Genomic DNA, 72,089 nt, shown 5'->3' on the forward strand with positions numbered 1-72,089 from the left:
AAAAGGAACACCGGGCTAGTTCCAGGGTAGCGCAAAAAATCCCCGAAAATGGGGTGATCAGCCAAACGTCACTGGCAGCTGTGCATGGGGAGTAAAGCTTCGCGATTGGGACACATTGCGATTAGAGGAGTATAAAAGGAGGAAGTACAGACCAAACGGGGCATTGTTTTGGGAGAAGTGTTTTTAGAGAAAGTGTGAGCCGTGGTGAAGAGGAAGTGGGGCCGGCGAACGGGCACAGTGCTGTGAGTTGGGAGAAAGAGCAGGCTGATTCAATGAGAAGGAGGTAACCATGGGACAGAAGATCATTTGTGAGAGATCATGAGTAGTCCAAATCAATTTCCATCCTTCTCTCTTGTGTCTGTGGGACCTCTTGATGTGAATGCCAGTTCAGAAGAAGGGCGACGGCCATATATGAGTATTTCCCACTGAGTGCTGAATTGTTGAGATGAAGGGATGTGATGCACTGTTTGCTGTGTAAAGTGTAAACCTAAACCCCTGGATGTCCACTTCTTACCGGAGATTTCCATCACATTCTGACTGCATAAGAAGAGGCTAACATTGTTGTACTTCACAGACCATTGAGTGTATTTATCTGGCAGCCCACTGTGAAGAGACACGTAGTGAACGCTTAACTGACTGCTTTGCAGTGAAACCTCCAGCCGTAAGTTCTCTGTCTGTCACTTAAAGAAGAGGATTACGTACCTGTATGCTCACCTGTCTGCATTGCAGTGAAGCTCCCCCGCTGTAAGCTCTGTGTCTGTTGGCCCTGCAAGTGAATTCAAGTTTGTTTGTATAGTCCTTTCACAATACTTGTTTCAAAGCAGCTTTTCAGAAAGTGCATTACAGAAAAGTACATGGAAAATTACATTTAGATAATCATGTAATATTAAGGGCAGAACATATCGCCAGCATTGAGTAGTCTCTCCACAGGAATCGAGTCATCTTTCACAGGTGTTGAGTCGTCTCTTCACAGGCATTTAGTCTTCTCATTGCAGGTGTTGGGGCATCTGAAGTCTCCATGAGAGGCTGGATACAAACTGGAGCTGACGAACGCCGTTTTTCTCGGGAAAAGCGTCCCGAGATAACAGCAGAAAACAGATGGGAAATAATTAACATAGCTGATGTTCATAATGATTTCCATTACACAGGAGTAGATGTTAAAAAAAACACTCACAAACTCTCCACAACCCAACCATACGCGCCAAACCGTTTGACTAAGGCTGTCGAGCCCCACTGTCGCGGTAATGCGTTTCATTGGCAACGGTTCCATATGGCATACCACCTACCGCAATAACACAATATCTGCCCAACCATCCATCATTCACACAATACACACAGAAAAAGTAATGATTGTAAATACTATGCAACCTATACAAGTAACCTACAGACTCTTCAAGTTTTAAAGTATTAAAAGCATTCGATCTGATTCAACAAAGGAATAAAAGGTAAGCAGTATGTGAATGCTTGTCTAAAGAGATGCATCTTTAGTCTAGTTTTAAACTTTGACAGCGAGTCAGAGCGTCAAACCATATCGGGAAGGATATTCCAGAGTTTGAGCGTAAATAATTTAAGTTTGAGCCTAACTTTTATTTCTGGAATATTTACATTAATAAATAACTAATGTTAATTACAAGCAATTGTTTAGCAGTGTCGTTAATAATCCTTAAGCAAGAACTGACCACAGAGAAGTCATCTTAACAAATTGTAAGTACCATTCGAATGCTTATGATTTAGGGCAGATTTGACTTATTCGACCTAACCTGAGGATAAAAAATAATAATGTTAAAGGTGTTAAAATTAAAGCACACACACACCGTAAAACATGGCGCACAACGTGGGGCTTTAACTGTTCAATTCTGGCCAGTAATTGAACAGTTAAGTGCCTTCTAAATAGCATGTGTGTGGATATGCATAAGGATTAAAAATTTATTTTCTTTTTTTGAAAAAAAAAAGAAACATCAAATAGAAGACAACTAGACAAATAATCTTTTCTAGATTAGTATCTTTTTTTCGACTAAGTTTAACACCCAAAACGGGTTAGATGTGCACATAAGAAATAAGTTGTAGGGTGATTGAAAGTCTAATAAGTCTATTCCAAAGAGGCTAAGCTATAGCAGCAAAAGCCCAGGAAAAATCCAGCATGACTTTTATACAACCATGTACATGGGGTGATTCTCATATATTAGGATGGCAAAAGATAGCCTTACAGGCAGAGACATCAGTCCAAGAGATGGAACCAGGAGAAACATTCCTTTTTAAAGGAACGACTTTGACTTACTAGTCATTAGGTGTGTAACGTCTTGGAGATGTCAGACAGAACAGCCGCTCCGATTCTGCTGAGGTGAAGCATAATAGAGCCTAGGTCTCTCCCAGAACAGATTCCAATTATTTACAAAGAGCAGTTTCTGTTCATTACACAATGACATTAATAATTCAATTAGTGCAAATAACCTACTGAACCTTTCCTGTCCTTGTCTGTAAGAGGGAAGCGGTTCAGACACGATGATCGTTGCATCAGGCGATGTGTTGCGTACCATCTCGATCAGGCTCCTGTAGTCCTTCAGAACCTCAGCCTGATGTCGTTCGCTCCCACGTTCAGCACAACAGCTCCGACGCGCTCATCACCGTTCAGGATCTCGGGAACCTGTGCAGCAACATCAAGAACATGAGCACCAGGAAAGCAGTGAGTGCGCACCTTATCCTTACCTGAGGTAGCACGGACATGACGGACCATGGATGTGCCCATGATCACGGTGGCGTCGGGTTCCGACTCGCTAACAGGGGAGAAGCGGTTCCGGGTCGAGATCTACAAGACCGGGAGGTGCGGCGGAGAGGTTCTTGCTCTGGTCTTGGCTCGTGTCTTGCGCTGTGTGATCCATGGTGTTGTGTCGTGCCAGAGTGAATGAAGCCAGAGATGATCGCGTCCACCTGGGCAGAGAAACGCATGGAGTAGACGAAGTCAGAGTCAAAGAGTAACTAACCACTGACTTGTGAGCATCGGCGTGTGATGTTTCAAGCACTGACCGCCGATCCAGCAGCTCACAGCCCACAGGCGTCGAGTCGTCTCTCCACAGGCGTCACTAAACGAGGAACAGACACAGTTTCAATATAATGTTCCAAACTAAGCAAATCAATTAAGCTTGGACAACAAAAACTGATTTGGACTTTGACTTACTAGTCATGTCTGTTAGTGGGAAGCAGTCCAGACACGATCGTAGCTTCAGGCAATGTGTTGCGTACCGTCTCGATCAGGCTCCTGTAGTCCTTCAGAACCTCAGCCAGATGTCGTTTGCTCCCACATTCAGCACAACAGCTCAGACACGCTCATCACCATTCAGGATCTCAGGAACCTGTGCAGCAACATCAAGAACATGAGCACCAGGAAAGCAGTGAGTGCGCACCTTATCCTTACCTGAGGTAGCACGGACATGACGGACCATGGACGTGCCCATGATCACGGTGGCGTCGCATTCCGACTCTAGAAGAGTGGAGAAGCAGTTCCGGGCGGCGGAGAGGTTCTAGCTCTGGTCCTGACTCGCGTCTTCCGCTGTGTGATCCAGGGTGTTGTGTCGGTGCCGGACTGAATGAAGCCAGAGATGATCGCGTCCTCCTGGGCAAAGAAACGCATGGAGTAGACGAAGTCAGAGTCAAAGAGTAACTAACCACTGACTTGTGAGCATCGGCGTGTGATGTTTCAAGCACTGACCGCCGATCCAGCAGCTCACAGGCAGAGTCGTCTCTCCACAGGCATTGAGTCGTCTCTCCACAGGCGTCACTAAACAAGGAATAGACAGTTTCAATATAATGTTCCACACTAAGCATATCAATTACGTTTGGACAACAAAGACTGTGATTTGGACTTTGACTTACTATTTATTAGGCTATGCAAATAACCTACTGAACCTTTCCTGTCCTTGTCTGTACGTGGTAAGCGGCCCAGACACGATGATCGTTGCTTCAGGCGATGTGTTGCATACCGTCTCGATCAGGCTCCTGTAGAACTTCTTCAGAACCTCAGCCTGATGTCGTTCACTCCCACGTGCAGTACAGCAGCTCCGACAAACTGAAGTTGACGAACGCCATTTTTCTCGGGACAAGCGTCCCGAGATAACAGCAGAAAACAGATGGGAAATAATTAGCATAGCTGATGTCCATAATGATTTCCCTTACACAGGAGTAGATTTCAGAGTTTGAGCATAAAGAATTTAAGTTTGAGCCTAACGTTTCTTTCTGGAATATTTACATTAATAAATAACTAATGCTAATTACAAGTAATCATCTAGCAATGTTGTTTATAAACCTTAAGCAAGAACTGACCACAGAGAAGTCATCTGAACAATCGTAAATACCATTCGAATGCTAATGATTTAGGGCAGATTTGACTTACTCGACCTAACCCGAGGATAATAAATAATAAGGTTAAAAGGTGTTAAGATTAAAGTGCACACCGTAAAACATGGCACCCAGCGGGGGGCTTTAACTGTTCAATTCTGGCCAGTAATTGAACAGTTAAGCGCCAGCTAAATAGCGTGTGCGTGGATGTGCTTAAAGATTAGAAATTTATTTTCTTTTTTAAAAATAAATAAATGAAAAGACGACTAGTGAAACTTAGTCGAAAAAAAAAAATCTAGAAAAGATTATTTAAAGAAGACCCAGAAAGGGTTAGATGTGCAAGGCTCGTTGCTTCAGGCGATGTGTTGCGTACCGTCTCGATCAGGCTCCTGTAGTCCTTCTTTAGAACCTCAGCCTGATGTCGTTCGCTCCCACGTTCAGCACAACAGTTCCGCCTTGCTCATCACCGTTCAGGATCTCGGGAACCTGTGCAGCAATATCAAGAACATGAACACCAGGAAAGCAGTGAGTGCGCACCTTATCCTTACCTGAGGTAGCACAGACATGACGGACCATGGACGTGCCCATGATCACGGTGGCGTCGCGTTCCAACTCACCAAGAGGGGAGAAGCAGTTCCGGGTCGAGATCTCCAAGACCGGGAGGGGCAGCGGAGAGGTTCTAGCTCTGGTACTGGCTCGTGTCTTCCGCTGTGTGATCCATGGTGTTGTGTCGGTGCCGGAGTGAATGAAGCCAGAGATAATCACGTCCTCCTGGGCAGAGAAACGCATGGAGTAGATGAAGTCAGAGTCAAAGAGTGACCAACCACTGACTTTTGAGCATCGGCATGTAATGTTTCAAGTGCAGACCGCTGATCCAGCAGCTCACAGCCCACAGGCATCGAGTCGTCTCTCCACAGGCGTCACTTAACGAGGAACAGACAAAGTTTCAATATAATGTTCGACACTAAGCATATCAATTAAGTTTGGACAACAAAAACTGTGATTTGGACTTTGACTTACTAGTCATGTCTGTAAGTGGGAAGCAGTGCAGACACGATCGTTGCTTCAGGTGATGTGTTGCGTCTCGATCAGGCTCCTGTAGTCCTTCTTTAGAATCTCAGCCTGATGTCGTTCGCTCCCACGTTCAGCACAACAGCTCCAACGCGCTCATCACCATTCAGGATCTCAGGAACCTGTGCAGCAACATCAAGAACATGAGCAACAGGAAAGCAGTGAGTGCACACCTTATCCTTACCTGAGGTAGCACGGACATGACGGACCATGGACGTGCCCATGATCACGGTGGCGTCACGTTCCAACTAGCGAAGAGGGGAGAAGCGGTTCCGGGTCGAGATCTCCAAGACCGGGAGGGGCGACGGAGAGGTTCTTGCTCTGGTCCTGGCTCGTGTCATCCGCTGTATGATCCATGGTGTTGTGTCGGTGCCAGAGTGAATGAAGCCAGAGATGATCGCGTCCTCCTGGGCAAAGAAAAGCATGGAGTAGATGAAGTCAGAGTCAAAGAGTAACTAACCACTGATTTGTGAGCATCGGCATGTGATGTTTCAAGTGCTGACCGCCGATCCAGCAGCTCACAGGCAGAGTCGTCTCTCCACAGGCGTCGAGTCGTCTCTCCACAGGTGTCACTAAACAAGGAATAGACATAGTTTCAATATAATGTTCCACACCAACCATATCAATTAAGTTTGGACAACAAAGACTGTGATTTGGACTTTGACTTACTAGTCATGTCTGTACGTGGGAAGCAGACCAGACACGATCGTTGCTTCAGGCGATTTGTTGTGTACCATCTCGATCAGGCTCCTGCAGAACTTCTTCAGAACCTCAGCCTGATGTCGTTCGCTCCCACGTTCAGCACAACAGCTCCGACGCACACATCAACTTCAGGATCTTGGGAACCTGTGCAGCAACATCAATAACATGAGCACCAGGAAAGCAGTGAGTGCGCACCTTATCCTTACCTGAGGTAGCACGGACATGACGGACCATGGACGTGCCCATGATCACGGTGGCGTCGCGTTCCGGCTCGCTAAGAGGGGAGAAGCGGTTCCGGGTCGAGATCTCCAAGACCGGGAGGGGCAGCGGAGAGGTTCTTGCTCTGGTTTTGGCTCGTGTCTTCCGCTGTATGATCCATGGTGTTGTGTCGGTGCCGAAGTGAATGAAGCCAGAGATGATCGCGTCCTCCTGGGCAGAGAAACGCATGGAGATGGAGTAGACAAAGTGAGTCAAAGAGTAACTAACCACTGACTTGTGAGCATCGGCGTGTGATGTTTCAAGCGCTGACCGCCAATCCAGCAGCTCACAGGCAGAGTCGTCTCTCCACAGGCATCGAGTAGTCTGTCCACAGGAGTCACTAAACAAGGAAAAAACACAGTTTCAAGATAATGTTCCACACTAAGCATATCAATTAAGTTTGGACAACAAAGACTGTGATTTGGACTTTGACTTACTATTTATTAGGTGTGTGCAAATAATCTACTGAACCTTTCCTGTCCTCGTCTGTACGTGGGAAGCAGCCCAGACACAATGATCGTAGCTTCAGGCGATGTGTTGCGCACCATCTCGATCAGGCTCCTGCAGAACTTTTTCAGAACCTCAGCCTGATGTCGTTCGCTCCCACGTTCAGCAAAACAGCTGCAACGCGCTCATCACCGTTCAGGATCTCGGGAACCTGTGCAGCAACATCAATAACATGAGCACCAGGAAAGCAGTGAGTGCGCACCTTATCCTTACCTGAGGTAGCACGGGATGACTGACCATGGACGTGCCCATGATCACGGTGGCGTCGTGTTCCGGCTCGCTAAGAGGGGAGAAGCGGTTCCGGGTCGAGATCTCCAAGACCGGGAGGGGCGGCGGAGAGGTTCTTGCTCTGGTCCTAGCTCGTGTCTTCCGCTGTGTGATCCAGGGTGTTGTGTCAGTGCTCGATTGAATGAAGCCAGAGATGATCGCGTCCTCCTGAGCAGAAAAACGCATGGAGTAGACGAAGTCAGAGTCAAAGAGTAACTAACCACTGACTTGTGAACATCGGCTTGTGATGTTTCAAGTGCTGACCGCCGATCCAGCAGCTCACAGGCAGAGTCGTCTCTCCACAGGCGTCACTAAACGAGGAAGACACAGTTTCAAGATTATGTTCCACACCAAGCATATCAATTAAGTTTGGACAACAAAGACTGTGATTTTGACTTTGACTTACTATTTATTAGGTGTGTGCAAATAATCTACTGAACCTTTCCTGTCCTTGTCTGTACGTGGGAAGCGGCCCAGACAGAATGATCGTTGCTTCAGGCGATGTGTTGTGTACCGTCTCGATCAGGCTCCTGTAGAACAACTTCAGAACCTCAGCCTGATGTCGTTCACTCCCACGTGCAGTACAGCAGCTCCGACAAACTGGAGTTGACGAACGCCATTTTTCTCGGGACAAGCGTCCCGAGATAACAGCAGAAAACAGATGGGAAATAATTAGCATAGCTGATGTCCATAATGATTTCCCTTACACAGGAGTAGATCCTAGAGTTTGAGCATGAGGAATTTAAATTTGAGCCTAACTTTTATTTCTGGAATATTTACATTAATAAATAACTAATGCTAATTACAAGTAATCGTCTAACAGTGTTAATAAACCTTAAGCAAGAACTGACCACAGAGAAGTCATCTGAACAATTGTAAATACCATTCGAATGCTTATGATTTAGGGCAGATTTGACTTACTCGACCTAACCTGAGGATAATAAATAAGGTTAAAAATTGTTAAGTTTAAAGCGCACACCGTAAAACATGGCGCCCAACGTGGGGCTTTAACTGTTCAATTCTGGCCAGTAATTGAACAGTTAAGCGCCTACTAAATAGCATGTGCATGGATACGCTTAAGGATTAGAAATTTATTTTCTTTTTTAAAGATAAATAAATTAGAAGACGACTAGTGAAACTTAGTCGGAAAAAAAAATCTAGAAAAGATTATTTAAAGAAGACACATAAAGGGTTAGATGTGCAAGGCTCGTTGCTTCAGGCGATGTGTTGCGTACCGTCTCGATCAGGCTCCTGTAGTCCTTCAGAACCTCAGCCTGATGTCGTTCGCTCCCACGTTCAGCACAACAGTTCCGCCTTGCTCATCACCGTTCAGGATCTCGGGAACCTGTGCAGCAACATCAAGAACATGAGCACCAGGAAAGCAGTGAGTGCGCACCTTATCCTTACCTGAGGTAGCACAGACATGACGGACCATGGACAAGCCCATGATCACGGTGGCGTCGCGTTCCGGCTCGCTAAGAGGGGAGAAGCGGTTCCGGGTCGAGATCTCCAAGACCGGGAGGGGCGACGGAGAGGTTCTTGCTCTGGTCCTTGATTGTGTCTTCCACAGTATGATCCATGGTGTTGTGTCGGTGCCAGAGTGAATGAAGCCAGAGATGATCGCGTACTCCTGGGCAAAGAAACGCATGGAGTAGATGAAGTCAGAGTCAAAGAGTAACTAACCACTGACTTGTGAGCATCGGCATGTGATGTTTCAAGTGCTGACCGGCTTTCCAGCAGCTCACAGGCAGAGTCGTCTCTCCACAGGTGTCACTAATGAGGAATAGACACAGTTTCAATATAATGTTCCACACCAACCATATCAATTATGTTCGGACAACAAAGACTGTGATTTGGACTTTGACTTACTAGTCCTGTCTGTACGTGGGAAGCAGTCCAGACACGATCGTTGCTTCAGGCGATTTGTTGCGTACCGTCTCGATCAGGCTCCTGTAGTCCTTCAGAACCTCAGCCGGATGTCGTTCGCTCCCACGTTCAGCACAACAGCTCCGACGCGCTCATCACCGTTCAGGATCTCGGGAACCTGTGCAGCAACATCAAGAACATGAGCACCAGGAAAGCAGTGAGTGCACACCTTATCCTTACCTGAGGAAGCACGGAAATGACGGACCATGGACGTGCCCATGATCACGGTGGCGTCGCGTTCCGACTCGAGAAGAGTGGATGAGCAGTTCCAGGCGGCGGAGAGGTTCTAGCTCTGGTCCTGGCTCGAGTCTTCCGCTGTGTGATCCAGGGTGTTGTGTCGGTGCCGGACTGAATGAAGCCAGAGATGATCGCGTCCTCCTGGACAAAGAAACGCATGGAGTAGACGAAGTCAGAGTCAAAGAGTAACTAACCACTGACTTGTGAGCATCGGCGTGTGATGTTTCAAGCGCTGACCGCCGATCCAGCAGCTCACAGGCAGAGTCGTCTCTCCACAGGCGTCACTAAACAAGGAATAGACCGTTTCAATATAATGTTCCACACTAAGCATATCAATTACGTTTGGACAACAAAGACTGTGATTTGGACTTTGACTTACTAGTTATTAGGTGTGTGCAAATAATCTACTGAACCTTTCCTGTCCTTGTCTGTACGTGGTAAGCGGCCCAGACACGATGATCGTTGCTTCAGGCGATGTGTTGCATACCGTCTCAATCAGGATCCTGTAGAACTTCTTCAGAACCGCAGCCTGATGTCGTTCACTCCCACGTGCAGTACAGCAGCTCCGACAAACTGAAGTTGACGAACGCCATTTTTCTCGGGACAAGCGTCCCGAGATAACAGCAGAAAACAGATGGGAAATAATTAGCATAGCTGATGTCCATAATGATTTCCCTTACACAGGAGTAGATTTCAGAGTTTGAGCATAAAGAATTTAAGTTTGAGCCTAACTTTTCTTTCTGGAACATTTACATTAATAAATAACTAATGCTAATTACAAGTAATCATCTAGTAGTGTTGTTAAACCTTAAGCAAGAACTGACCACAGAGAAGTCATCTGAACAATTGTAAATACCAATCGAATGCTAATGATTTAGGGCAGATTTGACTTACTCGACCTAACCTGAGGATAATAAATAATAAGGTTAAAAGGTGTTAAGATTAAAGTGCACACCGTAAAACATGGCGCCCAGCGGGGGGCTTTAACTGTTCAATTCTGGCCAGTAATTGAACAGTTAAGCGCCAGCTAAATAGCATGTGCGTGGATGTGCTTAAGGATTAGAAATGCATTTTCTTTTTTAAAGATAAATCAATTAGAAGACGGCTAATGAAACTTAGTCGAAAAAAAATCTAGAAAAGATTATTTAAAGAAGACACAGAAAGGGTTAGATGTGCAAGGCTCGTTGCTTCAGGCGATGTGTTGCGTACCGTCTGGATCAGGCTCTTGTAGTCCTTCAGAACCTCAGCCTGATGTCGTTCGCTCCCACGTTCAGCATAACAGCTCCGACGCGTTCATCACCGTTCAGGATCTCGGGAACCTGTGCAGCAACATCAAGAACATGAGCACCAGGAAAGCAGTGAGTGCGCACCTTATCCTTACCTGAGGTAGCACGGACATGACGGACCATGGATGTGCCCATGATCACGGTGGCGTCGCTTTCCGACTCGCTAAGAGGGGAGAAGCGGTTCCAGGTCGAGAGCTCCAAGACCGGGAGGGGCAGCGGAGAGGTTCTTGCTCTGGTCTTGGCTCGTGTCTTCCGCTGTATGATCCATGGTGTTGTGTCGGTGCCAGAGTGAATGGAGCCAGAGATGATCGAGTCTTCCTGGGCAGAGAAACGCATGGAGTAGATGAAGACCGAGTCAAATGGTAACAAATAGAATTTCAGCCCATAAAAATACAAGCCCTAACAATACAATGCCTGCACTTTTTTTGTTTTACAATTAGTGTAATTAAGCCAGCTTCTTTGTTTCACACACACATTTGTCAATAGTCTTCTTCTCTACATAAATTAGGAAGTACAATAGGCAATATAATAAATCAAGTCAATTCACATAGGGCTGTGTAATCTAATCCAATCTAGGGCTGTGAAACGATAAATCATGATTAATTGCATCCAAAATAAAAGTTTCTTTACATAATATTACGGTTAAAACAGTGTGAGGTGCAAAAGAAAAGGTTTAAGAGAACAAGAAGTGCAGAGAAGAGCACATGGAAACAAGAATAAGTCTCCACACAAGGAGGGCTTCAGAAGATATGCAGAGGATCTGCTAATCCTCCATTTAAGAGCATGTGGAGGTCCTGAGAAACAATTACAACAGACAAGCATTTAAACCGCAAATTACAAAGTATAGTATTGATTATGTTGGCAAAATAGGCAAGTTAACAAATTAACATTAACAAGCAGTCATCAGTGACCATGTCATCTCACCTGAACTTCACCGGTCACTACATGTGGCAACCCTCTGTATCTGAACTCTGACTCACTCAGATGCCTTTATATCCCTATAAACAGCTCCTGCAAAAACACAAATCAGATCACTCACACATGCAGGACTCATTCCAATCAAGAGCTCACTGGAAGAAAAATCATAAAATTACATTAATTCATTAGAAAAGTTAATTCATCCAAAAACACAGGACAGGTCATAAGTGGATCGTTGGACAAAAGCACTACACGAATGATCCGATCTCAGTGATAGAGTTCACATCAGACCCGATCTCAGTGATAGAGTTCACAGACCCGATCTCAGTGATAGAGTTCACATCAGACCCATTTACATCTCAGATCTACAGAGGAAACAGAAAAATTAACATGATACACCAAATTAAAGAAACAATGACAACAACAATAATAATAAATCCCAAAATCTGTGTGAAAGCGGATAAAGTGAAATATACCAAAACTCTTAAAGACCAGTAAAACACTGGCAAAAGCCAGCTGCTAAAAGAGACTGTAAATTACCCACCAAACATCAAATCTCAATCTGCAAAATCTATTTGGGATGTTAATAAGAGCAGTACAAAAATTTAGTTTCATATAAATAAATAAAAATACTCACAATACAAGCATCCCAATTCTATAATCAAAGGAGGCATAATAACAAACACGTATTTCTGCTTTAGAAATGTGCTCATAAATGTCAGTTACAAAATGGTGGATGTATTAAAGCACACACCGATGGAGATAACTTCAGGAGACATCAATAGACCAGTGAACAGCGGAACCCACGAGGAGACCCACACACATCAACTACAACTCAAAGTAATGCAAGCCGGCCAGGCAGAAACAGAGGGCTTAAATACACAGATAACAGATCAGGGAAACGAGACACAGCTGGGGTAAATTAACCCAACGACAGTAACCATAGTAACTAACTGGGAGAGAATGGAGACCTGACTAGTTCACGAGGTTCAGCTGTGTTGTGTTAATGAAGACGGTGAAACTGGGATCAAGGAGTGGCACAATTTGATGAAAGCCTAAAAATGCTTCAGAAAGCCTTGGTTTACGATCACTACATTTAAATTAGTGATGTTACGTATGACACTGAAGCTTTGATGCACGTATCACATATGCGACACAATTTCTAGTGAGTCACGTGATCGATGACAAATGAAGCCTCACTTTCTGTCAGATCACGTGCGAGTTTCGCTTTGGGTGACACACACACACACACACACACACACACACACACACACATATATATATATATATATATATATATATATATATATATATATATATATATATATATAATTTATTTATTATTTAACATTTTACTTATTTTATTCTTGTAAGTAATTTATTACTTTCATATAACATTTTTTAGAAGGCGAGATGCTTGGTGTGTGACAAAGAGCTTGTTTATGGAAACAACACATCATCCATGCTAAGGCATTTCAGAGCTTTACATGAGACTGCACAGCCCCAGAAAGCCGTGTGAAAGAGTGTTCTCTAATGCTGGGGAATTACTGTGTAAGAGGAGAAATAGACTCAGCCCCAACACTGTGAAACAGCTTTTATTTTTAAATAAAAAATAATTAAAAACTTTATCACCTTTCTGTCATTCCTACAGTTACATAAGCACTATCATTGCCAAGTGTCATACATTTAAAAACAGATGATCATATCAGACAATGTTATATTCTTTGTGTGTGTGTGTGCAGAGAGAGAGAGAGAGAGAGAGAGAGAGAGAGCGAGAGAGAGAGAGAGAGAGAGAGAGAGAGAGAGAGAGAGAGAGAGAGAGGGCCTACATTAAATCTTATTGAATAATATAAGCTTATATTATATTTTATTGTCACACTTTAATGGGAAAATGAATTTATTAAATGAAAAAATCAAACAGGTAAGGTTTTTATTTGTACACATAACATTGAAACTCTGTAGTGTGTTGTGGTTGCTTCATCTGCCAGAGCATCTGGCTGCTTTATTTTAAATAAGCACCAGATGGCGCTGTTCTCGACACTCTCGAAGCTTTGAATCTTTTCCCGGAACAGTCAGGGGAAAGCCTCATTGCTTCATGAAGCTTCATTTCTGCATTAAAGTTTTTTTTTTAAGAAAAGTTATGAAAATACAAATATACAGAAAGGGTAGATATCTACAACACCAACTAAGTAAAAGTGAAACATAACCAACAATAAAAATAACTCTCTTATACCTTTACTTCAATTGGACCTTCCCTCTCCAAACTACATCCCAGACTGGCAATCCTGCAGGATCATCCTGTGGGCATTTATACTTATGGGCAAAACCACTGACAGGAAAGCAAACAACAAGGAATACAATTCAACAAACCACCAAATCTCAATATAATAAACTTTCTGTACATGGCCTAATTCACAAATTATTATTTAAAAAAACATGAATAAATGTTTCCTCATTGAAAAACTGTTACATTTTTAAACAAACATTCCCCTTCATCTTCTACACTTGGTTTCTCCTAGTTCCCAACATGCACCTCAGCACAGATATAAAAGCTCATTCCAGAAGCTGTTCTGGTTTTTCCTCTGGTTCTAGCTGTCGCATTGGCTGGGTTTCTGTTTTAATTCAATTGTGAAGTAAATGATGTTACAAAAAGACTCTACTAACCCTAAAGGTTCTACTATTGTGTTCATGTTGAAATTTAGAAAGATCAATAACCTGATTCATGTAAAAAGGGAGTATTTTGTCCACTATTTTTATCTTTTCCATTGAGTCAGGCTGATGTGACGATGTCTCCAGATCTGCTCGTCTGCCGTGAGCTTTCTCTGCCAAGATTCATATGAAAGGTAGGTTGGAACTTTCTTTAATTACATTCTTTTATAAATGGATGTTTGATCATTATTCTAAATCCATAATGTGTTTGGGATGAACTATAACACAGAAAGCATTAAAAATGTCTTGTTGAGGAGCTGAGATTTTGATTATTTATCCAATTCTATTTGTAAGAAAGGGTTAGGGTTTGTTGGGTGTGACGGGCTGCTGATCTGTCTTCGCTGTGTTTGTGTTTCAGTGGCGGCGATGGAGGACTCCTGTGATTAAATCTTCCTGCTCCCTGCCTTCGAGAGAGAGAAAGAGGGGTTCTCTCTCCTATGTTTCTTTCGTTATGTTTTTGTTTGGTTGCTGTTGCCAGCAATTATGTGTTTTATTATAGTTTTGATTGGTAAATAAAGTGATTATCTTTTGATTAAGTTTTTCCATCATTCAGACCAAATTCAAGATTGCCAGTGTGCTGCGGCTGTGCTAATGGCGGAGAAACAACCTAAACTGCCAATTTCTAGTGGCACCGGCTCATATAAAACAAGGAAGGGTAAAAGGAAAAAAAACGATGAGGATAAACAAGTGAAAAAGAAAGAATTAGACAGAGCCCATTGACTCGGTGTCAAAACTCTAGCTGTGTTACATGAAGATAAAATGTCACGCACTGTGCAAAACAACAACTGAGACCTGCTAATTCATTGGCTTGTCATGTTGCTGAAATAATATTGTGGCGAGCGAGCAGGACGAGGCCGAGGGACATGAGAGCGGCGCGAGAGATAATGAAGACACCTGTGAGACGCACCGGTCTCGCATCTCTCACGGACGAGCGGAGGCATAAAGGAGGAGCGACGACAGTGGAGAGAGGAACAGGCCTCATTTTACACTGTGATTTAATGTTCTGTGTTGTGTGTTGTCCGTGACAGGCTGCTGGCTTATAATTTCATTTTGTATTTGTTTATTTATTATTAAACTTGTTGATCCTTCTTGATTTGTGTTCTATTCTAAAATAGAAAATATTGTAATTTTTAACATTGACTCTAGTATGTTGATCTGATGGAGTATGTGGATACAACATATACTGAAACGTTCTCAGTCGATTCAGTGTGAGAGGGCCTTGCATGAGCTTCAGCGGGACAAATGAGAGATGCGTCAGGGTCAGGGATAGGGTTAACCCGTCAGAGATCAGGGTCAGGGATAGGGTTAACCCGTCAGAGATCAGGGATAGGGATAGGGTTAACCCGTCAGAGATCAGGGTCAGGGATAGGGTTAACCCGTCAGAGATCAGGGTCAGGGATAGGGTTAACCCGTCAGAGATCAGGGTCAGGGATAGGGTTAGCCCGTCAGAGATCAGGGTCAGGGATAGGGTTAACCCGTCAGAGATCAGGGTCAGGGATAGGGTTAACCCGTCAGAGATCAGGGTCAGGAATAGGGTTAACCCGTCAGAGATCAGGGTCAGGAATAGGGTTAACCCGTCAGAGATCAGGGTCAGGGATAGGGTTAACCCGTCAGAGATCAGGGTCAGGGATAGGGTTAACCCGTCAGAGATCAGGGTCAGGGATAGGGTTAACCCGTCAGAGATCAGGGTCAGTGATAGGGTTAACCCGTCAGAGATCAGGGTCAGGGATAGGGTTAACCCGTCAGAGATCAGGGTCAGGGATAGGGTTAACCCGTCAGAGATCAGGGTCAGGGATAGGGTTAACCCGTCAGAGATCAGGGTCAGGGATAGGGTTAACCCGTCAGAGATCAGGGTCAGGGATAGGGTTAACCCGTCAGAGATCAGGGTCAGGAATAGGGTTAACCCGTCAGAGATCAGGGTCAGGGATAGGGTTAACCCGTCAGAGATCAGGGTCAGGAATAGGGTTAACCCGTCAGAGATCAGGGTCAGGGATAGGGTTAACCCGTCAGAGGCCCTGCAGACCCTCAACAATTAGAAAAACACACATCATCTGCTTTTTTTAAAAGTTGAACAAATCTAATAGATATAAGTTGCAAAATGCATTGTAATTATTATTATTCATATAATTGATACCAAAGAACTTGTGTAGTGAACTGATATAATATATAAATATTATATGAATTATAAGATACACTGGGGCTGATGTGGTGTGTCTGTCAGAACAGTTTTCTCTTCTAAGACTGACCGAGTTCTTCAGAAGTCTGTCGTGAAGATCCAGCGCTGTGTCCAGAGAGCGGTCAGCCGGCCAGAACTGAACCCAGAGCTCGAATCCACACATGAACAAACACTTTAGACTGACGAGAAAAGAGTGACTTTCACCAAGACAGAAGACATGAAAGCTTTGGTATGCGAAACTGTGACCTCATTAAACAGAAACACCAGAATCATGCAAAGACTAGAAATGACGTATGTAGGGTTTGGACCAATCAGACACACACTGATTATTCATATTCATTATATTTAATGAATATAAAAGTCTACGAAACTCCCCCAAAACTTCACAAATGAACATCACAAATGAAGTTACTATGTCGGCCGGGTGTCCTGTTACAGAGCACCTTAAGACTGATAGCAGGCTCAATAATGATTTTGTGATGATTTCAATGTGGTGAATAAGTTCAAACAGATCATCATCAAAAGAAAAAGGAGAATAAAGAAAAGTTCTTTATATTGAAACAGGAGAGAGAATCACATGTATAATCAGGGACTTTGGGCCTGCAAACATTAAGACAATAAAAAGTTGTATAAAATACTCAGCAGTACAATGTTTTGGAATAGTTTCTTTATAAATGACTGTTTTTGATTAGTGACACCAAAAAGAATAGAGCAACATCATGCTAGTCTAATAATTTAAAACCAACAATAATATTTACATTATTGATTTCCTGTACACGTGTTTTGCTGGGGGAATTACAGATTGATGTGAAATGTCTTTAACAAACCGATTTTTCACCCAACAGTTGGTTTGTTTGTTCAGGGCAACAATGACCTCCATTTGTTTTCACAGTACTGAGAATTTGTCACATTATTAATGAAATAAATAGAAGCTACAGATGCAATTGCTACTGCATGTCGGTTGCATAATTGCTGTGAGTGAGCAGGATCCTGCCTCCCTGAATACTGCTGTAGTGTTCCAGAAAGAGATGATGAAAGAGCGACAGGAGAATACGGCGTTATACAGATTTTACAGCCCTGAATGATGTGATTGGGTACAAACACTGCCGTTAAAGGGGCCTATCATCAGGTCCTAACCTAACCCACTTATAATGCATTGTCAAGGTTTCTTTCCTACTACTCCCACTTTTGTCTTCAATGTAAACATCTCTTCACGTGAAACGAGTAAAATGAGTGTGTCTGATGTGGGTTCAATCTTCTTTTTAACTGCTCCGTCCTTCAGTAACAACCTCTTTGTGAAGATGCATCAGATCGACAGATTCACAAATCAATCTGCACAGAAATGTGTCGCTCAGACTGAAATGATCAGGGATCTTGTTGAAAAACATGAGCTGCATGTTTCTGACCACAGCACAAGCCTTAATACACACTTAACCACCTTTTACTCTCATTGTAATTGCTGCTGGTGATCAGACTGTTAGACAGCATGACGGGCTGACGCAAGACCCCAAACACTGAGTAGGCCTTATTATTAACGTGTTCATACATTGATGTTCACATCAGAAAGTTGAAGGGCAGTACGAGTAGTTTTCACAGCGTGGGGTTAAAATAAACTCTCCAGCTCTCCATTCCTCGCATTAAGCCACAAAAATATAAATATGAACATAAACACAATGTGTCATGATGTGTCACTAACATGGAAAATTGTGTTTAACACAAATGTAAAATACTGTACATTTGCACAAGTGGTAAAAATGTCTGGCAAGCAAATTGTCCAAATGGATCCGCTATTGGCAGACGTTATTGTTGGACCCTGGATTCTGTGATCTCCTCATGATACGACCCCTTCAGAAGAGTTTTGTGATGCATGAAATGAAGATGTGAAACACTACCGTGTGTTACAGCTACTCATCTCATCTCGCGTCTGTAGCAGCTGCTCAGATAAAAGCACGATAAATCAAAATGAGGTATTCCTGTTTAGGGAGGTTTATGGTTATTTCAGCACTAGTTCCTCAGTGTGTGATTCACGGCTGAACGGCAGACATTCAGAATTGTCTCGTATTGGCATGACTGTAATGATTTGCAGAAACGAACAGCAAATGCAGTCCAGAGTTTTGCCCTTTTTATACTAAAATCAAATGAGTTAGTGTTCTTACAAAACAGAAAAGTCATTCCTTTATGCATAAAAGATGTTTTGGTGCAAACCCAGATGTCCGTGTGTCTTATCTTCTTGGGTCTTGAGATCTTTTTTACGTTTTTGCACTCGTTTTGCACTTAAACTTTAGTCCGCTTTTTTCGCTCACGCGCTGCAATACGACTAGCTAAGAGAACAACATCATAGGCTGGATTCTTTAGGAGGGAAGTCCAGGTTGGTAACCATGGTGACGACAGAGAGGATGTCGTCGGGGGCGATGAGGTTGGTGTTGCGTTGCATTGAGATGATGCGTTCCTCAACACATCCCGCAGACAGACGAGCCTCGGCCTCGTGATCCCAACACTCCTCGATAGTCTCGCAGAGCATCGCCAGACCCTACAGGACAGAACACCCATCAGACTAGTCACATGATCAGCATGATTCAGATCTTCCTAGGAGCATCTGGAGCTTCAATGGGAGCAAGAAAATTATTGCAAAATATATTATATAATAATGCAGTTTTTTACAATCACTTTGCTACTATTTTCAGAACCGTGGTAATCTCTTGTAACACAGGCTGTCTAATGTTCAGAACACTGCATTCACATCTTTAAAGAAATCTTGCACTTGCACAATCATTGGTTAAAAATAATAATTTACTGTGAAATACCATTGAAACAACTATAGATCACACACACACACACACACAAGCAACTGATAGTTTCATAGAGTCATTGTTCATACAATAATTAAATATTGTAGAACAAAATAGGAGATACAGGTTTCATTATGGCACTAAATTTACAGTAAACACATCTCTGTAAAAGCACTGCAATAGTAGAGAGAATACACACATAGTGGAATCATTGAACAAAGTTAGTGAAATACTGATGCAAAACACTACAGTACAATCACAACTTAGGTTTATTGAAATCAAAGCAAAAATATAAAATGTTAGGCTACATCCATGGATATTATAGTCTAATTGGTTCATGCTCAACGCTAATTGGTGACAATGAATCTCGTAATCTTGAAACTTGCATTATTTACTGTAAACATGGAAGATTGTATGTCTGTTTCCATACAACTACATGAAGAGTAACACAACCGTTACCGATCATAGTGAGCAGTTGTGTCAGCTGATGGTCAGATCATTGTAAGGAAATGAAGAGACACTCGTGTGAAGTGTAATGTGTGTATTGCCTTTTGAAATAGTCGTACTGTGATGTTCAGTTGAGTCATATTGAACGGGGGATTTTTGTTAAATGAACAAATGATCTGAGTTTTATGTGTATCCAAGCAATTGAGAAATGGGTTAAAGTTTTGAAAAATATACATTTTGATCATTGAGTTTTGTGTCTAGATTTGTAAAAAATGACAAAGGTTCTGAAAATAGTAACAAAGTGATTGTAAAAAAACTGTAAAAAAGTCACATGACCAAACTAAGTCAATGTGTGTGAGAGTGAGTGAGTGAGTGAGTGAGTGAGTGAGAGAAAGAGAGAGAGTGAGTGAGTGTGTGTGTGTGTGTGTGCTCTACCGTATGTTTTAGCCAGTCTTCTCTGAATATCGGTCGTAGTTTCTTATGCACAACGACGTCCTGCATGTCCTCCAGAGACGGATGAAGACCCGCCTCCTCCTCGAACGGCAGAGAGTACTCATCCACAGGACCTGAGAGAGACCATCCACGGTCACTACCACACACACACATCTCCCGAGTCTCTGAGTGAATGAGCTTTACCGTCGGCTGCTGTACATCGCGTGGCCAGTTCCCACAGCACCAGACCCGCCGCGTACATGTCGATTCTGAGGAACGCGTCGCGCTGGAAACTAATCGCTCCCTCCAACACCTCAGGAGCCATGTAGCGTCGCGTTCCCACCTTTAACACACACACACAACTGCTGATGGAACCTTTAACAGCATTTTTATCAACAATCAGCTAACACTTAAAATCTGTCACAAATAAGGACTAGTCAGAGTCAACGAATGTCTGCCATTAATTGTTTTTTGGAGGAAAAATCTGTTTTTAAAGGGCCCCTATTATGGATTTTTTAAATTACCTTTCATGCAGTGTGTAACCGAGCTCTAAGTGAATGAAAACTTCCTGCATTGTTTAAATCTGAAAGTGCCCCGTATATAAAGTTATTGTATTTCAAAAGTGAGAGTCGACTCTGAGTCAGTGAAATGAATCGAGTCAAAAGCCGTTTCGTCGTGACGTCAAGACGAAACATTAGCATATTGCCCGCCCACGTATTGCGCGCACAGACACCAGGCAAAGCTTGAACCTCAAACACTGCAGATGATTCCTGTGGACACTGGGCAGCATCATGTCCAGAAGACGCTGTGCTCTACAATGTGAAGGTAAAGCCAGTTTTTTTTCACTGCCCAAGGACGAGCATGTGAAGAATCAGTGGTTAAAATGAGTCTTTATCACGATATCACAGCAGTATAATCCTAAACTATTGCTGTGTTCCCTTTATTTTACTGACGACTGCTTCTCTAATCTCTGGATTGCAGGATTCACAAACCGCTTGCTGTTGAAAGATGGTGTTCAACATACTTAGTTTTGAGTTTTATATTGTGTAGGTCTCCTGGCTAACTCCTGTTATCACTGTCTTTCTGAAATACTTCTTCTGATCAGCTGTGGGCCACTATTACCTAAAACTGTGTCTATTAATGCAGATTGTCTGTCGTTCTCACTACTTTGAGGAAAGATGTGTTTTACCAATGTTTATATCAGTCATTCATGCTAGAGCTCGACTAATGTATGCACTGCATACCTGCACTGTTATTGATACAGATTCCACATGTTCACAGCAATATATTACAAAAATGCGTATCACTGAGAAACGTACTGCTCAAGTCGTCCTTGCGATAGAGGTTCGGGTTGAATAAACAGTTCTTCCAATATTTCATCATTGCACACGCAATTGATATGGTAAAATCGACGTCATTGTTTTTTACTGTCTTTAGTTTACGGTGTAGGAAGCCTCAGGACAATTTAATTTGTTACATTTACATAGGGCTTTTTCTGGGATCTCAAAGCGCTTCACATATGGAAGGGGGATGATGTGACGGCAGCCATATTGCTCCAGAAAGCCCAACACACACCAGCTTACTGGTGGAGAGGAGACAGAAATGAAGCCAATCAGTATATAGGGATGATTAGGAGGCCATGGTAACAGGTTTATGTTTTGTTTTTGTTTTTTTCTACGCACGCGCTGTACGCTGCAAGCCAATCACAACAGCCTGAGCTGTCTGGCCAATCAGAGCAGAGTAGCTCGTGGAAAGGAGGGACGATGGTCGTTTAAGAATCATTGAAAATGTGGTGATGTGCAAATGTATATTATGAAGAAATGAAACAGTTTTTTGACCTTTGATGATGTGCTCCAAAACAACAACAGGAACTTTAAAATAGCAAAATAGGGTCATGTTAAGCACATGCAAATATCGTACTCACCTGTCCGTGTAGGTCACCTGTAGATTTCTCTGCTTCAAACTTCAGCGCCAGGCCAAAGTCAGCCATACAGGCGGTTAAATCGCTCTTCAGTAACACATTCTTACTTTTGATATCTCTGAGAGAGAGAAAATAACAATCACAAAATTAACTTTTCTCCCTCAACCCAACAGTAACCTGGACAACAAATGATGACACACACTGCCTTCTGACTGGGGGATGCAAACCAGTTCTGGGGTCCGTGAAAAAGGTTAGAGAATAGGGTAAATAAAAATAAAGTCAATAAATAAGTAAACATATAAATAATTATATAAATAAATAATTCCCCCAACAGTACATTACTATGAGTAGACAGTTTTCTCTATTTTAAACGGAATATTTTCCAAATAATATTTTACACACATTTATAGTACACGTTTTTTTTTTGTTTTTTTTTTACAGTATACAGTCTTTATACAGGAAACAAAATAGATGACTGTTCAAAATGAGGATGGGGTCCTCACACAAGAATGATGATATTCAGGCCTCTAAAAGACAGATCTGTACCTGTGTGCAATGGCAGGCTTGTGTCCATCCTTCAGGTTGGGTATGTCCTCATGTAAATATGCCAAGCCGCGCACAAACGTTTGCGCTATCAGGCATAGCTCATTCCAGGACACAACATTAGCCTTCAGGAAGTCTGTCAATGAGCCCTGAGTGTATACACACACACACACACACATGATATCATCAACAGGACTCAGTCTAACATGTCACCATAAAACCAAAACTAATCATTTTTATTTTTTTATGTAATAAATGATTTATCCATATACATTTTTTTAATTCATGTCCCTTTGTAAACTTTAATCAAAAACATATCCATATATACTGCCCCTTTCCCACGCAGCATCTCATCTCAACAAATTATCAAAACAACAACAAGCCAATCAGTTCCCGTGGGCCGTAAGTCCCGCCAGACATTTTTTTCTCCTTCCAAAAGTAGTTTCACTCAGATATACTTCCCAATAGGGAAGTATGATCACAATTTCCATTTCATACAAAATACAAAACATTTATCATTGTATACTGTGTACTACAAATTTGTCAAAGATTAGGGATTAAACACTTTACAGTATGCAGTAATCACTATCTACTGTGAGTGTAGCTGATGACAGACACTTGCATGATGATGTTCACAGGTGTGTGTGTGTTTATGTACCTTCTCATGGTACGCTGTGATGAGCCAGAGCTCTATATCCACTCCGCTTCCTCTTTTTTCTGCTCCAATGAAGTGAAGGATATTTTCATGCTTCATTCCACTCACACTATAAATCTCATATTCATTCTGCCATGACTGCTTATTCTGAGAGAGATCACAAACAAAAACATGCAAAATTACCCACATTCAAAATCATTGTAAAATAGTCAATAAGCGCAATAACTTAGTTCTTGAAGTGGACCAGCACTTCTACATTTTAATCTGTATCGGACTTTCACTTTATTACTTCTCACATGTTGCAGTACTCTGACTGCCCACACCGAAACATAGAATCGGGGCCTGGCTCTTCATTAAAGGTGTTATATGTATATGTTTTTGGCGGCCTCTATCAGTGATGTTTCAGATTGCAAACAATTTTTACAAGAACGCTTGTGCTCTTGCGCGTGCTCAAACACAAGAGTGATCACTCACGGTACACGGCCACACTGAGACTTTACACACACCGGAGACAGCATCACACAACACACTGGAAACTCATGTAAACTCCCACTGCAACGCTACAATAACAGGCTACTGTTATCCGCTTGACTGAACTAATGCTCCATGCTCACCATGATCACGCTACATGTGTGGTGTTATCTAGCATAAGGCATTTCGCTAACTATTCGTGTATCTTTTACAATCAGCAATGTCAACATAGGTGAATGTAAAAAATGATAAGGAAAATGGTCAGTGAACTAGACTGAACAATTTCAGTGTAACAGTAAGATCGTAGGAAGTACTGTAACATTACTGTACTGAATGTGTCTGGAAAAGTGTATTATAAACAATATGATAGTAGTGGATGAGTGATGAATACATCGTGTAGATCTAGTACATAGAATAAAAGTTACTAAAGCACCTACTTTTTGTTATCCTGGAACAGTCTTTTGTGTTCATTTCATGTCTCATATATGTTATAGTTTACCTTGATATTTCATTACAGTTTACCATTATTTCAGCATATCTGAAAACTTGTCATTTATCACAATAAAAATAGTGGAGGTCTCTCCATAATTCAGACGCTCAGCCAATGTTGATCCAATGTTGAGCTCTTCTCCCCACTGCTCTACTCCCCACTGCTCTACTCCCCACTGCTCTACTCCCCACTGCTCTACTCCCCACTGCTCTACTCCCCACTGTTCTACTCCCCACTGCTCTACTCCCCACTGCTCTACTCCCCACTGCTCTACTCCCCACTGCTCTACTCCCACTGCTCTTCTCCCCACTTCTCTACTCCCCACTGCTCTACTCCCCACTGTTCTTCTCCCACTTCTCTACTCCCACTGGTCTTCTCCCACTTCTCTACTCCCCACTGCTCTACTCCCCACTGTTCTTCTCCCACTGCTCTACTCCCCACTGCTCTTCTCCCACTGCTCTACTCCCCACTGCTCTACTCCCCACTGCTCTACTCCCCACTGCTCTACTCCCACTGCTCTTCTCCCCACTTCTCTACTCCCCACTGCTCTACTCCCCACTGTTCTTCTCCCACTTCTCTACTCCCACTGGTCTTCTCCCACTTCTCTACTCCCCACTGCTCTACTCCCCACTGTTCTTCTCCCACTGCTCTACTCCCCACTGCTCTTCTCCCCACTTCTCTACTCCCCACTGCTCTACTCCCCACTGTTCTTCTCCCACTTCTCTACTCCCACTGGTCTTCTCCCACTGCTCTTCTCCCCACTTCTCTACTCCCCACTGCTCTACTCCCCACTGTTCTTCTCCCACTGCTCTACTCCCCACTGCTCTTCTCCCACTTCTCTACTCCCCACTGCTCTACTCCCCACTGCTCTACTCCCCACTGCTCTACTCCCCACTGTTCTACTCCCCACTGCTCTACTCCCCACTGCTCTACTCCCCACTGCTCTACTCCCCACTGCTCTACTCCCACTGCTCTTCTCCCCACTTCTCTACTCCCCACTGCTCTACTCCCACTGCTCTTCTCCCCACTTCTCTACTCCCCACTGCTCTACTCCCACTGGTCTTCTCCCCACTGCTCTACTCCCCACTGCTCTACTCCCCACTGCTATACTCCCCACTGCTCTACTCCCCACTGCTCTACTCCCCACTGCTCTTCTCCCCACTTCTCTACTCCCCACTGCTCTACTCCCACTGCTCTTCTCCCCACTTCTCTACTCCCCACTGCTCTACTCCCACTGGTCTTCTCCCCACTGCTCTACTCCCCACTGATCTACTCCCCACTGCTCTACTCCCCACTGCTCTTCTCCTCACTGCTATACTCCCCACTGCTGTTCTCCCCACTGCTCTTCTCCGCACTGCTCTACTCCCCACTGCTCTACTCCCCACTTCTCTACTCCCCACTGCTCTTCTCCCACTGCTCTACTCCCCACTGCTCTACTCCCCACTGCTCTTCTCCCACTTCTCTACTCCCCACTGCTCTTCTCCCACTGCTCTACTCCCCACTGCTCTACTCCCCACTGCTCTTCTCCCACTGCTCTACTCCCCACTTCTCTACTCCCCACTGCTCTTCTCCCACTGCTCTACTCCCCACTGCTCTACTCCCCACTGCTCTTCTCCCACTTCTCTACTCCCACTGCTCTACTCCCACTGCTCTACTCCCCACTGCTCTACTCCCCACTGCTCTACTCCCACTGCTCTACTCCCCACTGCTCTACTCCCCACTGCTCTTCTCCCCACTGCTCTACTCCCCACCACTGTCTCCCCACTGCTCTACTCCCCACTGCTCTACTCCCACTGCTCTTCTCCCCACTTCTCTACTCCCCACTGCTCTACTCCCACTGCTCTTCTCCCCACTTCTCTACTCCCCACTGCTCTACTCCCACTGCTCTTCTCCCCACTTCTCTACTCCCCACTGCTCTACTCCCCACTGCTCTTCTCCCACTGGTCTTCTCCCCACTGCTCTACTCCCCACTGCTCTACTCCCACTGCTCTTCTCCCCACTTCTCTACTCCCCACTGCTCTACTCCCCACTGCTCTTCTCCTCACTGCTATACTCCCCACTGCTCTTCTCCCCACTGCTCTTCTCCCCACTGCTCTTCTCCCCACTTCTCTACTCCCCACTGCTCTTCTCCTCACTGCTATACTCCCCACTGCTGTTCTCCCCACTGCTCTTCTCCCACTGCTCTTCTCCGCACTGCTCTACTCCCCACTGCTCTACTCCCCACTTCTCTACTCCCCACTGCTCTTCTCCCACTGCTCTACTCCCCACTGCTCTTCTCCCACTGCTCTACTCCCCACTGCTCTACTCCCCACTGCTCTTCTCCCACTGCTCTACTCCCCACTGCTCTACTCCCCACTGCTCTTCTCCCCACTGCTCTACTCCCACTGCTCTACTCCCCACTGCTCTACTCCCCACTGCTCTACTCCCCACTGCTCTACTCCCCACTGCTCTTCTCCCCACTGCTCTTCTCCCACTGCTCTACTCCCACTGCTCTACTCCCCACTGCTCTACTCCCACTGCTCTACTCCCCACTGCTCTACTCCCCACCACTGTCTCCCCACTGCTCTACTCCCCACTGCTGTTCTCCCCACTGCTCTTCTCCCCACTGCTCTTCTCCCACTGCTCTTCTCCCACTGCTCTACTCCCCACTGCTCTACTCCCCACTGCTCTACTCCCCACTGCTCTACTCCCCACTGCTCTACTCCCACTGCTCTTCTCCCATTGCTCTACTCCCACTGCTCTACTCCCCACTGCTCTACTCCCACTGTGGATGAGTGCTGTTGATGAGTGCCCCACTGCTCTACTCCCACTGCTCTACTCCCCACTGCTCTACTCCCACTGCTCTACTCCCACTGCTCTTCTCCCACTGCTCTACTCCCACTGCTCTTCTCCCCACTGCTCTACTCCCACTGCTCTACTCCCACTGCTCTACTCCCACTGCTCTACTTCCCACTGCTCTACTCCCACTGCTCTACTCCCACTGCTCTTCTCCCCACTTCTCTACTCCCCACTGCTCTACTCCCCACTGCTCTACTCCCACTGCTCTACTCCCACTGCTCTACTCCCACTGCTCTACTCCCCATTGCTCTACTCCCCACTGCTCTACTCCCACTGCTCTACTCCCCACTGCTCTACTCCCACTGCTCTTCTCCCCACTTCTCTACTCCCCACTGCTCTACTCCCCACTGCTCTTCTCCTCACTGCTATACTCCCCACTGCTGTTCTCCCCACTGCTCTACTCCCCACTGCTCTACTCCCACTGCTCTTCTCCCACTGCTCTACTCCCCACTGCTCTACTCCCACTGCTCTACTCCCACTGCTCTACTCCTCACTGCTCTACTCCCCACTGCTCTACTCCCCACTGCTCTTCTCCCACTGCTCTACTCCCCACTGCTCTACTACCACTGCTCTACTCCCACTGCTCTACTCCCCACTGCTCTACTCCCCACTGCTCTACTCCCACTGCTCTTCTCCCCACTTCTCTACTCCCCACTGCTCTACTCCCCACTGCTCTACTCCCACTGCTCTACTCCCCACTGCTCTACTCCCACTGCTCTACTCCCACTGCTCTTCTCCCCACTTCTCTACTCCCCACTGCTCTACTCCCACTGCTCTTCTCCCCACTTCTCTACTCCCCACTGCTCTACTCCCCACTACTCTACTCCCACTGCTCTTCTCCCCACTTCTCTACTCCCCACTGCTCTACTCCCACTGCTCTTCTCCCCACTTCTCTACTCCCCACTGCTCTACTCCCCACTGCTCTACTCCCACTGCTCTTCTCCCCACTTCTCTACTCCCCACTGCTCTACTCCCCACTGCTCTTCTCCTCACTGCTATACTCCCCACTGCTGTTCTCCTCACTGCTCTTCTCCCACTGCTCTTCTCCGCACTGCTCTACTCCCCACTGCTCTACTCCCCACTTCTCTACTCCCCACTGCTCTTCTCCCACTTCTCTACTCCCCACTGCTCTACTCCCCACTGCTCTTCTCCCACTGCTCTTCTCCCCACTGCTCTACTCCCACTGCTCTACTCCCCACCACTGTCTCCCCACTGCTCTTCTCCCCACTGCTCTTCTCCCACTGCTCTACTCCCCACTGCTCTACTCCCACTGCTCTTCTCCCACTTCTCTTCTCCCACTGCTCTTCTCCCACTGCTCTTCTCCCACTGCTCTACTCACACTGCTCCACTCCCACTGCTCTTCTTTTAACTTGCAACCATGCATTTTTGTGTCAATTTGTGATAATAGGTCTCCTGACTGATTTATTGTGTATTTATATATTTTAAAATATTTAGGTAAGTATGTTTAATAATAATGTTTAATTTATATAGCATCTTTCCTAAGCTCAAAGATGCTCCACAAAGAGCAGTGATACAACAATTAATCGATACTAAATAGCAATTATATGGATGATGGACATTTGCCCAGTCCAGAACAAGAACTAATGTAGTTGCATATAGCAGTAATTGTGCAAATATTTAAATAAATAAAAGAGAAACATAGCATTATGTCATGTAGACAACGCAGAAGGTTGACCATATAGACAAACAAAACACAATAAGCCATAAGCAATAGACATAGAGCAAATGCACAATATGATTAGTAATATTGGGATAACACTTTCTGGTGACTAGTTTGGTGCAAAAATAAATACGAATGTGATTTACAATACAATGGCATCATCACTATCATTTACATCTTGAATGCTGAATTGGTTTTCAAAACATTACAAAAACAATCATTTAATACTAGAAGAATAAATGTTTAAAATAAGTCTCCAGTAAAATGAAGTCTATTTTCAGGCTGAATTAATTGCAGTCACTTATGTTTTTGGGTTAGAGATTTACAACAAACCAGAATGTTTGAGGAATATTCATATTCAAGAGCACAACAGTAAACCACTCAAGTTTTGAGTTACAGGATGCAGGCGAACATGTCTAAACTATGGTAAAATTGCTTATGGCTTACTGCTAAATTCCAAACATTAAAGCCTTGAAAATATTTTCTATACTGAAGCTGAAGAGGCATGTGCAAATAGTAATGGAATCTCTCAGAGACCTGGACAGGGAAGATTTTGATCGCCACCGGTTGGTCGAGCAGCTGAGCCTTCCAGACGCAGCCGAAGCGTCCTCGAGCCTTGACCTCTAACAGTTGAAGAGGCTTCTGGCCCAACAGAGGAGACGGGGGCATCAGTCCGGGATCCTGAACACAACACACACACACACACACACCAATCACTGATGAGACTCTCCACACAAACACACCCATCGCTGCTGAGACTTTCCTGCAGACACACACAAAAACACACGAGCAGCGTCTGATGCAGGAGAACTCAAATATTAATCCATGCGAGCGAGTGAGAAAGAACGAAAAAAAAAGAAAGGAAGAGCCCATTTACAGACAACAGCAACCGCATCACAAACTCACGAAAGAGGATGAAAACACAGCATCAGCATGGCAGGATGGGAGAGTGAATGAAGCGCTTACCTCTATCATGATATGAAAGGCGCGCTAACAAAAGATGAAGAGAGGGATTTCACTGTTTCTAGCACACAAGCGCTGTGATGAGAGCAAGAACGAGCTCAAAATCATCTCAGCATGAGCATGAGAAAGGGAAATATTGATGTCTGTGACAGATTCTCATTTGCCACAATGAGAAACACACACACCCACACACACCTAGCTAACTAAAAAAGATTATATTGTTTTTATATAGTACATCTTTTGTCATGTTTGAAATTCTTAAAGTATTAATATAATTCAAAATAATTACCTAAAAATATTAATAAAAAAGAAATATAAAAATAGAATTATATATCAATGGCACTAAAATATAACTGAATTGACATGCAAAATGTTCTAAAATATTAAGACTTGATTATATTAAAAAAAACAGTTTTATACAGAGTTTAATATAAGAGTTTATACTTAACATAAGAAAGGAAAAAAAAAACTTTTCTTGTTTAAACTTTTCTTGAAAACTTGTTTCTGAGTAAGAAAATCACCTTTATCAGTGAAACACTGGTGAAACGCCACCAATTGGTACAATAGTTGATTGTTGTTATTATGAATGACCAGCAACAAAACACAGTAACACTATTTTGCAGTGTCCTTGTTACATATGTTCCTGTACTTTCTGTAGTAATAACAGTATATAATCCATAATTATACGCAGTGGCGTGCACAGACCTCCTCAGGGACAGAGGGACCAAGAAGGGCACTAAACATTGTTTTGTTGTTGTTGTTGTTTTTATTCTTTCTTTCCTTGGCATTCTAAGAAAATATGTTAATACAATTAAAATGCATAACACATCAAATGAAAACAGGGAAAGGATGATATTACTAAATATTATTTACTTTACCAAACAAAACAGTGATAATCAAGAAGGTAATTATGGATTTTTTTTTTTTTTAATGTTATAAATGTAATATAAATGTAGTATGGGTCAGTAACACTTTACAATAAGGTTTCATTAGTTAAATAAGTTATTATTAAATAATAATGAACTGCACTTTCACAGCATTTATTAATCTTAGTCAATATTAATTTCAGCATTTACTAAAACATTAAAATCAAAAGTTGTATTTGTTATCATTAGTTAATGCACTGACTGTGACATAACATGAATAAACAATTAACAGTTGTATTGTTAACTAAAATTAACAAATACAGTAACAAATGTGTAGCTCATGGTTTGTTCATTCATGAAAAAATGAACAAACTAACCTTATTGTAAAGCGTTACTATGAGATATAAAGAATACAAAGATATAAATTCCTTAGAATTTAGAGTTGGACATTGTTATTCAGAATGCGTCTGAAATCGAGTTATACCTTTATTATAGTTAGGCATAACTCGCATGCTGCCGCAACTTTTAGAGCAGCATGGTAGGGTAAATGTAATTTCCTGTCGCTTTAATGTGCTGCTCGTTTGAAGACCCGCGCGAACTGCTACGCAGTGGGCACCTGAAGAACCGTTAAATGGGCATGTGGCGCTTCAAAGGAAACTCCGCCTACTACTTCTCCGACAATTTATCTTTATTTATAATTTTGTATTATTATTGTTAATGGCAAGGGTGTGTAAGTGTATTGTTATTTATTATAATGTTTATAATAATTATTATTATTATTTAAAATAATCAGAAAGGGCATAATATGTTTTAAAGGGATACTCCACTTTTTTAGAAATAGCCTCATTTTACAACTCGACTTCATAGCCAATGAGACCAGAAACGGTCAGGTTACAGATATTCTTATCAGAAAATCATCTGAATGGATTCGAAATGGTAAAACTCAACTGTTTAACTCTGGGGGAGTTGTACAATGAGCCTATTTCCAAAAAAGTGGAGTATCCCTTTAAAACAAAAGGTGTAGGGGCTTAAGACCAACCCCGCCCCCCGTGCACGCCACTGATTATATGCAAATAACCCTACACCAAACCCTAACCCTACAGTGAGTAATGTTGTTACTTAATATTACTTTGTTTTTAAATGTAACAAGGACACCTTAAAATACAGTGTAAACCAAAAGACATATGACTACGCGTTTATAACAGGTTTAATTTCACAGTGACATCTGAGAGTCCCGAACGCTCCAAACATGCGTCTTAGAGTTGATCTCTTGAACACAAAGATCTTTCACAGATATTGATTTTGATCCTGAAGTACCTGTGACGGCACGAGCAGCGGCGGATACGACAGCTTCAGATGCCGGTACATCCAGAACGAGATGAAGAGAATCACAGCGACAGCCATGATGGGAATCAGAGAGTAGAGCATTGTGGGAAAGGGGTCCGGCTTCGGGCTGACTGGGTTCGATGTGGCTGGACACAAGAATTTACTGAAAATGGGACACTTTTACAAATATGGACATTTACAAAGCCCGGAAACTATACTATATGCAGTTCTATTTTAGAAACAACAACATACAAACTATGACAATAATAATCTCATGTACTGATTATGTGCTTTATTTAATGTTAAAAGAGTCAAATGCGAGTTTGAATATAATTTATAGCCGTAGTGAAAGAACAATGGATAATTGACCTCAGAAGATCTTGAAAATAAATGAAAGGGAACAAGAATGTTCAAACTGTGAACAAACGAGTGTATTCTGTGACAACAATGGTTTCAGTCACTCAGTATGTATTTTTAATAATGTTGAAATGGTGTAGTATTTATGAATTTGATCCATTATGCATTAAGCTGGGAGTGCCGAGAGACTCCGCCCACCAGTCTTCTGATTGGCTGTGATTTGTGATTGATTGGTTGTCACATCTGCTGTGGACAGCCTTGTTGCTGGAAACTGATTGCATGTCGTTTGGTTAGGAAACGTTGCTCCTGCTGAGCAGATTCTGTTTATGTACTGATCTTATTTTAGAGGCGGCCTTTGCAATTGGGTGGCCCGTTTCAAAGAAACAGTTGGAGACCCCATAAGAAAAGCATTTCTGATGCTTCTGATTTCTGTGAGGCCTGTCTGAAGTGAAACGGGTGATAACGGTATAAAGACAGGGGCGTAATTTGCGGGCGGGACATGTTTTTGCCAGGTTTAAAAGCTCTCGCGGCACGGATAGCTAACAGTAGGAATAAATAAAACATCTCCAACTGGCAGACCAGTCATTTCGTTCGTTTGTAAAATAAAAGAAGCGATCTAGCCCTGAAATACGCTGTTTTTTTAAATCAAGTGATGAAAGTGCTCCTTGCCGCCTGCGATCGGTGGCGCGGTTACAGTGTATCTCGTGGCTGCATGTCGCGCTTCAATCCGTTTCGGAGACTATTTTGTTCGTTCCGGTGCAGAGCACGTGAGTGGAGCGGAGCGGGAGCAAGCGGGCGGATCTTGGACAGAGCGCAGAGGGGCATTTTTAAAGGACGGAGCGTCGCCCTATTTCCCGCTTTAATTGCGCTCCGCTCACACCACGAGTCTGACTACATTTCTTTTCCCCGCCTGGCTAAAGAAGCATCCCAAGCGGATCTGCAAGGGCAGAGAGGGTTTTCTCCGCAACCACCGCATGAGTCTGAAGCCTCAGACATTGTCCAAACTTGTGTTCTTGAAGGTGAGCTCAAAAGAACTGTAGATAAGGAAAGCAATTCATTTTCTTTCTTTCTTTCTTTCTTTCTAAAAGTTTGACAACATAAGCCATTTAAATTGTAATCCATGTGCACTCTCCGCAAAAGTTCAGTTATACGAATTTTGGCCTAATAGTTCATTTAGCATATTACTTTTAAAACGTTGATGTAGCCTACAGTAGGCCTATAGCCTGTATATTTTTATTTATATATAATTAGGCCCATTGATTCGTTTCATTTTACAGCATTTTTTGTACAATTGATATAAGCATAATTTTGTTTTATTTGTGAGCGCTGTGCAAAAGTTTAGTTATCAAAATGTTGGCCTAATAGTTAATTTACTTTTTAAATTTACTTTTAAAATGTTTATGTAGGCATTTATTATTTTATTTTTTTATATTTTTGTTTAATACAGGTCTTTATTTATCTTTATTTATATTATTAGGCCCATTTGTTCATTTAATTGTACTGCAGTTTGTGTGTACAATGGAGAGGCTATAAGCCAATTTAAATTTTAATCATGCGCGTTCCGCAAAAAAAAAAAAAAAACAGTTATCAAAATTCTGGCCTAATAGTTAATTTACTTTTAAAACTTTTATGTATATTTTTCTTTATATAATTTTTATTCATATTATTAGGTCAATTATTCGTTTAATTTCACAGGACTTTCTGTATAGGTTATTCCACTGGACATCTTGTAAAGTCGGATCTATATTTTTATTCACGTGTCACGTGATTCATTCATTTTATACACATGTCCCACCCACTTTTTAAAACAAAGTTAGGCCACTGTATAAAGATGTCTGTCTGCAGCTTCTCGTCGAACACCTGGGGGTTAAAACTCACTCTGAAGAGTCTCTGGACTGTAGAGAAACCTGTCGTTGCACATGTTCCCCTCACAGCAGCAGAAGAAGACATCAGGATTCTCCTTACGCTCCACACACTCACTGCTGCACACACACACACACAGAGAGAACGTGTTTTCATCATTGATCACCACAGGCACACACACACACAGCGAATGCAACACACCTGTCGTAGCAGTTGACGTCATCGAGCCAGCATCCCTGCTTCACCATCTCGATGGTTCCTGAGCGGTTCTTCCAGGTGGAGAAACAGTGTCGGCGTTTGTCCTTTTCTCCATAACACGACTCGATTCCACTCCGGTTCGTGCCGTCCTTTTCCCAGCTCGCATTATAAAACACACATTCCTGCGTCTCCGAGCGCCCCAGAATCGCACCTGAACCAAACATATCTTACGTTGTCCATGTGTGGGTTTAACCAACATAACAGAGGCTGCTTAAAACCTCACCTGCTTATAAATCTTAAAGTGGAAATTAAGCAGTCAGTCAAGTTAACATCATTTTCCATATTTAACATAATTTCCACTCTAATCAAAACTGATGTAACAAACATCATAAATGAAACCATTTAAAAGATAAAAAGCTGTCTTGTTATAGCTTTTGTAGCAAATCTTGCAGAACTACAGCCTGTGGTGTCGTGTGTTAGCAAAGGATTCGAGTCATTTGATCATTTTAGAGCTTTTAGAAATGATTATCCATGCTCCATGCTCTCTTTGTGAAGAAAATAGCATGTTTGATTCAACAGCTGGATGTCTAACAAAACAATACTCCAGTAATAAAACACAACAAGATGCAAAAAAAATGTGTGTTTGTCACAATGCATTCTGGGATTGCCTGCTTAAAGTCCCGGTGAACCGCAAGTTGCAAATGACTTTTCTCCAGAGTTGTGGCGTATTTCCAAGTGAAACTGAATATTGAGAGAAGGCAGGGTTAGACTTTAGCGTGGGGTAAACCCATCCTATGAAACATAACCCATCTCCGCATCGCTCGCTCACAGCAGACTGACGCATATAGAGGAGAGGTTACGCCTTTTCTAACCCTAAACCCTAACGCTGTTGACTTAACGTTACATTATTGTATATATAAATATATGACCTACCCCAAACCCGTCCATAAACCTACCCGTCACTGGGGTTAATACCATTTATGAGTCTTCCCCTACTGTCTTTTTTTGTTTTAACGGCTTGTACAGACACGCATACACGCGCACGCAGATAGCTCAAAATGCGTATAGATAACACGCGACTCGACTTAAAAATGGTGTGTATGTTTACGCTAAAGTAATGATGTCATGTTGACTAGAGCAATTGCAACTGTAATCTCAGTCATTTTGAGATTATAGCTCTGAACATCAGACATGTAATATTTGTGTGTCGATATCTGGCTTAGGCTCAGTATCTACTATAGGACTGCAATTCTTTACAGAATTTAATAAACAAACTCAGACTTTATTGTAAATCAGCTCTTCTAAAAACCCAGAGGAAATTCCTGATGGAAGCCATGGTTAATTAGTCTTCAGGGTTGGAAAATTGGCATCATGGCTGAACTTAAAATATATATATATTTAAAGTTATATTTTTGGGCATTATGCCTATGTTGGATAGGACACTGAAGGAGAGACAGGAATTGTTAGGGAAGGGACACAGGACCGGGAAAAGACCACGAGACAGGGAGAGTTACGCTGTATGTTGGAGCCCATATAAGACTATGAATCCACAAGAACTGCTCTACTGTAAGGGTTAGGGTTAGGGTAGCAGCCCGGATCCCTGATCACCGTCATATTTACTCTCTTGCTTTGAGATTCAGTTCATTCAAATTCTTTAGTTTCTTGTGAGGATCTGAATCTCTGTCTGTCTTTGCTTTCCAATGCTTTGAGAGTCTATAACTCCTCAGTCTTGAACACGTCGGAGCCCAAACGGCTGGACGGAGGCACATCTGTCTGAAACACACATCTGTCTGACACACACACACATCTGTCTGAAACACACACATCTGTCTGACACACACATCTGTCTGACACACACATCTGTCTGAAACAAATGTGGGTGGATTTCACCTGAAAACGTTCAAAAACAAATAAGAAATTATAATTTAAAGCTTATTTTTGCATGTTTTATTTTCATGACACTAAAGCACATATACCCACAAATCCTCAATACTGTCATGTGAAATGTCTCAATTATTTTATCATTAAAATATTTGCAATATTACTTGAATGTCATTTCATTTATGTTAAATGGAGAAATAAATATAGCATATTTGCAGTATTGTAATAATGAGAATCTAATTGGAACTAGAAAAAAAAGTTTGATGACACAAACTTTAAGTTGGCTTGAGAAAGCCGGACCAGAGCGTTTGAAGAATCTTGAAGTTTGAATTAAGTTGGAAAAAGATGGAATTAGAAAGAAAGAAAGAAAGAAAGAAAGATGGATAGATTAGTTAGAAAGATAGATTAGTTAGAAAGATAGATAGATCGATCGATAGATAGATAGATAGATAGATAGATAGATAGATAGATAGATAGATAGATAGATAGATAGATAGATAGATCGATAGATAGATGTTATTGGCAAGAAGCTAGCATGATTAACATGTAACTAGCATCATGCTAGCATGATTAACATGTAGCTAGCATCATGCTAGCATGATTAACATGTAGCTAGCATAATAATAACACGATTAGCATGTTGCTAGCATCATGCTAGCATGTTTTCAGCAAGAAGCTAGCATGATTAGCATGTAGCTAGCATCATGCTAGCATGTTTTTAGCAAGAAGCTAGCATGATTAGCATGTAGCTAGCATCATGCTAGCATGATTAGCATCATGCTAGCATGATTAGCATGTTGCTAGCAAGAAGCTAGCATGTTTTTAGCATCATGCTAACATGATTAGCATGTAGCTAGCATCATGTTAGCATGATTAGCATTATGCTAGCATCATGCTAGCATGTTTTTAACATCATGCTAGCATGATTAGCATGTAGCTAGCATCATGCTAGCATGATTAGCATGTAGCTAGCATCATGCTAGCATGATTAGCATGTAGCTAGCATCATGCTAGCATGATTAGCATGTTGCTAGCATCATGCTAGCATGTTTTTAGCAAGAAGCTAGCATGATTAGCATGTAGCTAACATCATGCTAGCATGTTTTTAGCAAGAAGCTAGCATGATTAGCATGTAGCTAGCATCATGCTAGCATGATTAGCATGTAGCTAGCATCATGCTAGCATGATTAGCATGTTGCTAGCATCATGCTAGCATGTTTTTAGCAAGAAGCTAACATGATTAGCATGTAGCTAGCATCATGCTAGCATGTTTTTAGCAAGAAGCTAGCATGATTAGCATGTAGCTAGCATCATGCTAGCATGTTTTTAGCAAGAAGCTAGCATGATTAGCATGTTGCTAGCAAGAAGCTAGCATGATTAGCATGTAGCTATCATCATGCTAGCATGATTAGCATGTAGCTAGCATCATGCTAGCATGTTTTTAGCAAGAAGCTAGCATGATTAGCATGTAGCTAACATCATGCTAGCATGTTTTTAGCAAGAAGCTAGCATGATTAGCATGTAGCTATCATCATGCTAACATTATTAGCATGTAGCTAGCATCATGCTAGCATGTTTTTAGCAAGAAGCTAGCATGATTAGCATGTAGCTAGCATCATGCTAGCATGATTAACATGTTGCCAGCATCATGCTAGCATGATTAGCATGTTGCTAGCATCATGTTAGCATGTTTTTAACAAGAAGCTAGCATGATTAGCATGTAGCTAGCATCATGCTAACATGATTGGCATGTTGCTAGCATCATGCTAGCATGATTGGCATGTTGCTAGCATCATGCTAGCATGTTTTCGCAAGAAGCTTGCATGATTAGCATGTAGCTAGCATCATGCTAGCATGTTTTTAGCAAGAAGCTAACATGATTAGCATAAAGCAAGAAAGCAAGAAAGAAAGAAAGAAAGAAAGAAAGATGGAATTGTTAGAAAGAAAGAAAGAAAGAAAGAAAGAAAGAAAGAAAGAAAGAAAGAAAGAAAGATAGAATTGTTAGAAAGAAAGAAAAAAGAAAGAAAGAAAGAAAGAAAGAAAGTGAAAAAAAGAATAGTTAGAAAGAAAGATGGATAGATTTGTTAGAAAGAAAGATGGATAGATTAGTTAGAAAAAAAGATGGATAGATTTGCTAGAAAGAAAGATGGATAGATTTGTTAGAAAGAAAGATGGATAGATTAGTTAGAAAGAAAGATGGATAGATTAGTTAGGTAGAAAGAAAGATGGATAGATTAGGTAGAAAGAAAGATGGATAGATTAGGTAGAAAGAAAGATGGATAGATTTGTTAGAAAGAAAGATGGATAGATTAGTTAGAAAGAAAGATGGATAGATTAGTTAGAAAGAAAGATGGATAGATTATGTAGAAAGAAAGATGGATAGATTTGTTAGAAAGAAAGATGGATAGATTAGTTAGAAAGAAAGAAAGATTAGGTAGAAAGAAAGAATGATAGATTAGGTAGAAAGAAAGATGGATAGATTTGTTAAAAAGAAAGAACGATAGATTAGTTAGAAAGAAAGATGGATAGATTAGTTAGAAAGAAAGAACGATAGATTAGTTAGAAAGAAAGATGGATAGATTTGTTAGAAAGAAAGATGAATAGATTTGTTAGAAAGAAAGAAAGATGGATAGATTAGTTAGGTAGAAAGAAAGATGGATAGATTAGTTAGAAAGAAAGATGGATAGATTTGTTAGAAAGAAAGAACGATAGATTAGTTAGAAAGAAAGATGGATAGATTAGTTAGAAAGAAAGAACGATAGATTAGTTAGAAAGAAAGATGGATAGATTTGTTAGAAAGAAAGATGGATAGATTTGTTAGAAAGAAAGAAAGATGGATAGATTAGTTAGAAAGAAAGATGGATAGATTAGTTAGAAAGAAAGATGGATAGATTAGTTAGAAAGAAAGAAAGAACGAAAGATTAGTTAGAAAGAAAGATGGATAGATTTGTTAGAAAGAAAGATGGATAGATTAGTTAGAAAGAAAGAAAGAAAGATTAGGTAGAAGGATAGATAGATAGATAGATAGATAGATAGATAGATAGATAGATAGATAGATAGATAGATAGATAGATAGATAGATAGATAGATAGATAGATAGATAGATAGATCATTAGTACATATAGAATGGTAGTTTAATTGAGTCTAGGGCTTCAGGGAATTTAGATTTGAGTTTTTGTTGTATGCTATTGGGCCACCGTAGTCTTGGCTCATTTTGACCATGCTGCAATGAAAGTCAATGGGATTTTTATGATTTTTAATATTAATTTTTAAGAAATCTGAAAGTCGAATCAGTCTAAAAAGATATAGCAACTCGAGTCAGAACAGTCTGAAGGTCTGACCCGAGTTTGGAGTTTGTAGAGTTAAAGCTCTAGGAGGAGTAGCAGTCAGAAAATTTTGGGTAAGAAAAATAAGAAGAAGAATAATAATAAGTTTAAATAGGATTTCAGTAAGTTGGCTTTCTCAAGCCAACTTAATTACATACATTTTAAAAATGAAAAAAATGGGGGGGGGGGTTGCTGAATTGTAATGAAAATAATATTCACAATGCAAAAAATCCTTGTTCTAAAAATATTCTTTTTTTATGCTTTGCATCGACTGCATATGAGGGAGAATGTCTTTGATGGACCGTGAGCTGCGTGAGGTTTGCTGGAGGATTTGCTCGGCGACTGTAACCTTGGCATAAGACTGTGTGAGCCCTACAGCTTATGTTTAAAGAGGATGAGGGCTGACCTTTGACCTATTTCAGGGCTGGTGGAGCAAAGAGAAAGGACTGGAGTTAACCGTGCTCACGATGAATACAGTAAACGCTTCACCTGTCTCTTCCGATCGCTTTTGCGCATCACTCCTGTTTTCAGACGGTTTCCCAGACATTCCTCACGCCAGGCTGCTGAAAACTAACTCAGCAATATTTTTAAAAAGTGCCAGAAAGTCAATCTACAAATAACTTGCTTAAAATATAATGTCTAGGACTTACGAGTCATTTGTACTCTTGACAGATAATTTAAAAACATATACATCAATAATAACTCCAGATATCAGTATGAGATATGGAAAAAAACAATCAGACCACTCATTTTAATTATTACAAAAATGACAATTCACCTTTAAAGCACAAAAGCCAAACACACAATTGTGAAACTCTTTAATCCAGTGCAGCAGAAAGTCAATGCATACTGGTCTTTAATGGCATTAGACTTATTCTGGCGTCAGACTCTGTAACCTTGAGCGTTTGGACATCTTTAAAAAGACCAGTATAGGGGCTAATCTGACCAACATCTGACCAAAGACGACCAGGACCATTCTCAGAGACCGAGTTTCTGCCCACGTCTACACTCTTCATCTCACTACACACACACACACACACACACACACACAGCAAACACTGAACCTCATCATCTGAGGATCTGGAGATGCTGTTCACATGAAAAGATCGACACACTTTGCTAAAAATAAGATTACAACAATTCAGCCATGTCATGTCTTCAAGATACAAACTCATGATGCATTTAAAAAAAGAAAGAAGGAGGGAGGAGAAGGAGGGAACCTTTCTGGATAAAGAATAAAGACGTTTTCCAGATTTGTCAAGGCTAATAACAGGACAAATTCACTCCTGATGAACTTTATGAGAAAGAACCTTTAGAATAATGAAAACAACAACTACATGATGGATTTGAGTAGATCAGTAAAATGTATGAATTATTAAAACAACCCTGTATCTTTAATTTTGCAATCTAGCCAAGCAGAAGAGTTAAAAACTCTTATAAGTTCATCCTGATTGGCTTCATGAGATGTTGCACATCAATGTCCTGTAGGACTCAATAATCCACATCATTACAGCATTTCTACATAGGCAAGGTTTTGGGCGGGTTAAATAAATGAACACTTTAATTCAGCAGGAAAGCATTAGGCTATATTTATCAGACAGCAAATGCATTTACAAGATTACAAAATAAAATGCTGTCCTGAAAAAACAAAGTGTATGACGGTTTCCACAGAAATCTGAAGCAGCACAACTGTTTTCAACATTGATAAAATACTAAATGTTTCTTGATCATCAGATCCTCATATTAGAGTGATTTCTGAAGGATCATGTGACACTGAAGACTGAAGTAATGATGATAAATTACACTTTACTGTATATTCACATAGAGAACAGATGATTTACAGTGGAGTAATATTTCACTGTTTTTACTGTATTTATGATCTAATAAATGCAGTTTGATTTGACTTTATCTATACACTTCCATAGATACTCTTTGCATGAAGAATGAAGTCATTTTACTAACAAAATGGGATTTAATATTTAAATCCCAAAACAGATATGCTCTTTAGAACAAACCTTGCAGTGAATATAAACACTTTTAGTTATTTTAAAAATTCCTCACTGACTAACAAGTAAAATCATGGTCAGATAAGATAACTATACAGACGAGAGCTTTGTTTGAGAAGTGCACAATCATAGTGGAGCAAATTAACATCAGCTGTACTTCTGTAAGATGAAACACACTCCTTGTGTGTCTGGGAAAAGCTCTAAATGAATCCGAAACAGCTTGAGAAAGCATGTAACACACAGAAACCATGACCAATACTTGTCGACAGGCTGTAGCTGTGCAGTTCATATAGCATAAACACGCAGAAATCTCCACCTACCTGATGAACAGGAGACGAGGAATATGGCCAAGGCCAGTTTGGTGCCTGTCCTCATTTTCAGTGCAGATTCTTCTACTGTAATAAATCCCAAACTGATAATCCACTCCCTCTAAATGTAATGTTTTAATATTGCCAAAAGCATTTATTTGTGAGCAAACAGGTCCGGATCAATGTGTAAGTCTGTAAGAGAGGTTTAGCGTTTGAGAGATTTGACAAATCCTCAGCCTGGAGGTTTCTATGGATGAAATATCAAACATTAATACAACCATACTGTAACAGCAGCATGTCCACTTCACACCGGAAATATGTTCTTAAACTTATTGATCAGAATTGATCACATACAGAAACAGCTCGTTTTGAGTTTTTATTTCCATTCATGATTCATTCAGGTCCAAAAACATCCCGAGGCGATCTTCTGATTCTTTTAAAATGATTAAAATAGATCTGAAGATTCATATAATCATAGTCATGATCGTCATTCCAGAACACAAGAATATAAATCCAGTTCAGGGTTTAAACATTATGACCACCCAAAAAAAAAAAACATCAAATAAAAAGAGTGTATTTCATAGTGTCGGATAAACTATGCTCCCCGTATAATCCCATGCGCGTCTGGAATGATCCAGGATCAGATGAAACAGGTTAAATCTTCCGTATGCGCTGAAACCCCTCAGATGTGTCTATTTATTCTCTCGTGTTTCCTCAACACAACATGGCGAACACCGCTGAGTGTTTTGGTTTTTTGCTCTCCTCCACTCCTCCTCCTTTCATCCACTCCTCCTTCTCCTCCTCTTTTCCACACCATCCTTGAACCGCGATGTTTCCACTCGGTGTTGTTCATCCGTTTCTCCGCCAGGTGGCGCACGGTGGCCCACAATGCCGCATTCCTCTTGAGCAGAACTCACTTCTCGTGACGGTTTTTGTCTTACTGCAAACATGTGAAAGCTAAAACGTTGAATCTATTTTATACGATATTTGCAAGGATTGGTAGGTAGCAAGCACATTTAAATCTACAGTCTGCCATCACTATAAAATTATTTTTTTAAACGACTACTTAGTAATCAGAAACGACTGTGATTGGTCCAAACATACCGCGCTGAGAAACCAAATGAGAAAGGTAACAGTAATCACGTGACCTCGGCGTCTTCTCTGATCTACACAAGCATAGAAATCATATACTAGAAACCCTATTGGCCACAAGTACGTCTTAACATACCGTACTATTGGTTGCATTTTGTGAATAGAATATTACCTGATAATCGAGCAGGAGCAAGGATATTTGCTATTAGTGTACTGAAATCGTTGTGAAATGTTGTTTACTGTTCACCTGGCTGAGAGGTGGGGTAACTGTTAAAGTAATAAGAGCTTTTAGGTTATCAGATAAGCATTCAACTGCCCTGTTGTATAGACCATTTCACAAGATGTAAACAACACTGGTCCAGAAGCACTTCCTGTTTTAGTTTTTCACAGTACATATAAGCTGGGATAAAATACAACCAACAGAACATTTAAAACTGAATCAAAAAGTTCAAACAAACATCTTTAAGATGTTTTCTTTACATGTGAAATAAAGAAAACTGAAACAGGAAGTGTTTCTGGACCAGTGTGGTCTATATAGGTTATTTAATTGTGTTTGCGCACATGTGATCAGGAAGCAATGTAATACACGCATGACAGAGATGCGCAAATTGAGTTACCCCTCCAACTTCTAGTTTTATTGATAACGTATATCTTATCACATGCGATTTGGCTATTGATATTACAGAAGTCCTGTGGTAAAATTGCATTATTAACTTACTCCATCTACCCTTATAAAGTTAATCAGAATATGTCTTTAGTCTCGACATTTTCCCCTCCCACATACAATAAATAGGTATAGGCTTAATGTTGTCCAAATTTAATTTTTAGAAATTACTGATGAAAACACGTTGAAAATCTTTTCAATTTTTATTACAGGTGGAGCGTTCGGTGGATTCGGTGGCTGCGTTCTGTGTGTGTGTGTGTGTGAGAGAGTGAGTGAGAGTGTGTGTGTGTGCGCGTGTCTGTTAGTGTGTCACAAATCATAAATTGTTTCTTCAACTTATTAAAATATCTTACTTTACTGTAACTATCTTTCTGCTTCTTTATTATATCTATAGTGTGTGATTTACATTATATCCTTCTTCATCAGTCACACATATTGTGTCTGGTCACTTTATATCTTATATCCGAATATTATATTACTGTTAAACCTACTATGGATATTAAAATACACCGAACCATGTGTCCTGTATCATAGCTACATGAATGACCTTTGCAGCAAAACAAACCGCGTGGAAATCAGTTCAGTATTCAGTAAGATATGATTAATTTAATGCGCTGAGAGCTCATTTCACCTGCCATTCAGATTACACTGAGCGGAGCGGATGACCGGTTCAAGATGGCGGCTCCAATTCTCGTCCGTGCCGATAGGCAGTAGCGGTCGATGGGGCGTCTACCTATATGATGTCTATGTACACAAGTTTACACATAAATATTGATACTGAAAAACCACACTAGATTCGAGACATGCCGCGAATAAATAAAACAAACAAACAAAAAAAATTTTTGGTTAACTTTAAACAGTTTCGTAACATTTTGCTGGTTTATTCGATTTCTAAGCTTCCACACGAAACACTGAATAGGCTGGAGGCCTTTGATTGACAGCTCAAGTGGAAAGAAACGAGAGAAGCACAAGATTGCATTACGACAAGTCCCGCCCCCAACCAGGATCAGCTGTCCAATAGAAGGTCGCGTGTAGACAGATCACACCAATCAGAGCACAGATTGATCAGGTGACCCGGGACTTTTCAGGTGGTAAATAAAAATAAGGGATTATTCAGTTTTGTCCATTTCAGCTTTACTTATTTACTGCTGCTAATGTTGCAACAATTTCTTTATAAACTTGTTACATATTGTGAGTAAACATCAAACTGTAGAATATTTTAGAGCTGATTTTCTTTATAAATCGGTTATCAATCAAAATTATTTATTATTAATATTAGGCTATTGTTAAATGAATCAATAATTTATTAGGTTCCTTTTGAACAATAACAGTAATGGTTCCAATTTATCTAAAAAAATGGTAATACTGGGTATTAGGGTATACTGACAAAGGGATTTTGAAATGGACACATTTGTAAACTGCATTTATGTGTGTGTGCGTGCGTGTGTGTGTGTGTGTGTGTGTGTGTGTGTGTGTGTGTGTGTGTGTGTGTGTGTGTGTGTGTGTGTGTGTGTTTGCGTGTAACGGCACAGTTTATGAAGAGCACTCCTAAAGTCAGTGAGGCTAGTGAATTGTGGGCAGGGTGAAAAGTCGCGTACGAGCACACACACACACACACACACACACACACACACACACACACACACACACACACACACACACACACACACACACACAGCATTTCTGGAAGTTTTTGTCATGGGTTCATTTAAAAATGTAATTCCAGTCATTTGTCAGTTTGGGAGTTTTCTAGTTTTCTTTCTTTTTCTGTTCCACTCCCTCCATCTGAATCACAGTCAGGTCAATCTGTAGCCACTGGGGTGTATCAGTGTTAGAAAAATAAATGATAGCTCATTTTTAACATCTGTAGCTGACTAAACACAATTTTATTATTTGGGGTCAGTATAGTTGCCTTAGTGCATTAAAATATGTGGGTCAAATTGACCCGTGAACATCATGAACGTAATAGTTTGTTTATATATGTCAAAACACATCCGCATGTTGAAACTTTGCATGCATGTTTATTATGAAAAATGAGAAAAGTCACAATATATCAAGAAGAAGAAGAAAAGGAGGTTAACCAGCATTTCCAAAAACTAGAGAATCTAAAGGGGTCAAATTGAACATAACACACTCTTATCATGAGGATTAAACATATTGATGATTTTTAAAAATCAGTTCATCAGAACTCAAATCTAGGAGAGAGCATTATTTGAAACTATTATTGCACAAATGTTTTGTAATATCCACATTTACATATCAATTGGTGTTCAGAAACTTGGATATTATTCCAAAACCTCGGGATAGATTTCTACTATAACAGTTTTTCAAATTGCTTTCACAATAAAAGTGGAACTTAAGGCCCATTTAGCAAAACATTCCCAATCTTCAGACCAATTCTGCAAACCTACAAGCACATTATAAGCTTACACTTATATTTGAAAAAGAAAACACTGCCATGCACAATCATGTCCCGATTATCTCATCAGTGAAAACATACATAAATTGATCACTTATAAATGAAACATTTTTTTAAACACATATATTTTCCGCCTTTGCATTTTGTAAATATATTCTGAATATGTATATACCGGTAAGTCATCACTTTATTTCTATAGTGTTTCATCCAGTACAGATTATTTCAAAGCATCTTCACAATAGTAAAACATTCAAATTCTCCTGAAAAAAGCAGCTTCAACAAGCCAATTATGTTATTCAGCTCAAGTCATTTCAGTGTTGATTCAGTTCAGTAAAATGACTGTAAAATTCATCCATTGTGCACATACTGTATATACAGTGTATTAGTGTGCACATACGTGTGTGTGTGTGTGTGTGACAAACTCCTGCAACTCCACTGCACTGAACAAGCAAAAGACACAAGACAATAGTGTTTTATATTTTTCACATCTCTGTGTGTGTGTGTGTGTGTGTGTGTGTGTGTGTGTGGCTAATCATTTGATGTTTGCGTGTAGAGTTACTATGCAAAAACACAATTTTTGAAAGAGTTAAAATAGTTTCGAATGAACTGTTTGCTTTTGGAAGAGATATCTGATGTTTTGCATGGTGTGTGTTTTTTTGTTTTTGTGTGTGATGTTTAAAGAAATGGAGCCATAGTTTCAGAAATTGTATGTAAGCAATTTGAAAAACTGTAATGTTAGTATTAATAGTTGCAGTGTGTGTGTGTGTGTGTGTGTGTGTGCGTCCTGGGATCCGGATGACTACAACATGACTACAGAGCATTACAACATTCTCGCCTTGATGTCATGAACTAACGGTTCCGCATTTGTCGCATATGTCGTAATTTAGATATATATTTACGATGGAAGAATGCGTTTTTACAAACAGTAACAAACAGGACTATCAGCCTGCAGACATAGGATAGTTATCCTGATCGATTATTTTGTCCGTGTAATCATGTATTATTTACTTGCAAGAATGTAGCCCCTACCAAACTCAGTAATCGGTGTACTTTCACGTCTCGAGGTGGCGCGAGCTGCCCGCCCCGGCTCTATGGGGATGCTTGAGTGTCTTAAGGGCCCTCAAAAGAAAGCAATGCGGTCTACACTGGATGCTGCCTTCGTCTTCAGGCAGGAAATGCAGAGTCCGGACCGTCAGATTGCGAGCTATGGACGGGGCCAACGCCAAAGAACTTTATTGCTTTCTCGGCTATCAATAAATGTATGTATTGTTATAGTATTTAGTCTCTTTATTTCTGGTAGAATTAATTTGAAGTGTTAGAGAGTATTCTAGGTTATTGTATGTTGACACATTTTTTTTTCAGAATTAAGTAATGGGAAATTACAAGTGATCCAGTTTTTATATCAGCGATGCGTTCCTTTAACTTTGTGAATTGGTCAATTTCGTTACATTAGCATAACAGGGAAAACTAATGCCATGCTTCCTAATGATATCACACACACACACACACACACACACACACACACACACACACACACACACACACACACACACACACACACACACACACACACACACACACACATCCTGAGACTCCCACATAGCTACAGATTGACCTGACTGTGATTCAGATGCAGGGAGTGGAACAGAAAAAGAAAACTCCCACAAACAAACAAATGACTGGAATTACATTTTGCAATGAAACCAAGACAAAAACTACCAGAAATGCAGCATGCAAAGATTTTGGTATGAGTGTGTGTGTTCACGATGAAGGGTGTGGCAGAGGTCATGGCCTATGTGGATCCAGCCATTTTATTCCCATTTAAAAGGCTCATATCATGAGGATTAAACATTTTCTTGATTTTTAAAGGGGTCATCGGATGGAAAATTCACTTTTAAATGGTGTTTGCATATAAATGTGTCTTTGCTGTGTGTGGTCACCATTCAATGGAAAAAAATCATGCACTCCTTTTTGATCCTCAAAAGCCTAAACACACTGATGTCATATTGCTTATGCTCTGCCCACGACAGCTGACGGACTGTCCGCCAGAAATCACTTTAGTGTTGAGTCGACGCCCGCGGGTGAGCAGTTGCTCATTATCATTTAAAGAGATGTGCACCGGAACGGGTCGCTGTGAACAGAGCTGTTTTTGAGGAGGTAAAAAGGTGTGGTTTTACACAACCATTGAGGAATTTTAGCCAAAGTACAGTATGTTACAAACTTTACATGAGCACCCAAAAAAAAAAATCATACCAACTTGTGACCCCTTTAAAAATGAGTTCATCAGAACTCTAAACCAGGAGAGAGCATTATTTGAAATTATTAGTAAATATTGCACAAATGTTTAGTAATATCCACATTTACATATCAATAGGTGTTCAGAAAACCGTGACTACTATTCCAAAAACATCAGAACAGTTTTCTACTATTAATGTTAGTGTTTAAATGACAATAAGAATAAGTAATTGTGAAATTTCCCTGTTTTTGGATCTCGATATTAAAAGTCAGCTCTAAAAACAATTAAAGTTTAAAACAACTAAATTTGGGTCGTATTTCAACACACTGTTGGTAAATGTACGACGCATGATGAGCTTCAGTTGAGGTTTGACTGGTTTGCTCCTGCTGGGAGACACTGTAACTACACCGAAACAAACAAAAGACAGTCATTCAGTAACTGAATTTAAAGCTTCCACTGAGATGAATGGAAATGTGAGCGAAGAGCTTTCTTGAAGTATTATTGACACTCTTGACATTGTTTACCAATGATAAAGTGCCACAATACTTTTTTTATTCTTTTTTTCCCCTAGACCTAGTGTTTTAAATGAACAAACTTGTTTTTAGTTAATGTTTTTCTTGTGCAGTTTGCTTATGCTTAGTTTACAGTAAATGCAATTTGCTTCAATGTATTTTGTTATCAAATTGATTAAGTGATTTTTAAAGTGTAAACCTACGTCCAAATACTTTTAGGGTCACTGCATAGTGCATAACAAGTGCAATTCCTCAATGTGCTGCTGCTTCGGTCCAGTTCAGAGGGTTTGTGAAAGTGAAACCTTCATTATATAAGACAGAACTAAATATCGACTATCACACAGAATCACACAAAGAGCTGTTTTAGTTTTTACACACGTTTGAAAATCCCAGGGCATGAGTGTGTGTGTGTGTGTGTGTGTGTGTGTGTGGTGAAAGGGTCATCGAGTGCTTTGGCACAGCAGGCCTGTTATACTCTCACATGCAGTTATTTTAATGCAACTGTTAGTATGAGATCATCCATCCTTCTGCTCCTAAAATATCATTTGAAATAACATCATCTACCATTAATATTCACATCTACTTCAAGTAAACAGAAAGGGCCAATAGGTTCATACAGGCTTAGATTACACGAACACACACACACACACACACACCTGTAAGTGTTATTCAACAGATGATATGAGATGTGCCAGTCACAGTGGCGTCAGACAGAGATCAAGCTCATCTGATTTTAAACTAATCCTCTAACAGCACACACATCATGTGACACACACAGATCGAGTGCTAACATGAGTGAGAGCTGTATGAAGCAACACTCTCACAATCTAATCAACAATCAAAGTCATGGTGAAAAGAACAAATAGAGTTGGTTGTAGATAAAAAATTAAATAATTATATGTTTACCTTGTTATGCATGAATAGTTAGGGTTAGGGAAAACTTCTGCAAAAAACTACTTAGTAACCCTAACTAACCAGAACTTGTAAAATGGTTGGATGACAGGATGAATCTGTTTGCATGGATCCAACAGAGCTTCTGTTACTTAACACCTGTTGAGTGTCATTCCCATCTATAGTATTTTATAGTATCAGAAATGATAATATTTATTATGATCTTGAATTCAAATTGAAATATTATTTATTTTATAAATTTTTTTATTTTCCATTTTAATTTGAGTTTTCATCTCTTAACATTACAGTAGTTAACTACTTTAGTGAACATGAAATGTCAATGAAAAATACTTCTACAGCATTTATTACTTTCAGTTAATGCCTATTTTAACATGTAATGCATGTAATGGTCTCTGTTATGTCAGCCTGGTCTCATTGTTAATACGTAGCTATTTTACGTTTTTGCAAAGATAGAAAACGTACTTTTTAGTACGTTTGCATAGATGCTGAAACGTATAATATAGACGTATCTGCAACATTTAAACGTAACATTATTACGTTTTTACAGCTACAAAACGTAAACTATTTACGTATATTCTATATCATACAGATATCTGGATAATTTCCCTTTTTACTATTTTATAGATAAATGTAAGATCCCGTAACCCTAATCCCAAACCTAAACATACCCATTTTATACTTAATATAAAAAAGGATAAAACGTAACAGACAGGTGTTGGGAAAGGGCAGTTTTATTAACAATATAGCATTAAAATATATTTTGAGCCACCTACTCCTACCCCTAAACCTACCATAACAATTCCTTAAAACTACGTAAAAAACTACAATTATGAAGAAAAACATAACTAACAGACAAGTATAATCACAATAATTTATTTATTGCGAAAATGTCAAAACCGATACCAAAAGCCGTTCACATGATGAAGCGTTGCAGTCGCAGTCTTCTCTCTGGCAGTATTGTAATAGTTTTGTATGAAGTACAGAGCAGAAATTAAATTACTAATGAAAATGTTAATCCGGCTTCGGTTGGTTCGCGCTTCTCCATTTCAAAATTCAAATGAACTAAACTAACCAACCGTCTACAGTCCTTCATGTCGCAAACTGTGACGAAGCAGGGAAGAGCCAATGAACGTTTGATATCGCTGCCGTAAAAGATGACGTATGGGCGCAATATTTGAATTTGAATTCATCACCAGCGCGGGGTTTGACTTGTAACGTTACGGTCGCTGCTGAGAATGGAGATCACGAGTCACGACTGGATAAGAGGCTGAAATCGCTGAATTAGGAGTTGTTTCTTGCAAACAACTATGGATTCTAAAGATTTGGATTACATCAAACTATTAAAATTGATGTCTTTTGTGAATTTTTGTTGTGTTTTATAGGAGAAAACGCTTTATGTGTCTCAAGGTAAATAAACTATTACAAAATGGTTGAACGAGTAACGTTAAAGAATGTATTTTTTAAGGTTTTATAGTGTATTGTTTAACACCATGCAGGCGAAACGAGCAAAATGTTAATATTTATGAGTATTATATCAATAATGCGACTGAAAACTTCATTAATAAGACAGTGGGATGCAATAGAGTCAAAACATAATGCTACGATATTAATATGCATAAATTGTGATACGTACAATGTGTACGTCGGTGGATTTGTTCATACGTAAATAAATTACGTTTTTGTGCTATCAATACGTAAATATTTTACGTTTTAGTACTGTAAATACGTCAGTATTATACGTTTCTGCGCATATAAAACGTAATTATATATACGTATGATAGAACGACACTTTACGTACACATGTATACGTATTCTCATGAGATCACGTTGGTTATGTCCTGTTTAGGTTTTGTTTCACTCTCTTTGATTGTTTCCCGTTTTCCTGTGTTGTCTAGTTAGTTTCCCTGGTTGTTAATTATTTCTATCACACCTGTATCTCCCTGCTTTAGCATACTGTATATACCCATGGTTTCCTGAGTTTCTTTGTCCGGTATCGTTCATGCTAATGTTATGCTAGTTGTTTTAATGTATGGTGTTGTGTGCCTACTGGTAATTAATTTCACTCGCTCCATTCCCACAGCTCTCGGCCCTACTCTGCTCTCAGAATGCCAGCTCATGAGTGATGGACTTCTGTCTGTTCGGCGCCACAGTATTGACTGGTGCCGAGTTGAAAAGGAGTGGTGTGACAGTGGAGTGTGAGGTATCAGATGGACTCTCTGAGATATTGAGTGTCCTGTATGTGAGATTTGGAGCTTAACAGGTTTAAGTGCATCATTGTAACAGACCTGGAATCCCTCCAGATGAATTATCCACAGATGGATGTGACCACAGCCAGCCAACAAACACAATTCTCCAGCTAACAGCTCCCACCCGCACACATGATCAATCCACATCCAGGGCTCATCATGCTCCTTTTGCCCATAAGAAATATTCATGTAACTCACACTTCATCTAAAGGCACTTCTTGTTTAGCATTGGGGTCAGAAGATAGAAAAGTGACTGTTTAAATGCCCCAACGCCTGTGAAGAGACGACTTAACGCCGGCGAAATGTTATGGCGCCGTTTTATATATAAACAATATTTATATTTAATATTTATATATAAACAATATGAATGTTAGCCAGAGGAGAACTGGCCCCCGACTGAGCCTGGGTTCTCCCAAGGTTTTTTCTCCATCCAATCTGATGGAGTTTTGGTTCCTTGCCACTGTCGCCTTGCTTTTGCCTTGCTTTTGGCTTGCTTAGTTGGGGTTATTTAATATTTAATATTTAACAATATCATTGATCTGTGTTGTACTACTTTCATACAATCTGTATTGTGAAAAGCGCTATTTAAATAAATGTGACTTGACTTGACTTGACTTAAATCAAGCTCACCCATGCAAAACTCACTTCCAATTCCTGTTTAAAAAAAAATCACAAATTTCATTAAAGTTTTTTTTTTTTTTTTTTTTTGGATGAAAACATCTTTCTAACAAAAGTTGTTTTGGGTCCATTCTTCGTATCTTGCTTACTTACTGATTTGACAGATGCCAGATCTTCCAATCGTGATAACTGATTTCTGACTAATTTGGTTCTTCAAACAAATTTGCAGATTTGATTAAAATATCTGGATTAAGTTGTCTGAGATTACCGCATGTTCTTGTTGTTTTCATTGGAAAGGGCAGATATATCGATACTCAAAACCATGGTCAGCAATGCAGTGATTGGCTGGCAGCAAGACAACAACTTAATGATTTCATATTAAAAACACACCTGATGAAAAACTGAACATTTATAAGGAAACAGCCAAGTGACCAAAACAAAATTAAAGTTATAATAGATAAATAAAACGTGTTTGTTACATGATTCCCAATTATTTATATTATTTCACGATATTATTTTAGTGTTTGTACAGGCTTTACATTTTTATTTCATTAGCAATTCATTTAATTTGACCTGTGATGCAGATTTGTTATGTGACACCATTAATTTAAGTTTCTTAGAGGTCAAGAACATTTTTCTAATAGCACAGTTTTGATTAAAAAAGTAAGTTTATACAAGAGGTTTTCTCCTGAGTTTTGTTAATAAAGGGATAGTTCACCAAAACATGAAAATGATCCCATAATTTATACGTGTATATGAATTTCTTCTTTCAGATTCTTTTCATGTAATTCTGAAAAATATACAAATATCTGACCAACAGTCCAAACAGAATGAGCAGCAGAGTGAAATAGAGTAGTCCCTCATGAAGTCAGTACAATGAGCATCGAACTGCATCTCGAATGCCACAAAGCCCAATAGAGCGCAAACTCTATGATCCTCAAACGGCCAACGGGAAAACCCAATGACAACGACCACCATGCCACAAAATCCTCCCATCAAAAAAACAAAACAAAAAAAACGCTTTGTCCACAGCTAAAACACTATAATCCCCGTTGGGTAGGCAGGCCAGTGGAGTCAGGCAGGCCGCTGCTAAGACTTATTATTCTACCTCCTCCTGTGGGCACGGGACAACCTCCGCTCAGTAAGAGCAAAACATGTGCCGGGATCCATGAACACGAGAGCAGACATGCTGTTCCAGAGCGGACTGCCTCCAGGGGAACAGAGACTCCAGATGATCCGCATAATTTGGAGCATTTTCGGACAGGTGAAATTAGATCTCTTTGCATTGAAAGAGAAAACCACTGCCCGATATTCTTTTGAGGGAAGACCCACTCATGACACCACTCTGGCAGAACCAGTCATGGTACCCGTGAATGGTTCAGCTGCTGTCTCCAGCACCATGGCCAGTCCCAGGCCAAGTTGTCGAGTCTCCACCTGTGACCTCTCGATGGGAGGGTCTCCACACATGACCTCTCGATGGGAGGGTCTCCACCTGTGACCTCTCGATGGGAGGGTCTCCACCTGTGACCTCTCGATGGGAGGGTCTCCACACGTGACCTCTCGATGGAAGGGTCTCCACACGTGACCTCTCGATGGAAGGGTCTCCACACGTGACCTCTCGATGGGAGGGTCTCCACACGTGACCTCTCGATGGGAGGGTCTCCACCTGTGACCTCTCGATGGGAGGGTCTCCACCTATGACCTCTCGTTGGAAGGGTTTTCACACGTGACCTCTCGATGGGAGGGTCTCCACCTGTGACCTCTCGATGGGAGGGTCTCCACCTGTGACCTCTCGTTGGGAGGGTTTCCACGCATGACCTCTCGTTGGGAGGGTCTCCACCTGTGACCCAATCCATCCACTCTCAAAGTATCCACACCCCAATAGCTGGCCAGTCGATTGCATGACCTGGTGGTCAGATTCCTCAGAGGGGCCAGGAGGCTGAATCTGCCTCTCCTCAACACAGTCTCTTACTGGGACATGTCCACTGTCCCGAGGGCCCCTCTCACTAATAACCCTCTACCGACTCTCTCAGTGGACGCTTCCGGCCTCGAGTTTGGACACAATAGCGCTAGCCTGAGAGTCCCTGTTGAGGTGAGGCTCCACTCACCCGAGGAATGGCCCCCTCCTGCTTCTGGTCTAGAAGAACATCCATGACTGACATGTGCGTCGGCCAGCTGGTCCTTGCTTTTTTACTTATTAAAACTGTAGCATGGGAACACTGGTCTAGTGTACTAAGCCTGCTAAGAACATTACAGTATTTTTCAAAATCCTGCAGAACAAGCGCCAAATGAAGGTAATGTGCTCACTAGACCTTTGAGAGCAATTTTAACACACACACACACACACACACACACACACACATATACAATTATTACACACACACACACATACACTTTAGTGGTCTAAAGTGCTTCTATGGTTCCAGACAGCCGCTCTGTATTAAATTACTGCTAATTTGTGTCAGGGTTTGGCTGGATGAAGTTTATCTCATGTGAATCAAAGACCATTCATTTTGTTTATACTCTAAAGTGTTCATTCCCAGAAGTCATAAAGAATCCCACAATACATCTGCAGTTCCTCATTATGGATGTGACTGAATTAATCTAACTCACGACTGGATGTAGAACAGGTCGAGACTTCTGGATTCTGACAGTATTCATCATCACCATAATCATCACCATCTTCATCATCACCACTATCATCATCATCTGCATCATCACCATCTTCATCATCACCATCATCCTTTAATGCGCCGGCGTGTGGAACTAATGAATTGCGGCTCAGACCTGATTTACTGTACGAAGTTTTGAAAAATCATGTGTTGTAATAAAAGCATGAAATACTGCCATGACACTTTAACACTAATAATATGAATATTTACACAATGACAAGACAAGGAACAGAAGAACATTGATCAAGAGATAAAGTCAACTTGAAGTTCACATTCTCATATTATTATCAACATCTTCTGAATCAAAATGATGATGAATGTTTAGGAGAGACAAACCTACTAATATCATTGAATTCATCAAATCCAATTGAAAATACTTACTGACGTTTGTGTTGCGGCTTTCCTTCCATGAAAATATCACTTTCTATTTGGTGATGTCATTAAGGCACTGCCTGTTGTTTGTTAACAAAGTGAAATGTAAAGGAAAGAGATAATAAGGAATGAGAATGTTGTTCATTTTAGTCGCAAAATGAACATCCACTCAAACCAAAGTAGTGAAATGATTTACAGGACAGCCCATGTTCCGTTCATTGTGAATTTGAGAAAAACAAGCAATATATATATTTTTATCAATATCTTTAAATTTTGAGTTATATAGTAAGTATTGTATCCATTATGGGATGGGTAAAAGGAAAGGCAAGGCAAATTTATTTATATAGCACATTTCATACACAATGTGCTTTACATAAAATGAAATTAAAACAATCAATATAAATAAAAACAGTTAAGAGTAAAAATAAAATAAAGTAATGCCCCTGTCTGAGATGGAAGAGATTGAGCTGGTTTATGGTGCTACTGGACCTCCAGCCCAGGGACGTACTGTACTGGGGTGGTGCTACACCAGTAAAGCCCAGCGGGGCCCCCAGAGAGCACGCTTCTGCTGCCGTTACCCTTAACGACGCTCTCAACGACTTCTTATACTCTCAGCAGTATCTTACTTCTTCACTCGCCTCATCGGAGTGAAGACTCTCACGCTCTCCATCAAAATCTCTTCCAGTCAGAGCAGTATTAAAGCAGTTAAAGCTGTACAGTGCTCATTCAGTAAATGCACAGCTAAACAGAAGTGTTTTGAGTCTGGATTTGAATGTGACTACTGTAGGAGCACACCTGATCTCTTCTGGAAGCTGGTCCAGCATAATAGCTAAAAGCAGACTCTCCATGCTTAGAGTGAACCCTTGGTGTTTCTAGCTGATGTGATCCTAATGATCTGAGTGATCTGTTGGGTTTATATTCAGTGAGCATATCTGCAATATACTGAGGTCCTAACCCATTAAATGATTTATATACCAGTAATAATACTTAATCCTAAATGTAACTGGCAGCCAGTGTAAAGACCTGAGGACTGGTGTGATGTGTTCATATTTTGTGGTCCTGCTCAGAATCCTGGCAGCAGCGTTCTGTATGAGCTGCAACTGTCTTATGGTGTTTTTAGGAAGGCCAGTGAGGAGGCCATTACAGTAATCCACCCTGCTGGTGATGAAAGCATGCACAAGTCTTGACTGGAAACGAAGCATCTAATTCTTGAAATATTTTTCAGATGATAGTATGCTGATTTAGTTATTGCTTTGACATGACTATTGAAACTAAGGTCTGACTCTAGAGATACACCAAGGTTTCTGACTTGATTTTTAGTTGTTAGACCCCAGGTGTCGAGGTATGCATTCACCTTGAGAACTTCATCTTTGTATCCAAACACAATGACTTCAGTTTTGTCTTTGTTTAACTGAAGAAAGTTTTGGCACATCGTTTACTTCATCAATGCATTGGCACAGGGAGTCAATGGGGCTGTAGTCGTTAGGCGATAGGGCTAAGTAGAGCTGTGTGTCGTCTGCGTAGCTGTGGTAAGAGATTTGGTTCTTTCTCATTATTTGGCTCATTGGGAGCATATACAGGTTGAACAGGAGTAGTGCAAGAGTCGAGCCCTGAGGGACTCCGCATGTCTCAGGAGTCTGATGTGTGAGTTGCTGCTCCCTCTGGTGGCGCTGATGTGCCTTTACATACTGAACAACATGCTTTCACTATAAACACAGAGAAACATTTAATTAATGTTGTGTGTGTGTGTGTGTGTGTGTGTGTGTGTGTGTGTGTGTATCTGTGTATCTGGTGGAGTTTTTGGATTAAATCTGGTTCGTCACCAGTATTTGTACCAAAGCTTTCCTCTGATCAATGACTGTTGAGTTACAGCAAGTCACCACTTAGTTATTGAACATCTTAATTCTAGGATCAATATATTATTAGTTCTAATGAAATGAATTGCTCTATAAATATGAAACTGTCCCAAATCGACAGACGCAATCAGCAGAAATTAGACTGGTTAGATAATTAAAGGCATTAGTATAATATATCATCTTGTGAAGGGTTAATGAGAAAGTCAAGTCTTGCATTAATTAGTCAAATTAAGATGAATTTAGTTGTTTACTCCCAAGAGTGAAAGGATTGGCGTATTTAATGTTATTTGCTAAGTCAAGCATCACAATTAATATTGCTCATATTTATGGTCAGTGATTTGAACACAGTATTAAAGTCAACAGCACAATAAACCCATGAATGTCCATTAAATGTCCAAGAAACACTATTTGATCTCACTGCACCATTTGTTTTACAGACAATATGCTAAAAAAATATCTACATTTAACATTTAGCAACGTAAATATAGTACAATTGATATGTATATATAGTAAAGCCCAGACAACATCCACAACACCACCACCTCATATACAGCTACTATAAATAATGTAACCTAATCTTTTTTCCATTTTATATTATTTTACATAAAAGAGTACTAAATGAATAATAAATAAATACTATGATTAATCCTTAAATAATCAAACAAAACAAGTAAACATTATTTACTTCATTTAAAAATGCAGAAATGAGGAAGCATCATTACAGAGTGAACTGAATTCACAGCATATCTGCATAATAAATGAAATAATAAATCATGAACACAGAAAGGAAGCGGGTGTTTACTGACCTCTAGTGTTCGCAGAGAGTTCATGACATTCACTACTGATGATGAGGGTATTACTGTAAAGCAACACATTATAGGACACATGTGCGGGTGATTATACTGAACTAGCTTAGAGTAGAGTGATGATGATGATGATTAATTTACATTAATTTACTCACTTCTTTATTTTGATTTATGTATGTCATATTATGGATTTGTTTTTATTTAACACATATTAAATATGTTTATCAGCTCCTTATGTGTTCAGTCTAAATAATACAGAGACACTGCATGTAACAGTTTTTCCGATGGCTGAACGACAGTGACACACCTGCAGCTCCAGTCCGCACCGCAGCCGTTCATGTGGACCCAACTCTCACTCGTTCTTCAGTGCTTGGACACACTTTTCAAAACTCTACACACTTATCCCATGACTTGAACCACAACCTGCACAACACTGTGGATTTACAGCACTTTGTTCAAATGCTAACACGCTGCTGTCAAAACTGTGAACCACACATTCAGAACAGAATAGATTTCTGGCTTGTGCACTACACACTGCTGAGTGCGCTTCAGCTGGGCGTCCGACACCTGTGGCTGATGTGGAGAGAGAGCAGATCCTTACACACACTGCTGAGTGCGCTTCAGCTGGGCGTCCGACACCTGTGGCTGATGTGGAGAGAGAGCAGAGCCTTACACACACTGCTGAGTGCGCTTCAGCTGGACGTCCGACACCTGTGTCCTGATGTGGAGAGATAGGCAGAATCAGCCCCTCAATTATTTGTTCGAATTACAGTATGTACTTTTAGTTTCTACTTTTTTTCTCATTACTTTAATTCTGTAATTTACTACAGACTAATGAAGCAAACTGCTAATTTTCATTTACCTCAAAGAATTGTCATGTTCTAAAAATGTAAATAAAGAAAATATTACTTTGTATGAAGTCACTGAAATATTTGTATTTCCTGTATTGGTGTTTGATGCTAGTGTGTTGAGTGAGTGTGTGTTATCTCAGTGAGGGGGGTGTGGTGTGTGTCTGCATGAGCCTGTTTTAAGTGTGTGTTACAGTTTTTCTCAATTGTTTACACACAAATTCTGGTACTTGAGACATAAAACACACTTTTTTCAAAACACTACACACAATTCTCTGCATTTGGCACAATTTTCATGCAGAAAATCCTCACGAGGAACACACTGCCATTCAAATATTCACACTGATTCGTCATATGGGCAAACACATGTCACAAAGTTTTACAATTAGCAATCAGAGCTTTAGCATAAAAGACTGAAACAGAAGAGAAGATGCAGCATATTTATTTATTTATTTGTTTGTTTGTTTTTTACTGTAACTGTATACAGTACATTTTTCTGTTGTGTTGACCACTGTGTGTAGACCACTGTATGTGCAAATTTGTGTTGCTGGGACGAAATGTGCGATCTATCTCCCATTGTTTTTATGGGGAAAATAAAATAGATTTGTTATCGTGTATTTGTGTGTTCTGGGTATAAAAAACAATATTCTCAAATATTTTACAACACACTTATGTATGTAATGTCTGTAGTAAGTGTAACACTGAACCAAAAAAAAAGGCCCATGTCATTATGATGAATGGAGAAGAGGTGTTTTCCTTTGATCATAGTGTTTTACACTGAGCACATTAGTGTTCAACTGGTTCTTATAAATGTCTATTCATATGATGGTTTGTGTGTGTCATTAGAAAACAAAATAACATTTTGAGAATATATAACATTGTTTTGAATGTAAAGTTTCATTTTGCACTAGAATTGAGGGGTTTTGCCAATTGTGTGTGTGTTTAGATTTGTGTGTAGAGTTCTGAGACTATGAGGCACGCTTGCAGGAAATGTGTGTTAACAATCGAGAAAAACTGTAATACAAGACAGACAGACAGAGAGAGAGAGAGAGAGAGGGGGGGGGGGGAGTGATCAGAGTGTCATTGAGAGCATTAAAGGTGTAATAACAGTTTAAGGATATAATCCATCACGTCGGACAGAGAGACAGACTGAGACTGAGATCTCTTTCTCAGGTCATCATTTTGTATTGATTAGATGATAAACACCCATTCATTAATATTAGTGGATGAAAGCTGGGATGATTTATTGCTGCCAGTGTGTTGGTCACTCAAGCGGTGCAGCCGAGGATTGTGTGTGTTTGAGTCGGGTCGTGCCAAACGTTCCCACAATGATGGAAAAACTAAATCGATCTCTGCGAGGAAAACAGACCAATAAACAGAGTGTTTGTGTGTTTAACCCTAAAACAGCAGGACGTATTAAGAGGTTTATTTCAGGAATTTTTAAGGTTTTGCCACATAAAACAAATATCTCATCTTCAGTGGAAAATTATTTATGCATTAGTGGTAAACATGATTGATTATATGACTGGAGACCCAAATCAAAGCATGTTTAGTCCATTGACTTCAACTGAAGAGATAATTATTATAAAACAACTTTGAACTATAACCATATCAGTAATGCATTCATCACACCAAGAGAGTTAAAAATGAACACCATGATAAACTCTTGACTCAGGGTATCCAACTCTTGACCCAGGGTATCCAACACTTGACCCAGGGTATCCAACACTTGACCCAGGGTATCCAACACTTGACCCAGGGTATCCAACTCTTGACCCAGGGTATCCAACTCTTGACCCAGGGTATCCAACTCTTGACCCAGGGTATCCAACTCTTGACCCATGGTATCCAACTCTTGACCCAGGGTATCCAACACTTGACCCAGGGTATCCAACACTTGACCCAGGGTATCCAACTCTTGACCCATGGTATCCAACTCTTGACCCAGGGTATCCAACACTTGACCCAGGGTATCCAACTCTTGACTCAGGGTATCCAACTCTTGACCCAGGGTATCCAACTCTTGACCCAGGGTATCCAACACTTGACCCAGGGTATCCAACACTTGACCCAGGGTATCCAACTCTTGACTCAGGGTATCCAACTCTTGACTCAGGGTATCCAACTCTTGACTCAGGGTATCCAACTCTTGACTCAGGGTATCCAACTCTTGACTCAGGGTATCCAACACTTGACCCAGGGTATCCAACTCTTGACCCAGGGTATCCAACACTTGACCCAGGGTATCCAACACTTGACCCAGGGTATCCAACTCTTGACTCAGGGTATCCAACTCTTGACCCAGGGTATCCAACTCTTGACTCAGGGTATCCAACACTTGACCCAGGGTATCCAACTCTTGACCCAGGGTATCCAACTCTTGACCCAGGGTATCCAACTCTTGACTAAGGGTATCCAACTCTTGACCCAGGGTATCCAACTCTTGACTAAGGGTATCCAACTCTTGACCCAGGGTATCCAACTCTTCACCCAGGGTATCCAACTCTTGACCCAGGGTATCCAACTCTTGACTAAGGGTATCCAACTCTTGACCCAGGGTATCCAACTCTTGACTAAGGGTATCCAACTCTTGACCCAGGGTATCCAACTCTTGACTAAGGATATCCAACTCTTGACCCAGGGTATCCAACTCTTCACCCAGGGTATCCAACTCTTGACCCAGGGTATCCATGTCTAAGTCATGAAATCTGACACGGGTGAGTGGCAAGGACCAGCCGCTGCATCACAAACTTCTTGAAGGGAGACCCCAGAAATGAGGGCTTTGGAGACTGCCATAGCCCTAGTAGAATGGGCTCTAGTTGCCAAAGGTGAAGGCTGGCCCGACACCTAATTTTCAAGAGAGATAGCCTCAACTGTCCATTTGCTAACAGTCTGTTTGGATGCAGGAAGGACTTTTTTAGGTTACCCAGAACATACCAGCAGCCGATCAGACTGGGCAGCTCTGTGGACGTACGTGTCCAGCGCTCTGACTGGACAGATGAGGTTCAGTTTCTCCTGATCTTCATCTTTAAAGGGAAGGGGACAGAACGCCTGCAGTACGATAGACCGTGGTACATATCCTGGTTTTGGGAATGAGGAATGCTTTGACCATCCCGGGTGAGAACTCAAGGCACGAAGGACATACAGACAGGGCTCCTACTCTTATTAGTTAAGAAGTGGCTAGAAAGGAACACAGTTTTGAGGGTCAGAAACTTTTCTGAGACAGAATCAAGAGGCTCGAAAGGAGCCAAAACTCTCAGGCCTCAGGCTCAGGGCAGGGTAGGCAGCAATGGCCATAACATATACTTTCAGTATGGAAGGAGATAACCCTGATTGCTCCCCACCGCCTGAGATGGAGGGTCCTGCCTGACCAGAATCTCCAGGGGAGAGCCGTCGAGAAGGGTTATAAGGTCCGAGGACTAGACCCGGTTCGGCCAGTAAAGGGATACTAACAGAACACTCACTCAGTCCTGGAAGAACTTCTCCAGAACTCTTGGGAGCAGATCAATGGGGGAAATGCAAACAGCCTCGGCCACGTCTGCTGCACCAATGCGTCCGGTCCCAGTGGGGTTGGGTGTGTGAAGAACCAAAGTGGGCAGTGCGTCATATCCTGACGTGAACAGATCCACTTCTGCTTGGCCATAAACCCCCAAAATGTGCTTCACCACCTCAGCCCTGCCCCGACTGGTCTGCTCCTATATTCTGATGATGAATATGAACTAGGGACCACAAGAGAATCTGGTGTGCCAGTCAGCATAGTGGTTCTGAACGCAGACCCCCTTGATGATTTAAATAGGAAACCACGGACATGTTGTCTGTGCTCAGGATAGTCCATCATCAGGTCTGGAAGGAAGTGCCTCAACACATTGAAGACCGCCATCATCTCCAGGCAGCTAATGTGCCATGAATGATGACTCCTCCACAGACCCTGAGCTGAGCAGCCTTGTAGTAGGTTTTTTTTCCACAAAAAAAAACAAACAAACAAAAAAAAAACTTGGATATTCACTCTCTAGAATCCTGAATGATAAGGAAAGATAACATAATTTATTTATTATTGTTAAAACTATTGTTTCATATTTCCAACTTTAGTGGAAGTTATATCATTTACAATGTTTACAAGAAGTACTAAAATACTAACAATTATGTATATTTATTTTAGATGGCATCCTACTCACAGAAATCCTCTGTAAAATTTGCATACTTTGTCTGTTTGTTTTTGTTTTTTTTTTTATTTCTGTGTATGTTTTTTTCAAGTTTCTTTTTCAAGAAATGTTATTGATTATGTGTACCTGTCACGTGCCAGGTTGGAACATAGAAGGAAGCAGGATCCAAATGCAGCAGTAGTACTTTTATTAAATAAACTAAAGATTAGACAGACTCAAGAACTCAGCCATAGAGAACGACACAACCAACATCTAACAACATCATGAACCAACAAACACTGTAACAAGACACAGGGATTAAAGACTAACAAGCCAAACAAAATAACAAGTGGGTGTGGTCAATCAGAAACACCTGGGGATACCAATAAACTAGAAAAACTAAAAAAGGACTACAAACCATGACACAGAACAGGAAATAACTAAAGTTCACCCAGACAGGAATCACTACAGTACCAGTTATTGATTTCATTTTCAAGTATAAAACCACTATTTATACATTGCATTTCAAGGTACACATTTACATTCTTATCAGTTCTTGCCCTGTGAATCGAACCCATGACCTTGGCGTTGCAATCACCAACACTCTACTGTTTGAGCTACAGGAAAGCCATTTCCACACTGTGAAAATGATTTAGATGTAATTGAAGGGACACATGAGGGCATGATAAACGATGAGAGCATTCATGTTACATTCATGTGGAAAGAAACTGTACGTACTCCGACACAGCGCTTCATGGGAAACTGCGTACTCAATACACTGTTTGGAGTGTGCTGGATGTAAATTCATTTGTTTTAATCATTACATTTTAATTAATTTAGTTCATTTTTTATTACTTAGTTATTTATTTATTTATCATTTTTTTACCCTGCCGAAAAAAAAATCCATTTCAAAGTATAAAATGTTTCAAAATGTGATTTTGATCGCTTCTGTAAATGGCGTTGTTCAGAACGGGATCAAACACTCAGGCCGTATTTCACCAGAGCGTGAATAAAGAGACGCTTTTTTTCATCATGCAAACGTTAAAGCATCACTGAAGGACTCCAGGCCCTGTCCTCACCTTTATCATTTGACAAATCTCTCCCTCTTTCTCTTTCCCAGTAAGTGAAGTAATTTCCCCCCGCGCTGATGATAAATGATCAGGCGCTCCTCTTGATGCCCTTCCAGTCCTCACAGCCTAATTAAAGAAAACATTTCATGATTGCCTATTTTTCCTCATGCGTGACAACCTATTATTCTTTCTGCTACCTGATTAGGGCCTTATTATGCCGAGATGTAGATTGATTTAACAGGGCAGAGTAATAAAGCTGTACTTGCTCTGATTTAAGTAAGGTGCAGGTTGAGTCGGTCACAGTAATTGTTATTACTGGCTGCTGATCGTGGAGGCAGAGCGGCTCGAAGACCAAATTGAATTAGAAAATTAGAAGGTCATGCGGTGAACAACAGGTGCCGTTTTGGGCCGAGCTCCTCTCGATGGAGCTGTCAAACGAGAACATTGGAGCCGTGCGATTGTCCGAAATGATAAATTGTGTCAATCACATTTGCTAATACTGACATATTTCCATCAAAACAAGATTAATCTCTTCATCAAAGCGGACAGTGCGTTGATATAATCGGTGGTAAAAATGCGATGCAAAGTGGCAAATTGCTTTTTCCCCTCTTTCGTCTGTGCCTCTGCTGATAGATTGAATTATTTTTTAATCAATTGAGAATTGAAGGAAACTATTTTCAGCAGCTTTTCTTCAAACTTTGGACTCATTTTTGCACATTTTTTTCAAACAATCAAGCACCTGACCTCAAAAGCATCAGGTTCAAAACGTCCAACACACACGCACACACACACACACACACGCACACACACACACGCACACACACACACACACACACACACACACGCAGCAGCCCCTTGTAAATGAGATTCAACTAAAGCTCAGAATTCAAAGATTATGAGAGAATAAGTAATTGATAAAGCAAATCAGCCAGATGCTCAGAAACACAAAGTCTCTGAATTGTATTAACAAATATAATTGTGTTGTAATTTCTGGAAATATTACGGGTTTAGCCGACTTTCAGAAATCTGCTCTGATCAAACTTTAAGTATTGATTATTCATAAAATCACAAGAAAATGAACAGAGTTGTCTGTGCTTCCAAAGAGGTCTAACTTTGTTGTGTGTGTGTGTGTGTGTGTGTGTGTTTCTGTTTATATTACATTGTGTAATATAAACAGTATATTGTATATTACACAAAATGTCACCACAAGTATAGTAAAACCTGAGCATCACCTACATTGTGGGGTCCAGCCAGCGCTCCCCATGAGGAAAACAGTGTATAAACCAGACTAAGTAATGTGTTTTGAAAATGTAAAAATGCAGAATGTTTGCTGTGAGGGGTAGGGTTAGGGATAGGGGCAGGGTAAGGGGACAGAATATACAGTTTATACAGTAGAAAAACCATTACGCCTATGGAGAGTCCCCACAAAGATGTGTGTGTGTGTGTGTGTGTGTGTGTGTGTGTGTGTGTGTAGCTTTTCTCCAGGTGACTTTGTTGCTCTGTCTTCTATATTTTTCATTCTTGCTTTCAGAAATGCGCATGAAATTATGACCTGACAAATAGGCTACAAATCATTGTGCTCCTCTCACCTCACTGACACTCTCGACATGGCAATGAAGCGGCAGAGACTCTCACACACGCTCTGATTGCTTCATTTAGGAGTCTAAACACTTGACACACAATCATTCATCTGAGTTACTGCTAATCTCCTTAAAACACATCACACGCCACTGCAGGGAACAAACACACCTCACAAAACTTACTGTAAATGGAGGAGGGATATTATTGTTCACTGTCTAATTCCACGTATTTGAGGAAGATTGAGAGACATTCACACACGGCTTTCTCCGGTGGCGGCTGGTGAAAAATATCTTAGATGGGGCTTCGTCGTATTTGGCATTTTCAATAGTCTGGTAACCATGAACTCATCGTGGCATACACTTCCTCAAGACATCCGTCAAGCATCCACCCTTCTCTCCATCAAAAACCTCTTAAAAACTCTTCAGCTCACAATCTTTAAAGGTTCCATGACATGCTTATTTTTGTACGCTGTGATGTAGACCTCTGCCTTGTTATGGATATTGTAAGAGATTATTGTAAGTAACCTCTGAATATTACTTTCTGTCAAATTTGATGTTGAGGTTCATTTTATTTATTTATTTTTTTACCTATATTGTAAAGTGACCTGGGGTGTCGGAAAGTCTATATAATTAACAATTCTTATCATAATTAATTTTAATAACCACACAAATACAATTTAAGGATACCAGTGCTCTGTGAAAAAGTAATTATTTAATGCCAATATTAAAAGGTTGAGGCATTCTTGCTCAAAAACAAACGTACTGCATAAACTTTCCATTTGAAATTGAAAACAAACAATACTCAAGTGCTATATGTCCAAGCCAACATGCTGACATCACTGCACTACAGATGTTAAAATCAACCTGTTTCGAACTTACTGCTCCCCTCTTTAGACAGCTCCTCTCTGGGTTAGATATAAGAAGGAGAGCCTGCTTAAGCTAAAAGTAGCCTATAATGACTGTCTCAGGAGTACCAGGGCCAGCCAGCTGTTCTGTAGGCTGGGTTTAAATACTTTCATGGCTTTGGTGAGAAATCTCACTTTCAAGTTTATGAACAGGCTGGACCGATCCATGAATGAGCTTATTGTTCAGATAGTAGATCCAAGTCGTAGCTCTGTGAGGTACATGTCAAAAATATGGGAACACTGGTATCTGTGCCTTCATTAGCTCTATTCTTCTGTTGTTGCTGTATAGAAGGGGTATATATGAATGTGTGATGTTTTATTGATCTGTGTATAGTAGTGTCTTCTGTGGGCCTTGAGCCTGTAATAAAGTTTAATAATAAAGTTTTATATACTTAGTGATTGCTTAATTAGCTGATTAAATTCAAAAAAAAAAGTGTTACTCACAACAATTTTGAGTGATTTTTTTCAAGGAAATATTCCATACAGTATATACAGTAAATAAGACTTGTCCTGACTTTAGTGGGTGCGGGCGCTTGCTTGGGGCGCTAGAAGAATCGCCCATAGCTGAGTAGATTTGAGCTCGCTGATTGGGTAAAGTTTATGTCAATCATTTATATCTTAAATCAGCGATTGGCTAAGCTGCTCCAGAGACCCATCTATTTTAAAGTTTCCTAATGTCGTTTGATTGGTTTCTCACGTCAAAAACAAATACACCAACTGCCAAAACAATGTTAGCTCTGCTTGTCCCAAGGCTTCCCACACCGTAAGCTAAAGACAGTAAAAAACAATGACATTGATTTTACCATATCAATCCGAGCGCGAGTGCGATGATGAAATATTGGAAGAACTGGTCATTCAGCCCGAACCTCTATCGCGAGGACGACTCGAGCAGGACGTTTCTCAGTGATACGCTACTCAGTTTGAGGAACATTATGAGATGTTGCAACTGTAATTCGTCATCAGCATTAACAAGTGCATGTCCAACAAAAAAACAATGATTTTACTTGTACTTATTTATTTGTAGCGTATTTTCACATTAGTGGCGGGACAGCATTTTCTTCATCAAGTGTTTTCAATGCCTTTTATAGAGACTTTCTATGGTTTTAAATGTTGTGGGGCAAGCAATAGTCAAAATGAGACATAATCATTGAATAAAAATATTTTTTAGCTGCACTTAAATGATTAGATGAATGCTTGGGAATTTAATGTGTTGTGTCGTGATACATGCAAAAAAGAAACATAACCAAGCAAGTATCAAAAGCTAGCAAATATTCCACACGCACCTGCTATTCGCCTTGCTTCTAAGGCTACAAAAAACCTTTTGACATCAACAACATTTTTCACTTAAAATAATCACAGACTCCCAAAAGTTAAACATCCGTAACCCTCTACAGCACAGCGTTGCCCTCAGACCTCAATGGAGCGTTTTCTTAAGCCCTGTGTTCAGTACACATTTCTTTAAATGATTGCAACCAATTAGAATTATCAATAAAATGTTCCCAAATGAGCCAAGAAATTATAAAATATCATTATAATTAAAATTATAATATACAATTGTTTTTATTTTAAGCACAATCAAATAGGCTCAAACACAGTATACAGTAGGGATTAAATAATAATAATAATAATAATTCTAATTATAAAAGTAGTATGACAAATTGTCACGGATAGAGAACAGTCAGACAGGTGAGTTACAATATAACAGTGATTTATTAGGAACAGAAGCATGGAGGCCAGCAGAAGTAATTGGTTAGTTAAAATGCAATGAAGAGATGTCAGATGGAACTTAGCTGATGAATAATTAAAACTCTCCTTTACAGATGGTGGTCGGAACGGGCTAGATGGACGTCTATGGAGAGAGAGTCTGTGGTGATGGCAGATGACGAACAGGCTTCGATGGTAAGATCTGATTTTTTTCAATGCGTCCGCAGTGTGAACAACCAAGGCGGATTTAATGCGACTCTGACGTCAATCTACATCGACATTTGACACAATTATGCGCTATGCACGAATTATAAGCACTAGACATAACAGACACTCGTGGCTCCGTCTACGCATCCACACAGACCTCTGTATTGAATTTGCAGCCATAAACCCGCAAAACGACAAAATAGCCAATTTTGCTTTCGGTCTCTTCGTTCTTCTTCTCCTCAGCACCTGCTCAGTGATTTTACGGCTTCCATTACACAGACATTTAGAAATAAAAGCCTAAATGCTTACTTCCTCCAGAACCACACGAACATTAGTGCAACAGCGTGCTGCGTATGATGTCACTGTTATTGTTCTTTTGTGCATGCAGATTAGTTTGAAACATGCACTAGAATCAGATATAGGCCACAAAAGCTAATGTCAGAGCAAAAAATCAGAATTGAGCATTAAGACTTGTGGTGTGACTGTGAACCGGGCCTATGTGTCTACGAGGATGTGTTCTTCTTCTTCCTTCTTCCTTAGTGTTTTCCAAACAGTTGCATTACTGCCATTACTACTTATTAATATCTTGTCATTTCATACTCATATTCGTCCTTCCAGGACAGTCCTCTTTAGAAAATAAAATAAATATTTCTCTCCTTGTTCACTCTTCCCATATTCTAATATATTTTAACACTATATTGTCCTATACCAATTTCTTGCAAATTATGTTTCAACTCTTGCGTTTCTTGGGTTAATTTCCTGCATGACATAAAAATGTGACTGACTGTTTCCTCCTCGTGACATTCATTACATAGTCCTGTGGGATTTTTTTCCCAAAATACAAAGAGTTACATTTAACTTACTATGTCCAATTCTAAGTCTTGTTATCATAATTTGCTCTTTCCTTCTGTTTGACATCTCTCTTACAATACCTACTTTATTTTGAATCCTGTATAGACGTCTTCCTTTACTTTCCTGATCCCATTGATATTGCCATATTTCCATTACCTTTTTCCACACTAGATTCTTACCTTCCGATTTTGACAATTTAATTTCTATGTCAATATGCTCTTTTTTATGCCAATCTATCAACTTTCTCATTTCTCTCTCTATGCCCACATGTGCTGGTATCCACATATATATAAATAATATTTTTTCCCCTGTCTACATACCCCTGAATTTATAAACAAGATTTCCTATAATATTGCTTGATGATGACTAGTTTTTTCCAGTCTTCATAGATAAGAGCTGATGCAGAGTCACTACACACGAAGATGTTACTATCCCTGGATTGCTCAATCCATTCTAATGCGATACATACAGCACATAATTCAACAGCATAAACATTTAGGTTGTCAGATGTTCTTTTGCTAATGCCCATCTTGTATTTAGGGATGTATACCACAGACCCGGTTGCATCCAATTGTAGATCCTTTGACCCATCTGTAAAAATCTGAAAACTATCTTTATACTTGTTGTTCTTATATTTATAATGTTCATTGATTATATCTATATTTCTGTTACTTCCTTTAATTAATAAAAACTCTAAATCAACGTTCAGAACTTCCAAAGTCCAAATTGGTTTAACAGGCCTCAACACAGTATTAGCAAATCTTTTATTATACACTTCCATTTCTTTTGCAATGAGATCACCTGTCCATCCAAAACTTTCTTTCTTTCTTCTCTCCTTTTCCCAGCACTTCTGTAACACCTTTTTTGTTGGATGACTATCCTCATGCCCTCTAAGATTTATCCAATAATTTGCTGACAATTGTTTCCGTCTAAGCCACAATGGCATTTCACCTCCCTCAACCTGAAGTGCACATACTGGAGAAGTTATAGGGGAGGATGTGCAGGGGAAGGGAATGTTTTATAGGAAGAAGGTGATGAGGTGCAGGTGTTGTGTATCAGTAATCAGGGGAGAGTGAACGAGTGGGCGGAGCGTGCAGGTCTGGTAGAGCTGTGACACTATGGGCTCTATGCACGGCGGTATTTCCGGTGAAGGATTAAGGATGCTCGATAACTTCCGCCGATCGTAGAGTCCAATGCAATACCGAGAATTTATATTGAATTTTATACTCCATGGTTATAATAAAGAAACGTTAGTCACAAAAACAGATAAAACAGACACCCCTCGTTGTGTTTATGCTTCTTTTTAAAATTATATTAAATAAACATAACTATATATAAAATTACATCTAAATGTATGTACGTTTCGTTTCAAAGACGGGAGGACAGTAAATTTTGAAGACTCTGCCATAATCCCGTTTTTAGACAGTATCCTCACAACTATGTTCCCTTTAGAAAGAAATGATATCTGCGAGGATTTTTAGTCAGGATTTAGACCGTACCATGATACCGAGACAGCTCTCATCAGAGTCACACATGATTTGCTCTTTATCATCCGATCATGGTTTTATCTCTCTATTAGTGGTAGGGGAGAGCGGGGCACAACTTAACGCATTTTGGTTTTGGCTCAATTAATTAAAAAATAATTAGGTTAGAATAGTTTTTTTTTTACGCAAGCAACATACACATCTCTGCTACAAATGAACACTTAAAGTTTTTTTCTAGGACCTACCATTTTCGGACAGTTGGACTGAAAGTGTCAGAAGTGCAAATGTTACAACTTAGCCCATATGCGGGGTTAATTGTAACAGACAGAGGGGTTAGTTGTAACACTTGTGTGTAATACACATAATTCAGTACAATTTTATTTGTATAAGTTCGATATTGTTTATGCATCTGTATAGACAGATATCCATACATCCATCCCTCATCCAATCATCCTTCTATTTTGGAAAAATATCATAGATAGAGACATAGAAAAGAGCAGCACAGTTTTGCAATAAATAATAATAAATAAAATCATAAAATAGTGTAATTGCAATTGAATTAGACTTGTGTGTGGCAGCTGCATGTAAAATTATTATTATTATTATTATTATTAATAATAACAGTAATAATAATACAAATGAGCTTAAAATTTAAGGGTTTATTGCATTAAAACAGGCCATATTTTTAATAAATAAACAAGTGATCAAAGCATAGTAAACTAAATTTTAAACATTTTAAATTCAACATTGTTTGTGAAAGTCCAACAAAGTTAAATGTATAAATAATACTCAAACCTGAAAAGTTGTGTGTCTCCCTGTTTTCATTTGATTATCATTATACACTTGGCGGCTTGTTTGCAACACTGGGTTACAACTAACCCCGCTGTGTATTACGAATTTTAAGTCTAGTTAACAGTTGTGAGGAATTGCTGACATGTTTCAAAACGGTGCTGTGTTTGAGACAACAAGACAGTGATTAAGGCAATATAAATTTAGAATTGGAAACGTATACACCCAACTCAGAGACCGAAAAAAATCTATGATGAAAAAATTTACTTGTCAAAACACTCTTTGTCCAGTATCTTCACGAAATATTAGCAAAACTTTCCGCAAATTCGCGGGAGACCGTCTTCTGGCAGCAA

General features: G+C 40.5%; 1 protein-coding gene and 1 long non-coding RNA gene across 5 annotated transcripts; one reads left to right on the forward strand and one right to left on the reverse strand.

Moving 5' to 3' along the window:
• Nucleotides 1-14,050: 14,050 nt before the first annotated feature.
• Nucleotides 14,051-15,301, forward strand: LOC120467891 (uncharacterized). Of its 2 annotated transcripts, XR_016169593.1 has the most exons (3): nucleotides 14,051-14,175; nucleotides 14,279-14,347; nucleotides 14,572-15,301. It is a non-coding gene; the product is annotated as an uncharacterized LOC120467891 (long non-coding RNA). The 2 variants fall into 2 exon arrangements; XR_005620153.2 differs by lacking the exon at nucleotides 14,051-14,175 and having other exon boundaries at nucleotides 14,184-14,347.
• A 1,584-nt stretch (nucleotides 15,302-16,885) lies between these two features.
• Nucleotides 16,886-42,517, reverse strand: acvr2ab (activin A receptor type 2Ab). 3 transcript variants are annotated; one of them, XM_089133671.1, is made up of 12 exons: nucleotides 42,105-42,516; nucleotides 41,763-41,997; nucleotides 34,233-34,440; nucleotides 34,047-34,150; nucleotides 31,803-31,957; nucleotides 29,194-29,337; nucleotides 23,180-23,323; nucleotides 22,525-22,670; nucleotides 21,982-22,096; nucleotides 20,262-20,400; nucleotides 20,061-20,191; nucleotides 16,886-18,919 (listed from the first exon to the last, which is right to left on the reverse strand). In XM_089133671.1, exons 2-12 carry the CDS (start codon nucleotides 41,815-41,817, stop codon nucleotides 18,725-18,727), a joined length of 1,536 nt encoding a protein of 511 aa, XP_088989797.1. In that variant the 5' UTR covers nucleotides 41,818-41,997; nucleotides 42,105-42,516; the 3' UTR covers nucleotides 16,886-18,724. The 3 variants fall into 3 exon arrangements, with proteins under 3 accessions (XP_088989797.1, XP_039512476.2, XP_039512475.2); XM_039656542.2 differs by having other exon boundaries at nucleotides 34,047-34,147; nucleotides 41,763-42,517; XM_039656541.2 differs by having other exon boundaries at nucleotides 41,763-42,516.
• Nucleotides 42,518-72,089: the final 29,572 nt, after the last annotated feature.

The sequence above is a fragment of the Pimephales promelas genome, chromosome 8, assembly GCF_988280905.1.
Source record: "Pimephales promelas chromosome 8, fPimPro1.hap1.1, whole genome shotgun sequence".
In the NCBI taxonomy this organism is placed as follows: Eukaryota; Metazoa; Chordata; class Actinopteri; order Cypriniformes; family Leuciscidae; genus Pimephales; species Pimephales promelas.

Coding starts and splice junctions, on each gene's coding strand:
- acvr2ab (XM_089133671.1), bottom strand. CDS start 41,817: ATGAGGACAGGCACCAAACTGGCCTTGGCCATATTCCTCGTCTCCTGT. Junction 22,671..23,179: donor TCACAGCGTACCATGAGAAG/GTACATAAACAC, acceptor GTATACACTCAG/GGCTCATTGACAGACTTCCT. Junction 18,920..20,060: donor AAGACTGGCTAAAACATACG/GTAGAGCACACA, acceptor TCTGTCCTGTAG/GGTCTGGCGATGCTCTGCGA.